The sequence below is a fragment of the Chaetodon auriga genome, chromosome 8 (assembly GCF_051107435.1).
Source record: "Chaetodon auriga isolate fChaAug3 chromosome 8, fChaAug3.hap1, whole genome shotgun sequence".
Taxonomy (NCBI): domain Eukaryota; kingdom Metazoa; phylum Chordata; class Actinopteri; order Chaetodontiformes; family Chaetodontidae; genus Chaetodon; species Chaetodon auriga.
Window position 1 is genome coordinate 26377180 of NC_135081.1, and position 70375 is coordinate 26447554.

The following is a 70375-nucleotide window of genomic DNA, read 5'->3' on the forward strand; positions in this document are numbered from 1 at the left end:
ACACAGAGCTGTAGCAGCTGTTAGCAGCCTCGAGTGACTCCAGTAATAAACACATTTAACTAATGCCCTTACTGGAAAGAAAACGCTTCCTTGGCAACTTTTGTTTTGTTGATTCAGTGCCTGAAAACACTCTTCATCAGGTAGCCATCAATGCATTGTTCCAAAAAATCCAGTGAAATCCAGCTGAAGGCAGAATCTGTCAGTGTTTCACCGTGTAAATGCCACGTATATGTACCATTTTCCCCAAACTCAATGATAAAACACTGCTCGTTATTGCCTTTCAAAATGTATAACCCTGATAAAATGTCAATAAAAAGAGAATCAATCATTCACAAACGAATGATGATAAAGTACTCCTGACCCCATGTACTAATACCCTTCATACAATCATGTGTTCACAAAGTGGTGAATCAAGGTATAACACAAGTCATTATATGACCATTGGAGTACTTTCTGATCTGCCACTGTGATGGTTAGGGTTAAGGTTTGATTACTTTCAGGCACAGAAGCTTCAGACTTGGTTATTAAAGGCTGGAGAAGATTACATTGTGGGTCTGTGGTGGAATGTTACGAAGCAAATTTACTCAAAAACAGCCCTAAAAGTATAAATACTTTTACTTTGATTGGGCATCTCCATTTCATGCATCTTGATATTTCTGCTGAGCTACATCTCAGAGGTAAATCTGAGCCATGTTGAACTGATGTACTGCAAACAACTTGTCATTAAATGTTTCCAAAGCACAGGAAATAGTTGTGGACTTTGACAGGGACCAACTTCTTTTGGTCATCAACAACACTGAGTGGACAGCCACCATTTCCCTGGAGTGACAAATCCCCTCCACCCGGGGGATAACACCACCTTTGTGAAGGAGGCACACCAGAAGCTTTTCTTTTCAAGACATCTGAAAAACTGTGGTTTATCCAGGGATGATGCGGTGCAGCCTTATGGAGAGCATCCTAACCTACACAGTAACTGTGGTTTGGCATCATGTCAGCTGAGGACAGGACTCAGCTGGACCAAGTGGTGCGTACTGCATCCAGAATTTATACTATTATTATTGCGATCTCCCGCTCTGCACATACAGGGAAACAAGCAGTACAAAAGATAGGACCCAACACAGACACTAGAGGCTGAGAAGAGGCAGTTCAATAAATTAATTAACAGAAAAATCAAAAGTAGAAAATGCTTATGGGCTGTGAGGCGGGCAAAGGTCAAATCCAAAGTAGGCAAACAAACCCAAGAGGGAGCAGGAACGAATCACGATCCAATAGCAGGCAAGGTTCAGGTAAACGAAGCAAAAATCCACAATCACTGGAAATACACTTCGACGGCGGCTGACACACAACGATGAACTAGCAAGGAGTGAGAAGAAAACACAGACTTAAATACGCCGGGGAGGGAAGGCTAACGAGGGACAGGTGAAACCAATCAACAATCACAACGGCAGGAAAACACACAGAGATGAGGGAAAACAAAACGTGACACCGAGCAGGAGCCTCCAGGGTTGAAAGATGAAGCCAATGCAGAAGGGCCGAAAACTGCAGCTCCTCCAAAGGCCCCTTGGTCCTGGTTCCAAAACAAGTCAAGCCCATAGACCCCCACATTAAACTTTACAGCACAAGTAAGCATGCTTACAAAAACAGCTTTGGTCTCTGAAGCTAATTTCCTGGTTCATGACAACTGTACAGATGTGAATTCATATGTAACTCCCTCATTTGAATTAAGGCTTAAAGTTATGCAAAATGAAGGGTGTGGCTGCTTTGAGTGACAGCTTCCAGGCTTCATTCGGCTCGCCTCAGCTCCACCCATGCTCCACCTCTTTGTCCATTTTTGGATTGGATTTGGCGGAGTCAAGTGCAGGGTGACGCCACAGGGACAGCAGCCATGTTTAATGCAGTTTGTGCATGTCACACAAGGAGGGTAACTTTCAAAATAAAACAGGAAACAGATAAAGCAAAGCCTAAAAACCACAACAGGAAGTTTATTAGGATGGATTACAAAAGAAGGGTCTCAAAGTTCTAAAAGATCATTCTCTTTAAATTTCCTTCCTTCTCACAAAAGGCCGAGGCATGAAGAGCAGAGCATCCCGGCTCCAGAATAGCACACAACCTGAAGCAGTCCGCCTCCTTAACATTTCAAACATAGCACTGCAGGCCGCTCGGCAGGTTAAATAAATTGTGCAACAGGGCAGATGTTTTTAAGCACTTCAGTGAGTCTTTTGATGTTGCGGCTAAATTCCCTGCAGGAGCTGTTTTAACTTTGGTGTTTCTGTGTGTTGGATTTCATTTCACCCATTTATTTTTTGCTTTTATGATCATTGTATGGCTTATCTGTTTCAGACTTTGTTTCGTGTATATGTGCTTTATGGATGACTGGTTTCACTGCCTCTGTCTTTCTTTTTGTTTATGAGCCCATTAAGACTAACACAATGAGTCACACTGATAAGGCCATGAAGTAAAACCTGTCCTTCTTTACTGCACTACACCTTCATCTGACAGCTTTAGTTACTTTTAAGATTACATTTTTTCATACCCTTCCTGTGTAGTGAAAATCACGTATCTACAAATTTTGGTAAATTTTCCTACTTCTTAAGCTACTGCAAATATATAATGATCTTACAGAATAGTAAAATGTAAGATACTCAAGAATGCAGTACAAATATCAATCCAAAAAATATCATAATAGTGAAATGCTGACAGAACATTTCTCTGCAGAATGAGTACTTTTACTTCTGATACTTATCAAATGTAGTAAATGTAAGTAAATGTTGCTGATAATATCATACTTTTACTCAGGTTTTGAATGGAATGGAGTATTTTTACATCTTTGAGGATTTAAATAAAACGATGACTGTTGGTGGGAAACAGGAAATGAATACAAGTCTTCCAAGTCAGAAGCTTCGCTGACTAATCCATCCACTCTGAGCGCCTCCTGACAGAGCTGAGAGGCTCCATAACGACGTCACGCCACTTACGCCTTTGATCATGTGGCCGGTTTACATTTGCGTTGCACCTTTAAATGACTACCTTTGGTTATACCTTCCATTTCTGGCAAGTTTTGATGTTTGGTTTCTCATTTCCAGCAGCTACAATAGAATTTCTAAAAACGTCAATGCAAACGTCAGGCTTCGGTGTGAGTCACTCAGAATCAAAGAGCCAAGGGTTTATTTCTAATCTCACAATCCTGCACCAGCGTTCAATAATCAAACAGAGAGAAATCCATCACAGAAGGCGCAGAGACTAATTTTTCCAACAACAGTCGCCCCAAGAGACTGAACGCAGTGCGGCCATGTTGGGAGAAGGACCGAAACATACGGCCAAAAGTAAAAATATCTGAGTTTGAGGTATTTCACTTCATACATTCTTGGTAATGAGGCAAGTTGTCAGAAACTTGGTGCACAAGAACATTCATAATGGGAAACCTTAGCTGGTATCGTTTCATACTATAATACAATAGTACAATAACGTGAGTGTGGAGCTTCATTGTTCACCTTCAGATAAATGTTTCACTCATTAAACTACTTCCAAAGCTTTTAGCTGTAAGTGAACCTTGAGTTTGGAATGATCGCAGCTCAATGATGGCGTTTAAAGGGTGACTTCATGCACAAGCTAACATATTTACTGATTTACTCTGAGCAGGACTTCTCCATTTGAGCCTGATCTCATTTCCATGGCATCAATACTGATGCTTTGTCATGGTCTTCGGCGTCTTATAGACGCACAAGATACCTTTTAGCGTCTGTATGGGAGGCACCGGGCTTTCAGCTAACTCTGCTGTAATGGATGTCTTTACAATGAGAACAGGGTGGCCAATTAAATGCTTCCAGTTCTATTTACTGATGTTATGAAACTGAAAGTTTCAGCACTGATAAACAGCACAAATGCATGAGGTTTACAGCGAGACTCTCTGAAAAGATTCATTGCCGCAGAGTTTTTACAATCTCCATCGTACCGGAGTGGCGGCTGAAGTTTGAGTGGTGAAAACACTGAAAATCATCGGAGAAAACCCCAAAGTATCTTCATGGCTGCACACAGGGAGGAGTAGTTTGGCTGATTTGACCTTTCAGGCTCTGTTCTTAGCAGATCTATCTTTCAGGTTCGATGGTAAACTCACAGATCACAGGACAAATGTATTCTTTGTCAGCCGGTGTTGGGGAATGACAGGCAGCCACTCTGTGAACTGTGCGGTCATGGACGCATTCCGTTTCGTTTGCAGATTGTATGTACTGCACCGTGCACGTCTGGACAAACGGCCATAGGAGCGAACATCCTGTACACGTCCGGATACTGTACGTGACCTTTTGGAGTATGTGTGCATCACTTGTGTGTGAGTGCACAAGGGGGGGTGGAATCAGTACACAAAACCACGTTAGAGCTGTCACAAGCAGAGCTGAAATTGGATTAGTGTCACCCGTGATAAGGCGAAGGGGCGAAAGAGGGAAGAGGAGAAAATTGGAAGAAAGGAAACGGCTATTTCACCACCACCACCACCACCTCCCTCTCCACCTCCACTATAATTTCATTTCAAATTCCAGGCACTGAATGCATAACCGCACTGCCATACCGTTATGGAGCCGGCTGAAGTTAATGGAATATTTATATGCAGACTGTGAAACCCTGAATTTCCTTTCTTTTCCGAACAGCGTGCAACCCTCCTCCTCCTCCCCCCTTTCTCCTATCTCCCGTTCTAGAATTGCCTTTGTTAGGATTTGACACTATTTTTACACCTCCAAGAGCACTGTATTTCCATAGGCTGCAGCTGAGAGCGCATGAAGAGAGGCAGAGTGAATGCGAGCAGCTTTCGGTCAGGTGCTATTAGCCTCACTGCACTAAGCCACATAGAAATCAATGCAAAGGGAGGAACAACGGACAACCCCACATCATGCACCTTTTAAACAGCAGCGGAAGATCAAATTAATGCTAATGCAGAAAGGGACAAGGAGGGATGACACAGCTGCATGGGCATGTGACAAGCCATAACAATAATCTGGACTGATATCACCAAAATGGTGCATTAAAAAACTCTACAGGGCTGGAGATTGAGAGCAGGTCTGCATTGAGAGAGTGAAAAGAGAAAAGTAGAATGCTGGAGGAAAGATGGATGCTGACAGGTGAGACTGAAAGGAAACAGAGGGGGAGGAAGCAGGGAGGCAGGGGATGGGGAAGAACTCACAGAGGAGCTATAAATACAGTGAGAGAGAGGCCCTCGGTTGCTGCATAAACCCACAATAAGATGCCCCAACATCGTTAGCATTCAGCGAGGGTAGCATTATAGCCAAGCTCCTGCTGTGTCTATAGTAAAACCAATAAGAGTGAGGTATCATGGGATTGTGCAGGAGAAATATGGCACATTCTTTTGCAGAAGGGGGGCTGGGCGCTGACAGCGGGGACTGTGAGATAGGATGGCTAAGATACAGATAGACTTCCATTAAGTATTCAACCACGGGGTCACAACAGTTACAGCTCCTCCACAGAGGCAGAGATTTCCATTTTGCTACATCCCACGATTCATCCCTGTAGCTTTTGTGCAGTCACAGTCCTGCTACACCGAGGGATTTACAATTTTATCTGGAGGGGCCGCCGGTTGTAAACAATAAGAGGCAGTTTATGGTGTGAGTTTGTCACCCAATAACTTCGCAGTGCGACTCAGTCGAAATGCTCCAGTAAACCGTTTGTGCTTGGTGCTGATGCAGTAATCAGCATCCCGCGTTTGAATGGCGAGCTCTTCCTGCTTTGACAATATAAACATGATATCAACCCCTCACTTTCTGCTGGAGCTGAATGCATGGCTTCCTCCAGTGACCCCGATACTCTCCAGAGATTGGATCATCCCTGGCTGAGGCTGATAACTCCTTTAACAGATAACAAGCAGGGACAGACGGAAACATATATGAGCGAGAGTGAAAACGACACCACCCGTGCGCGTGGTGGAGGAAAACAGGGCTGTGTCTGTTTGTTCAAGTGTGCATCTGTGTGTGTTTGTGCTCTTCACATCAAACAATGGGAGGTAGGTGTTCCTTGGCTCCCTGTTAGTGTTTGAAAAATGACATGAATGGACACCTTCTGAAACAGCGGCACCTCTCTCTTTGTGGGAAGGAAGGAAAGCAGGGTGTAATATTGGCGGAGCGAAAGAAGATGAGTCATGCCGTCTTTAATGAAAGCACCCGCGGCATCTGTGTGGAGTTGTGGTTGGCACCATCAGCACATTGTTATCTCCCTCTGTTCCCTGGCTAAGAGGCAGCGGCGGACCTCCCAGGCCGACGTGTGGCACACTCACCCTGGAGGCCATTAAAGACAGGCAGCAGCACCTGGCAAATAGGGGAGCGCTGGCGAGGCAGAGGAAACGAAGGAGAAAGGAAGCCAAAAGCCACACAAGAAATGGAAAAGAGAGCGGCTCATTATCGCTCAGAGCGGGTATTACAAGCTAGCTGTCAGCACACCTTTGGTTCCCCAGTGGAGAGTAGGTGTGAGGAGGGAAGTGGTGGCTGGAAAAATCATTCTGGCTGAAAGTGTTTTCTTAATTAGACCTCTACATGATAGGTGTGGGACTCCTAACCTTCCAGGGCAGAATTTGAATATGAAAAAAAAAAAAAACAAAAACCAAAGCTGAGTCATTTTTCATTGTTCGTGACCAAATCCGGTCCTTTATCGAGGAAAATTATGTTTGGAATCAGGTCTGTATATTTTGCAATAGGATAGATATAAAAGGCCACAAATGTCATAAAATAACAGAAAACCTGATCTTCTTTGTCTGAAAGGCTAGAGTCACATATTTCTTCTAATTCTCAGGATCATTTCCTGCAGCAGGAGCCTTGGATAAACCCTTAATAAATCAAGGGTGTTGTAACAGTGCCCCCTAGTGGACGCTGTGAGAAAGGTGGTGAGCATTGAGTTTGCAGATGCTCTGTATGTATGTCACCTCACTTGGACACCGTGAGGCAGCCACACTGATTGGCGGCTTTTTATTTATCACATATGCCTCATTTTATGATGATAAAAAAATATTTTCCGATGTAAAAGGAGTTTCTGCAGGTCAAAACAGACGTCACGGTGCGAGTCAAAACACGAATGTTTGTCACATTTCAACCTTCACTGATCAGCTTCAGATAATGGCAGCCTTAACAGGAGGCCTGAATGTTTTGAAAGGATTATTCAACTTCACTTCACTGAGCAACAAACAATACAAAACCTTTCAAACGCCAATCTTAACACAATGCCCGTCAGTTTAATGTGCACCTGACCGTAATTATGCAGATTTGAAGTAATTAGCCAAGAAACCTGGTAGCCCTAATGAGTTGATGCAAAAGAGTACAGGCTAATTTCGGATAATGAGTCTCACATTGTGCGCTCCGGTTTACATAACACAGGAACTAAACGTCTGCTTTTTAAGAGACTCCCATATACAGCAACAGCCACCCACAGGCTTAATCTCCATACAAATACCTTACAAATTAGAGCCAGTGTGTTTGCCAGTCCATGCAGCTGGGAGCCTGAAAAACTGTGAATTTTGCCTTTTCTTTGCCACCTGCCACAAACATGCCTTGGTGCTGCTATTTTGGCGCAGGTCACCTATTGACCTGACAGGCAAGTGTCGGGGGAGAGCCTCATGTCAGCTGCAGGTGGAACCTCTCAGCAGGGAGCGATGCTGTGGCGCCGGCTGCCTCAGTTGGAGCCCAGGATAACACAGTACTGAGGGACTGCAGGTAAGGGGGCTTCTCTTTTCACCTTTTGTTCAACCTTTTTCTGGTTTTTATCTGTATTACTGCAGTTAACTGGTGGGATGGCGCATTACGCACTGCATGATCTCCCTCTGATGTCTTTTTCAGTAGATTGTATTTGCCACAGTGGTGAAATTTTACAGTAAATGTAAAACAAAGCAGCAGCAGACTCAGCCAGAAAAAAAAACTTCCCTTATTGAGAATATTTTCTCTTTACTTAGATGTAGCTGGTGTCTGAGGAGGTTACCTGAGGTATGAGCTTATTTCTGTATTTCCTTCCATGCTTTCAGGTGGGTAGAGGAGTATGGCTTTAAATTATCTTTGAGCTCTGCAATGAAGTTTCACACACAAGCGAAATATCTTATTTGAGTCTCATTAAAGACGGCGCCAAAGGTCCGTCCTCTCAAGGAAGAAAGGATTTTAAGAGATTTTCCTCATCAGTGATACTTTAACTGCTGACCGGAACAAAGACGACTCCCACCTGAATGTCAGGGTGTCGTTTCTTCCTCTTGTCTCTCCTCAGCTCAGCAGTTAACTTCGGCATCATTCTGGAGGTTTCCAACCCTCTGAAGATGTACGGCCTGTATTTGGAAGCAGTGAACGATTACATTAATGAATCCTACGGAGAGGACGTGTGGAGGCTGATCGAGAACCGAGCAGAGATCCCCCACCTCAAGTTCGTCAGGCATCAGATGTACAAGTAGGTGGCTGTTTTCGTAAATCATGTTTTCCCATTATACTGTGGTGAGTTCAAGTGCAGCACTTTAAAACCCGAAGAATTCAATTTCCATTCAGGAAATATTTCTTCTTTGGTGGGACAAACTATTTAGGAGCCTCAGCCTTTTAGTCTGCAGCTGACCTGCTGACCAGTGAGTGTTGACGTGGTTAACTATGACGATGCAGAATGTCACGAACAGCTGAACGGCGAAGGCCAGTTTAGCACAGCGGCGTTATATTCATCCATCGTAAAGCTCGCATGGCTCAATTTCTGTTTTGGCTGTTCAGAGACTGTAGAGATTCTATGATGTGCTCATCCCCGATCATAAAATGTCACTGGGACAAATAGCAGCTAAGCAAGAATAACTCAAAACAAACGTGAAGGAATAACCTTCCTCCTTCTTCACAGCGACAACCTGATCCTGCGGCTGGCAAAGGCAGCAGGCGAGGTTCTGGGAAAGACCCACGATGAGCTGATGTACGCCTTCGGGGTCTATATGGTCAAGAGGATTGGAAACTACGGATATGAGCGGATCCTAAAGGTGATGCCTTTTAGCCAACAGCAGCACTAAATACATGTCTTTCTGCCTGTTTCTACACTCCATCACTGACAAAAAGCACTCTGCTCACCCGATCTGTAGGTGAGCATTTGGCAGGTGATACTGTATGTGTCACATTTCAGAATAAATGGAAAAAGAACTGGGTAGACAGCATGACTGGTTATATCTAAATATAGATGAGCAGAGAAATGACATCACCTCCAAAATATTTATCTAATATTCCTTAATGGGCAATAAAGATCCAATTTCTTCATTCAAACTACAAACAGCACAGTATCTGAGTCTATAGTGGGCTTGAAAGTGACATTAAAACAGATTAGAACTCCCACATATTCTGACAACTTGAAAAATAACTTTCATTTACTAGAGACTACACTAGAGCTGCAACAATTGGTCAATTAATCAATTAGTCAATGAAAAGAAAATTAATCACCATCTACTTTGCTCATCTTTTAATGGTTTCAGTCATTTTTCAAGCAAAAAGGTCAAACATGTGCTGGTTCCAGCTTCTTAAATGTCAAGATTTGCTGCTTTTCTTTGTCATTTATGATAATAAATGAAGAGTTTTGGGGTTTTGGACAAAAGAAGCCATTTAAAGATGTCATTTTGGGAAATTGTGAAGAGAATTTATCACAATTTTCTGACGTAATCTGCAGTTGAATTAAGATTGAAAATAATTGCTAAATGCAGCCTCTGTAATGACATATTATCCACAACATGTAAACCACAGCGCTCGTGCATAATTTAAACATAAACTTTTTTAGGTGTTGGGGCGAAATGTGCGCGACTTCATCAACGAGCTGGACAACCTGCACGAGTACTTCCGCTTCTCCTTCCCCAAAGTGCAGCCGCCCAGCTTCTGCGTGGAGGAGGAGTGCGAGACGAGCCTCACGCTGCACTATCGCAGCACCCGCAAAGGCTTCACTCAGTTTGTCAAAGGTAACGAGCCGCACAGCGGGGGAAGCACTGGGTGTCACACCTTACCGCACTGACAGGAAACTGGGTTTGATCCCCGACCCCAGACCTCCCTGCGGTGCAGAGGTTGCACCTTCACACCGTGTCTCTGTGGGTGTCTGCCTAATGCATGCTGGGATTGGCTCTAGCCTCATGAAGCTGAATGTAAAAAAACACATGACTGAACAATGAGATCAGGGAACTGATATCAGTACAGACCATTAACCTCAGAGCACACAGAATAAACACACAGAACAGAAGTTGTTCTGACTGAATTGTGTTGTTTTTCAACACAGGACACGACACTACACTCAGTATTACAGGGACAGATTGGTATTTTTGTATGTTTGACCTCATTTACTACAAATTACACATGTTGTACGTTACTGCAGACCACTTCTCGAAACAGCTGTAGTGTTTTTGATGTTTTAATACATTTTCCTGCCTTCCAGGGAGCCACAGCTCTGCATTTATTTCAGTACAAAGGTCAAAATATGCAGAGAAAATTGCTTGAGGTAGACAATGAATAGTGAACATTCGTTTTTTCAAATTAAAATAATCGGCGCACTCAGATGCATTAGCAGAAAAAGATAATTCAACTTTGATGACATGAAAGCAAAATTGTGCTCAATGTGATGGACAACATGCTCATTTCCAGTCTCGGCACATTAATTTTCATTCTGTACTGAACTGAACTGAAACCAGGTGGAAGGCTGGAAAGGTCTTTCCAAAACAGTCTGCAGTAATGCAAATTCAGTGTTAACTGAAGTCAACAGGCTCAGATAAACAAAAAATTAGCGAATTGTAGGTTTAGAACAACTGATCATTTTCAGATTCTACTGTTTTAATTCAGAACTTTAAATGGAAGTAATTTTGGATCAGGAAAATAAATAATACAACAGTTAATAGTTTAATATTATTGATAGTTTGACCTTCTCTTTTTGTCTTTGGACTGCGATAGTGCCCATTTTTCTCTTTAGTTTCTTCTCTTTTAGTGAAGTGTTGAAGAGAGATGACCTTTATGTACAGGGTGCTGTGTTAAAGTAAAATAAATGACTCGGTTCACAGGGACAAGGCAGCCGTCACGCCATCAGGCAAGGTCCATCTATCCAGGCAAAGTCATTGACTCAGAATAAACCGGTGACTCTCGTTAACTCTTCAGTTCGTTCTGAAATTAAGCTTTAACAAACCCACTGTGATTGAATCCCTTCTAAGCGTAAGCCGACCTCTAGGTGTCCATGACCACTGTGTGTAATTGACTCCTGCAGGGCAGCTCTCTCAAGTGGGACGCCAGTTCTACAGCACAGATATCGAAGTGGAAATCCTGTCTAAAGAAGAAACCGAGAAGATGACGTATGTGGTATGTTTTCAGGCTCAGGTCAAGTATCAATCGAGCTGTCGAGCGTGTGACCTTGACCCTGTGTCAGTTCTATCAGCATGGAAATGATTCCATCACCTTCAATGAGACACCAGGCGGTGTTCTTGTTTACACTCAGACTGCAAGTGTTTATTGGATGGAGATAAGTGTTTATTGGGATGGGACTCTGGGCAAATTCATAATTTACAGCAGAACATAGCATCTGAAGTGTGCTATTTCCTGTACCTGTTGTCATACTGTCTAGCCTCAGGTCACATCAGTGTCACCCCCTGTTGTTCTACAGTTTGTCCCATAAGCAGAAAGTCAATGTTTCGATTCCTGGAACAGCCAGCGAGTTAACATGCACTTGTTATCATACAGTAACCAATGGCGTCCAGTCCATTTATCCATTTATTTCTTATTTTTTAAATGAGGCATAGTTTATCAGATCAACTAATCACTTAATTGATCTTAGAAATGCTTCATAGATCAGAAATAAGCTATTCATAGCAACAACATTTGGGGTGAGGGCCAGATTCCTCATGACGTGGAAGGCATAACATTATATTTGATGGCCTATTAGAAGGTGAGAAAAATCATCAATTAAAGGCTCTTCCATTTTAATCAATCAATTCTGGAAATCTAAATATTAACAAGTTGTAATTAGAAATATTTTGGTTCGGATGCTGTGGAGCTCCTCTCCAGAGACACCCGACAGACCCAACAGCTGTCTTCACCAATCGATCCATAAAGCATTAGTAAACGAAGCTTTATAACCATTAAAACACAATATTCACAACTTAAAAACCTTTTAGAAAGTATGTCTTATTAGACAATGGCACCTTTTATTTGCCTTCTGTATACAGCTCCCAGTTTATTAGGTCCACCAAGCTAAAACAAATGCAGGCTAATGCAATACTAATTTATTCTGATTAACCAAAATTAGCAGCATTTTTCATTTGACATTACCTTACAGCTAGCACTACATGTAACAAGCCATTAGTTTAACTGGTATTCACACTAATTGACTTGTATTTCAAGGGTCTAATTAACGTCTCTCTGCTCCTCCAGGTTTATAAGATGAACTTCGACAACGCCGCCTTCAAACACCGCATGCCCCAGCAGAAGACAGCGCCGAGCTATGAGAAGCTGCCAATGAAGCGAGGTATCTTTTTCGACATGTTCCCCTTCAGCGTCATCTTCCGCAGGGACATGACCATGTACCGCATCGGTGACGGGCTCAAGGAGGTCTTCTCAGACCTCCAGGGCAAGAAGGTCAACGAGGAGTTCACTCTGGTCAGACCCATGCTGGAGTTCAGCTGGGATAATGTGAGTTCAGAAGGAGTCCAATTTTTCCTGTCAAATATAAAACTGCTCACGTTGCACTGCTGACATACTGAGACACAAAACTCCTTCTGCTGACTCTCATCAGATCTACACTCATTTGAACAATGTGTTTGAGCTGTTGTCTAAAGCGGTGGTGGAGAGCAAGCAGAAGGTCAACATCCCCAAACTGAGCAAGGAGGAGCCAGAGGAGAAGGAAGAGAGTGAGAAAGCAAAGAGGGAAGAAGAAAGAGGTGCCGGTCCCTCCATTTCAATCATTTACTTCATTTCAAATGCATAATGTATAAAAAAGAGGTTCATTTCAAATGGATGGGTTCACAAAATGTCCATCCCTTCATTTCACTCCCTCTTTTTCTGCCAAGGTTATTGTGTCCAGCCAGAACAAAGTAAAACATTTATAATATATCCAGGCCTAAGTGAATATCAAACCACTGCTCTTCATTTAACAGCAAAGTTAAACGCACCGCATCCTCAAAGCACGTACAAAAATATTTAAATATCATAAAGAGAAATGCATTTTGCACGTTAATGCAACAAAAAGTCTGATAAGGAACAAACAAGAAGCCGACAGCCTGAGGGAACTTCTCAAACATACGTTGGAAGAATAAAAGCTGATTGGTATGTGAAAGAATGAAACATAATGTACATAACCCAGAACATAACCCTCAGCAGCCCACGAGAACAGACCTTATAACAAGGTGATGGATTTGTAGTGCAGCCTCTCGTTGAACGTTGCCTGACTGTGATTAGAATTCACCACAACATCTTCGCTGCCCTCGTTAACTCGCTTGCTTAACTCACACCCTCGCTCCTTCTATCATCCGTCCTCTCACTGTTTCTGCTACTCATCCCTCCGTCAGAGCCAAAGGCAGTGGAGGAGATGAAGGGCACAGACCAAGAGTACAGCAGCGCTCTCACCCAATACAACAGCTCTGCGAACTCTGGAGGGGAAGATATTGAACTGCTGGCATTCCAGACTGTCACCGGTCAGAACAATCTACACTTCAATGCTTGTGAACAGTATTTGTTAGTTTGGTCCTTTGAAAACTTGAGAATATACATTTTATGTTTTCAAAGGTCAACTGTTTTAACAAACCTTACCCACTAACAGCATTTCACATCTTGATTCTACCAATCCATTTTCACTTCTTGCTAGCAGGTCTCTTATTGCCACAATCCTGTTGATCTCATTGTTCTTTTCAGGAAAGTGTAGTGAGACCATCTTTGAGGACATGCGGGAGCCTCCAAAGAAACCGCTCCATCTGAAGGGCCAGATGAAATACGTCCCCCAGTGGGACTCCCTCATCTTCCTGGGGACACCCATGTAAGATCAGAGCCTACAGACTGACTATAATTTAATGGTGTTTACTTAGAGATCTTCATGTGTCCACTTGGTTCCAAGCAACTGGAACTTGACCCCAGGCCAGGTCCAAATTATAAGGTGTCAACGGCAGCTTTATCCTGTGGTGTGTGTAGTCAGCCATTTTCTCTGAGTATGGTTAGTTTGGATCAACTGCATTCTGGATCTGGTCTAATTATCCTGAGGTCTATTTCAGAAAGGGTCTTTGTGTGCCTTATGGATTAGGTGCCCTTTTTTAGAAAATGAATTTATGCCTGCTGGGTTTGGAAAGCTTTCTACAGGTCACTTTGAGATCGGGTTCAAAGCAAACTTTCATGCACACAATGGGAAATCCAATTTGGGAAAAAAAATATATTGAGAGTAACCTTCAGTGTTGTTTTATAGGAGAGAAAACCGGGCCTTCATTTGAGACATGGTATTTCTAATTTCTGCTTTGATAAGTTTGCTAAGTGTATTTGTTATTTTTCTGAGAAGCCTTTCTGTTTTCTGATCTGGTCCTTTTGCCTTGCCTTATTTTGCTGTTACTGTTGTTTGCTATTAACACTTTAACACTTCATCCATCTGTTTCGTACGCAAACATGTTCAGCTATTCCATTCTTCGCCGGCTTTTGTTGTGAAATACAGCACGTGTTAAGTTTAAAATCAGCTAAATTGAGAACCCACAGTGATGTTTAATAATCAGAGATAAACAAAACATTACTGCTGGAAAGAGAGACTCCGGGGTTACAGAGTGGTGAGTATGCCATGACTCCTGTATATCATCATACTGATGAGATTAATGCTGTGGAAATGGATTGGTGGATTATGCTAAATTTACTATGTGAGACATTTTCTTTTTTCTCCAGCTTATATTTAGAGGAAATCTTCAGTTGTTTTGTACAGAGAACAACCCACGTTATTTGAGATTTCTGAATACTGGCAGCAGATAATTTAAAGTAAATTGGATCAGTGCTCAGGTTGATCAATGTGTCCCATGCAATCCTCTATCATTGCTTTCATATGTGTATCTTGACACCATATTTATTCAATAACAAATTGTTCCACAGAAAATGTGGTTGCCCCCCCAATCACATCTAATTTTGGAAATTGGATTATGTTCAGTATGCTAATTTGGTGAATTAATTTACATTCTCCTGCTTTTCTTTCCTTGTACAGTTTATGTATCTCCATTTTGTCTCCTTTTCCTTGCAGTATAGAGACAGTGGAGGACATGATAAAAATGGGTGTGTATGTGAATGATCTGAACCTGCATGACTCCAGCAGAGAGTTGATTTTGGCTGGGACTCAACAATCGGCTGAGCTGCAGCTGGCCCTCGATCAGGTGAAGACTGAATCCTCTGTCTCCAGATAAAGAGCATCATGCTAACAAAGCTGACTTGTATTCAACTGGGGAACTCAGTTGTACAAAATCACAGACCGGGGGGCAGGTTGAGGGGGTTTATGTCACCTTAGAAAATGTTCTGTAATAAAACTTGTATGACTCGAAGTAGAAGTCACATAATATGATATGCTGAGTGCACAAAATGTAAGAGCTGCCAGTTCTCTCCCTGAGACAGCCTGACCAGGTGAGCCCAGGTGAAAGCTCTGCTCCCCTATTGATTTCACCCATTAAATCCACTTTAGTCATGCAGGAGAGATGTGGATTAAGAGGATTAGAGAAGCCAAAGAGGGATTTTTAAGCTTTAACAGAGGTGAGACTGTAACTGTAGACTCCTGTGTCCCATTTCTGATCCCCTAGGAGCAACAAAAATATGCTCAACTGCAAGAAATCATCAAGAAGCTGGATGAAGAGAAGAAGAGAGGAGATTCTTTGCTGTATGCTATGATCCCTAAAGCAGTGGCCGACCGCCTCAGGAAGGGGATCACTGCACTGGAGACGTGCCAGGTACAAGACAGCACTGTTAACAGGGATAGCGGTTCTCGAAAACCCCAAAATATCAGAGCGCCAGGTTCTGACAAATTCTACATTGAGGCCACACTTTTTGTTCTGCTGACCCACTCCACATGAAGGTCAAGAGTCAGCCATGCAGCAGCGCCCTCAGCTTGGCAGTGTTTTAAGTTCTAAAAGGGCATTTCAATATGGAAGTCTATGGGGATTCACTCACTTTTGGAGCCAGCCTCAAGTGGCCATTCAAGGAAGTGCACTTCTGCGTTTGCTTGATTTTTCAGCTGTGGAGGTTGCGGCTCCGTTGTAGTGCAGGCAGTTTTTCAAAACATCCAACATATGAAGTTACAAAATAAAAATCTTAATAAACAGGTTATGACAAACTAACCAAGAATGACTATCTAAAATACAACAATAACAATCAGTGACCCTGAGCTACTCACATCTCCTTCTATGGGCACCTGGTGAGCATACAGGCGTTCGCTCACAGGAGCAATTCATCATAACTTTATACTTGTTTGTATCTCAGGTCTTCCCAGATGTGACCATCCTGTTCAGCGATGTGGTCAAGTTCAACGAGATCTGCATCCACATAACACCCATGCAGGTGGTGGACATGCTCAATGAGATCTACATCGTGTTCGACACACTCAGCGAGAAGCACAACGTCTACAAGGTCAGACCCTGAAAGCAGCGCAGCCTCGTGTATCTGCGTTACTTTCAACAGTCTTTTGTTATTTTAAGTGTTTAGGGTCAGTTTTTGTTCCCTGCTAATATGCTTTTAATGATAGCTGATGATTTTCTTTAACATTTTCTTTACATTTAACTGTTTTCTACTGAGCATTAAGTTCCACCAGAATTTTCTTGTGACAACCTAGAAATCGTCACTGTCCTTTCTGTCTAGGTGGAAACGATTCGTGATGCCTACATGGTGGTGGCGGGCGTGCCTAACAAAACCACCTTTCATGCGCACCATATCTGCGACATGGCCCTGGACATGCTGAGCTCCATTGACCACCTTAAAGACCCCTCCACCGGAGATAACATCCAGATCAGAGTCGGTGAGCAGGACAACTGTCAGCCATGATAGAGACCTCAGATTACTTTGCCATTTTGGGTGTTGCCTGTTGATGGCCATCAGGAGGTCATGGCTCAGGGTCAGCCAAGTATCACTGCCTTTGAACTGGCAGAGATTCAGTGACTTGATCCTTATCCTTCAGACATTTCCAAGTTGGGCTTTTTATCCACTCAAACTCAAAAATATAATCTCAGGAGCTCGGGGTATAACAGAGATTTTTCCTCAACCAGAGGATCCAGGTAAAGTCCACAGATCAAGACACTGATTCCTTATTGTCACAAGGGGTCACTGTTCTGGCTTCATCTCAAACCACTGAGATCTTTGGAGAGTGTTTTTATCATTTGTATGTCCCTAACCATGGTGAAGATTTAGAAAAATTATTTTAGCTGAGACTTGAGCTGGAACTGAGGTGACAAAATATTCTGAATTTAAAAAAAAACATGAAATATTCTTTGATTTTTCATTCACTACTGGAAATTATTATTATCTGTGGTAAACACAATGGTGTTACCGTCTGTAACTCACAGAAATAAATCACAACGCTGCATTAGAGCTGAGGCAGTTCGGCTACTAAGAGCATGGATCTGATGGACACCAAGTGAGGTGGTAAATACTGCACTTGACATCCATTCATCCATCTATTCTGCATACAGCTCCCTCTGTCAGGGTCATGCAATGGGCTAAAAGGTGACAGGTCACCAATCTCGATGCCAAACACCTGAAGAAAATCTTGCTTTTTCTCAGTATTGTTTCTCCAATTGCAGAACTGTTCCACATTTGAGGTAAAATATCAACCCATATTAACAACTGTTCAACAACAGTCTCTGGTGTCACTACTGGTTGCTTATAAAGACAGCCTCTGAATTAAGGGGCCTGGATAAATGCTGGTTAAGTAATGTTCATTAGAAACATTTAGCCTCTTTTTACGCAGTGCACATAAACAGTTTTTCCTCTTTTAGGTATTCACTCTGGTATGGTGGTGGCTGGTGTGGTGGGTCTGAAGATGCCTCGCTACTGTCTTTTTGGTGACACTGTGAACACAGCCTCAAGGATGGAGAGCAATGGAGTGGTGACTACAATAACATATTTAACAACCCATCGCCCAGCAAAATGTGCTAAATAACCCATGGCAAAAGTATAAATAACTGAAGTGACGTTCATGAGTTCCCTCAAATTCCCGTAGATTAGTATAGAAACCACTTTCTGTCTAATGACGGCATTGTGCGTGCTGCTTTTTAGTTAATGGAACAGGCTAATCACTTCATTTGCTTTCCATTGCGTACAGTAATATAAGCTAATGTCATGTTTTTTTTGGGAAATCTACTCTATGATGAAAAGAAAATTAAAAAGGAGGGAGTTTGCAGGCTTAATTTCCTCCTTACGCACTCCCACAAAGGAAGAAAACTCTGACTGAACTCTAACTTTGGAGTCCAGAAAGCCAAATGTTTTCACTTCCCCTTGATGGCTTTCAGTGCAGATGGAGCTGGTAGCTTAATACTCAGCTTTAGCAGTAATTTTTTGTATGTACGTCTGTCTGAGCAGGGCATGCAGATACACATCAGTCAGACCACCAAAGACCACCTGGAACACGAGCCCTATATCATCGAAGAGAGGGGTAAAATCTTTGTAAAGGTGAGTGGTTCATATCAACTGTGGACATAATCTAATCTATGTCATCTTTTTTTCTGCAAATTATGATGTTCTTATCCACCATCCACTGACTGAGATGGACATTATGATTAATGCTTTACATGGCAGGTCTTGACAGTCTTATAGCTGTAATGCTAGAATCACTTAATTCCAATATGAGGTTTGTAATTTGAAAAATGGGACCCACCTCTGCTGGGACACTATTGACTGAAATATTCACTGTCTTCAGTCAGTTTGGAGATATTTTGGACATGAGGTCAAAATGTTTTAATACTGATTCATTCATTTGAAATGAAATGTTCTTCCAACATGTATATAAAGCATTTGCGATCAGAAACTTTATTTTCCTAACATCTTCCAGGGTAAAGGCTACATGAAGACCTACTGGCTGAAAGGAAAGAAAGATCTATCGTTCAAGACCCCGGCAGAGCTGCGCTACAGCAGCGAACAGAAAGACTCTGAGGACAAGAGCTCTAATGGGTGAGTAGACAAAAGGCGAGCAGTCCGCACCAAAGAATCACTTTTCTTCTGTAGTGGACTCAGGATGCCCCCTGTTGATTCAGTCAGAGCTGAGCTCATTGCCCCCTGTAGCACTAGACAGCAAGCATGCTGAAAGGCTGGTTTAGGTGCTTTTGTCTGTTGGAAGAAGTCACGCTGTCCAGCAAAAACAAAATTTTCACTCAGATGGGGCAGTGCAACCCTTGGGTTATTGAAGCACAACAAAAAACGAAACGGTGAAACAAAACAGGCAACACAGCACTACAAAAAACAGCCCTTTTAACGGTTGCTTGTTCAGTGCAGTTTCCTTTGTTTGAAGAATTCTTTGGAAAAGATGTGTCAGTATCTTGAAACAAAGCAGAAAAGGGCAAATAAGTGCACTGGCATACCTGTAAACATTGGGGTTTGGAAATGAGGGAAATTTTCCGGCGCTGATTTGACGGAAAACAGCTGAAATAACATCATTCCACGGACAGATCTATTTGCTCGTTTAAAGGAAATATGATTGTAGGACCAAATACTAGGCCAAATGATTTGTTCAGGATATTTTTGCAGTGTGAGAGAAGCTTCTGGCAGGAATAGCATCTCGGATCAGAGAAACTAGTGTTTTTACAACTATCATCCCTGAAGCCAAATGTAAAAATGATGGATTTCTGACAGCATGATTACAGATAGACTTAAGACAATGTTTTTCACATCTTCTCTGAATCAAACTCTAATAATGTGTAACTGCTTTAGTTCCACGAGCACCAACGCCAAACGCATGGCCTCCAACCTCCACATCCCGAGCAGTGAGGAGCAAGCCGAAGGTAAGCCGAGCCCCAGCGATCTCCCCCTGGACACCCTGCCCCCACCAGAGGCCGCTAACGATCCCCGCGCCATTTCAACCGAGCCACAGGAGAAGGACAAAGCCAAAAAGACTAAGAACAACAAGGGGGCCAAGCTGGAGGTGCCCCAGGTAATGCTTGAGTCTTTGCCGGTCGCTGACGGGCTGGAGAACCCGGGTCCTTTACTCAACAGCAAGAGGAACAGCTTCAGGCAGCAGTACGCCAAGCTGCCCACCAACCTGCCCATGCGCAGCGCCGCCTGCTCCATCCTGTGAGCAGATGGTCGGAGAGTGAGATTACAAGACAACTCCAACCTGCAACAAGGGTGTGATGCCAAAAACATCATTGAGGCAAGACAACGCAGGCATTTCATCGTTTTCAGCATGTATGGTTACTGACGATCTGAACACATTGTAAATGTCATCCCACATGGTTTTAGGCTTTTGCAACATTTTGAGTAATATGGCAACTTAAACTGAAGACCAACACTTTTCCCACTAAAGTACACTTGCATTGTATTCATTGTATTCATGCACCAAAAGCATGTGCCTTGCCATTTTTTTTGAGTTCAGTTAGACCCTGAACACCCTGAATAGAATTTACAGGTTTCACAACACGCCTTCCTTATGTTGCATGTTAAAAAAGAAGGAAGTGCAATGTCCTCAACACACAAACAGCTCACGCAAAGAGAACCAGACAACTTCAAAATCGTACCATGGCTAACGGCAGCCGTGACAATACGTTTGTTTCTGATTTCCTTTATGCTATTTGCTGTATGATTTTACAGCTACAAGCCATTCATGAAGTCAGTGCGAGTACTGCTACAGAAATTATCTTCAAACATATGCCGACAACAAATTACGGGATGTTTTGGGGAAATTAAAGTGAGCCTGACTGAGGCGGGAGCTTCCACAGAAAAACTAACTGTATGGATGCCTCATTTAATTCACTGAGCGTAGAAATCATCAGAGGTTGTATGGTATTTTGTTTAAATTAGGCGCATGGTAATTCAGTAGGCACTTCGCTAGTCTTTCACAGCATTGTCTTAAAGAGTTCTGGCTCTTCTTTCTGTATGTAACTAACTGCATTTGTTTCACTGTATGATAGTGTTTATTTATATAAAACTGTATGTACAGCCACCAAAACTGTCATGTTTTCATTTTTTTGTAATTAGGTCATGACACTCATACCCATCTGCTGGTTGAAGCGGATGGCGGCTTCAAAAAAGGTCGATAACATTTAGTTGCACCTGCCAGTCGCAGGTGTGTGAAGCGACCGATCCTCATTCTGTAGACGCTGTTAGGTCTCTGAACAGGCACTGCGAGGTGATATGGTATCCACATGTTCATGAATAATCAAGAATAATAATAATAAATCAGGGGACTGGGAATAATGAGGGATTTTCTTCTGCTTCCCTCCGGGGAAGTGAATCCCTGTTAGCTGCAAACTGATCAAATCTGTTCATCTCGATCTGTACTCACCGTCTATGTTATAACGCTGTAAGTGGAAATACAGCACGAGTGCAGAACGCGCCTAAGCTCACTAAATCCTCCCTCCAATTCAGCCTCCAAATCTTCAGGCGCAATTCCCTGACCTCAGTGGTTATGAGGTCAGTTATTCCTGTCTTAGTCATCTGGTGATAACACACTGCCATTATGTGAGCGACTGTGTGTGTGTGTGTGTGCACAGTTGGAAGCTGAAGGTCCATGTGAGCTTTTAATGAAAGATAAGTGACATAATTGAAGTTCCTCTTATTATCTCATAACCAAAAGAGGCAAGTGTGTAAGCTGTGTACAGTATGAGGGTGAACAGGTAAGAGCCCATTCCTTCACACACACCAGTACACACAAACACATGCAAGCGTGCACACTCACACACACAGATATTCAGCTGAGTGCTCCCTGCTGATGTTTCCTTGTGAGATGTCATTACACGATAAAGAGGAAGCCATCAGGAAACCGCTTAAGCACTACTTCCTGTCTGTTGCCATGGAGACAGACCTCATTCTGCAGTTGCAAAGTTTACCGCGACTTTACTCGAGTTAATTTCTTGCAGAAGGACCGAGTGGGAGGCAAAACAAAGAGGCAGGTGTGTTTGGCCCTTCGCCGCACGCTGGTGGGCTGCTATCCTGTCCAGGCACTCCCCTTAGTCCAGCTGGGTCTCAGCGTCACCTTTAACCCCGACATCTGACAACAATTAGCATTTGCGAGGGCTCATTGGACGATTCTTTTTAAACGGCCCGAGCTTCAACCAACAGCCCTTCAGCACAGCTGGTTGCCATTCAGATAAACCTACAGATACACAAACAGTTTGAGGATCAGGGGACACTTCCTGATTCTAAATGAATCGCTGAATTCATGTCGGACATGTTTGCGGACACTGATTGCTCTGTTGTGAACAGTAACAGCCTCAATATTGGTTTATTCTGGATTATATCCGTCAGTAGCCTCAACCGTATTTACATTTCACTCATTAAAATCAGACTTCAGAAGGTCAACAAGTTTTATGACGGCCAGCTCAAACAAAGCTTCATTCATAAGACACTGGCCTTCAGTTTTTATCAGCCAGAGCTTGTGGTCACAGTGAAACTCACCGCTCTCAAGGGGAATTACTTTATGAAGGGTATTTTTCAACAGGACTAATTATCAGGGACAAAGTGCACTCACATTATCATGATGTCAATAGGTCAGATGATTTTATCTGGAGGAAGTTCAAGTTGAAATCACTTCAGGACCGAGCTGAGCAGCATCAACACACATGCAGTGTAGTAATCTAAAGTAGATGACACTCAACCGAACAGCCTGAGCGGCACTGATGCACAAAGCAGGATGAGAGCATTTTGTATCATGCTGGAACTGCACCGTGTTCATATACTTTATATCAAAAGAGCCACAGGTTGGTAAAAGTGTTTCGCTTCAGCACATTCAGTAAGGTGTGACTGTGTGCACGTGTGTGTTCAGACACGCTCCCGGCTACTCATTGTTTTGATTGTACCTTGAACAAGAGACACAAGGGGAGGGACATGGCGCTCAGCGGCACTGACAGGAGCCGCATTCCAGCCAAGGTGAACACAAAAAGGGGGGTTAAGCCACTCCCTTTTCAACTGGCTGCATCACTGGATTATTGCTAAATTCTTTCTGGGGTTTTCACTTGTCAGTACAAGCAGAGGCACAACATCAGCAATACAGAGACGAGCAGAGAGAGACGCATTCAGAGAGAGTGCCAAGGTGTGATGAGCGAGGGCAAGAGAGGAATACAGTGGTTTTGAAGAGTCTGACTTTGAATTTCAGAGGGAAACAAGCTGGAGAGCAGCGAGAGCGAGAGAGAGAGAGAGAGAGAGAGAGAGACACTCACGCTGAGGGGTGTGTCATAGCAATTTAGTTCCTCAAGGAAGTGCAGCTCAACATTATCTTAAGATAGGGTGGCAGCACTGACAGAGGTGCTGCAGGAGGGCTGTTTTTGGGGGGTTTTGGCTCTGCTCGCAGTGAAAATGAAAGGATCTCATTAAATCAACTGGCCTGTGCTGTCAGCCTGAGACACAGAGCAGAGGGAGAGGTATCTGACACAGACCAGGAGGGAGGGGGACTCAGAAAACACACAGGTAAGACACTTCTGCCTTGTTCATGTAGCAGCAACACAAAAAAATCCTCTGGGCCAAGATTAGTGTCTCTGCTGTTTGTTCTTGGAAAAATTAAGCGCATTCATCGCCGGCACCCAGGAGAGACGGGCCGAGTCGAGGGATGACTGGAACAAATTGTGTGACTTCTCTGCACTTCCCCATCTTGAGCGCGGGTTGGGAGATATGCGCATACGCTCGCAGTCATGCTGGAACAAGTACAGCGACATGCACAAATGTAGAGCTCACACTTTTGTTTGCGCATGCTGGGAGTTGCTCAACTCAGATCTCGAGGCAGTGGACTTTCCCTCCGTCACTGGCCTACTTTGATTTGAAGCACGTTAGGTTAGAAGCACATGCAGGGAAAGATGTCACTCATGTTGCGGCGCAGATGCCAGCTGCACACACGACCCGCGGGCCTCTGCTGATGACGCTGTGCCTTTTCACCAACTGCTGTCTGTTTCGCTTCCCTTTTGAGGCATTGTATATGGGTGGTGGGGTTGAGCAACGATGATTCAGAAGCGTTGTGCAATGTTGACAGAGAAACTGCAATATGTGCTTTTTGAGGATTTCAAAATGCTTCCTTTTCTTCTACTGAAAGAAAAAGTTTAACAGGAATTTTTGCAAAAGATTTGTCAAATGAAGGCAAGAAGCAAACGAAAGAAAGAAATACGAAAGAAAATCAACCCTTATAATCTTGCATAAAGAATTCAATGTGCCACTGAAGTAAGAAAACATCAAGAGTTACAAGCTACTCAAGAAGCTAAAAACAAGACGCGCATCTCAACCTTCAGCCCTGTTTCAAAACGGAAGTGACGCTTCATCCTGGCACAAAACTCCTCTTGCACAGAAAGCTGCTGTAGAAGGACAGACAGATCCTGTAGTTCTGTAGTTGTTATCTTTTAATCCTCTCCGGGTTCATCACCAGGGGAAAATAAAGGTTTTGACCAGTTCAATCAAACCACCTTTGTAGCTCAGCGATGGCCTTTCAGTAATAGCCTCCTTGTTTTCATCTGATTGAGTGATATGGCTTTTCTATGCTTTACTTTTTCTGGAACATTCTCATTGTTCAACCTGATCAAAGGCTGCGGGCGGCTGAGAGAGACCTCACCCCCTCCTCTTGGTCTCATCAGCTACAACTCAGTCCACCCGGCCCCAAGCCTGGTGCTGAAAGCCAATGAGAGTGTCAATCTGCGGAGCTCATCGTAACGACGCCCTGCTGCACTCCAATAACACAACAAGGCACATTGTGATCAGCTGAGTCAAAAGGGGCTTCATGAATCCCCCTCTGAGCCCTCCGAGAGGATTTATCTTCATACTTCCACACAGAGGGAAACAAACACGCAAATACACGCAAAAATTCTTTTATTCTCAAAAACACCTCAAAGCAAAAACAACCTGAAAGCACTTTTATTCAAAAATGCACATCCACGTGCGCACAAACTCATACATGAACACAAACACTGAGGCTGCAGTCATCTGAGGAATGCTAAATATTTACCTCTCCTGCCTGCCTGGATGGCTCCACCAATCAGCGCTCTCTCTTTGACTGTCCATTAACCGAACGCTTGAAGATTCCTCACCGCCTGGCGGTTACAGTTGCTCTAACAACAAGTGCAACCATCTCTGCAGCAGTTCAACAGTTCCACCTCTGCTCTGTTCCTTTTCATTCTGTACCTCTGACAGCTTCAGGTCTCACTCAGTGTACAGGTGCTTGTCGATCCAGGCAGGCATTTGCGATGGAAACAAACACTTGAACATGTAATGCAGTCACTCTCTGGTGGATGTCAACACCAGACCAGTGCTTAAAAGCCCTCTTCAGTCCATCCACACCAGAAAATTGATGCTCAACATTCGAAGCGTCCTCGAGGTGACGGACTGAACGACGTCCATTACAGAAATGCGGTTTCATGGCAATGTTTCAACACTCTCCAAACGGCTACAACTTCCTGATAGATCTGCATAAAATAAACAATGCAGATGCACAGAAAGTCAAGCAGCCAGCAGTCTCCAGCTGTGGACTCACATCCACTATGTGCAATACTGGCTGATGACTATGCACTGTGCACGTCCCTCAAATCCCTGTAGTCTTTTTAGCAAATAAATGAGATTGAAGCATGAATCTGAAATAGCTATCACGCTGCTCCACTTCCATTATCACCGTTCAGGGAAATTAATCTAATGAATGTTCTTTAATTCCCCACAGGGAACCCAAAGCTTTTGTAACAAAGCGAGCTATTAGAAATGTGACACTTGTTCAAAATGAATGGCTGTGCATGTAAAATGGAACCCAGTCAAATATCCTATAAAAGTGACTGTTTGCTTATTATGGATGATGCAGCTCGGATTGGATGCACACCAGGGACAGAGAGTCAGCGCTGCCTATTTGCATGATATGATCGTTAATGTGACTGGATCACTCTTTCGTTCATTAGCGAGATGTGGAGTTGTTTGCTGACTGTGCATCACTGGAGTCGGACAATGTCATCATTTGAATAAAGTGGCCTACTATGCACAAACATGAAACATGAAAGCAGCCATTGGGAAGTCAATTAACTGACAGCTTTCAGGCAACATGTTGCACATGTTTCAGTGACACATCAGCTGTTGTTGTTTTACCCAAAGGCAGACCTCAGGCCAGTAATTAAGGTCACCATTGCATTCAGGGAGCTCACTTTCTGGTCTTGCTCCATCATTGATGCAATCTGGAAACAGCAGGCATGGACCTGCCTCAGCTATGCAGCCTACCTGTTCCTCTCAAATACTTGTCCACACAGGCCAGAAGTCGGATTTACTGTGGAAATTTACACTCAAAGAGGCTCAGTAACTCTTGCAGGCCTGTTCACACCTCTCTGGGTGTATAAATGTGTAAATATAAGGCCGAACGGAGCACAGGAAGTAGGCGAGGATATGCGGCAGTCTCAGAGGCACTGATGCATGCAGCAGATACTGTATGTCTTTGCTGGCTCTGTCTTACTAATCGCAAACACTTTGGATTAAGGTGAAGTGGGTGTTAAGCATTTAAATAAAACTTAAGTTGTTCTTTATGTGTGTGTTTGGGGATGTGGGATTGGCGATACAACTTGGATTTAGCCATCAAGCATCAGGATCAAGTATTCTACAAGGACACATATTTGTTTCATCTCTTGTGTCATGTTGCTCTGATCCTTTCAGCCTTTGTTTTATTGCTGTGGGAATTTGACCTTATTTTGCTTGCCCAATCTTTGTACGCTTCTCTAATAAGAATCTCAAATAAAATGGAGTTTTCCTCTGTGAGTGATTCACTCCAAATCTACCTGTTTTCATGTTAGAGATTACGGGAAAATTAAATGTAATTAAAAAGGAATTAATTCAAACTGTGTTGACAAATCAAAGATAAACAGTGGATTTTGTAGTTGTGCCATAGCATGCTGCATGCATGCTGATGACATCCCCGGGGGGGTTCTCTGTGATGGATGCTAGGTGTGGTTAAACTCTCAGTGGGGAAATTAAAAGCCACAGTGGAGTCTCTTCCATGGTACTTTTCCCTTTTGGCATAATTTGTGTGTTAGATACAAAAACAAACACTGAAACTAACAGCAGAGCTTCAAACGTGACACTGCATTTTCAGTGTCTGTTAATTTAGCACTGTCGGGATATCAATTAACTTTTTATCCACAAATATTTGAGTTTGAATTGCTAAAAACTGTGGCATTGAAATGTAGTTCAGTGATGTGTGCGAAGGAGTGTGTGCCTAGGTGGCAATCTCAAGTTTAAAGAGTCAAAGTAATGACTGGAGGGTCGCCAGTTTAAATCCCCAGATCATCTGGGAAATTTGGATAAGAGAAGCGAACATGTGTTGGCCTCCCCAGCCTCCATAACAACAAACAGTTGGCCCTTAAACATGGCACTTAACCTCCAACGACTCCACTGAAGCTGCTCATTGTCTGGCAGTAAAAGACTGAAGTTGTGCCGAGCAGCAACCAGGTGTGAAAATGCTGTTCTATAAATACCTTCATTATTTTGGGTAGAGTAGTCTCTTCTCGTACATTTTGCACTTATATTTTTACCTCCACTGAGGAGGTTCTGTTTGTTTGTTTGTCTGTTTGTCAGCAGGATTACAGAAAAAGCTACTAGTTTCTTGAAACTTGGTGGAGGGGTGTAGCATGAGCCAAGGAAGAACCCATTAAATTCTGGAGCAGATCCGAATCACAGGGTGGATACACAAATTAGTTTTCACTTTGCAAGACAGGGCTCTTGGCCATGGCAGAATAAATGCCACATATCTTAAAATCTAATAGATGGTAGTAAAGTTCAATAGTGATAAAACACAGCCAAATGTAGAGATATTATGACTCCATAGTCCACAGTCACAGATATTAGTTATTTCCTGGGGTGTCTACACATGTAGCTGCTCAAACTTCACACAGGAAGCACTCGTAATGGAGGACTTGAGGACGGCAGTTTCATGAGAAAACTGGTACAACTGTAACATCGCCATAACTGTAACCACAGTTTTCTCAAACTAAGGTGTGGCTACAGAAACACACATTTGCATATTGTAGAAGGGCTGACTATGGGCCTTGGTGGAGGCTTCCATTATCCTATATTAGTTATTCAAGCAATGTGAAAGCATAAAAACAGTCATAATTAGTCTTAATCTGGTGTCAGGTATCGACATAGACATGGACTTTTGTATGTAACATAACTGTCTCGTGCACACGCAAATGAGCAATCAATCCACTCAGAGAAAGTTGGACATGCAAATGTTCAATATTTTCGCCTCTGTAACTGGTATACTACATGCAGTTTATTGATTTTGGATGAAGTCCTATTGTACAACTGTCTCAGCAATGTTGGAAACTACTAATTTGCAACATTTACAGCTGCAGTTTTAATCACTAAAGTAACCCTGAACCCTTACATTGTCATTAAAATGTAAAATACATCTTCCTTCTCCTTGACAACTCAGGCAACCATGGATGCCTTCAGCTCAAAGGACATGGCCTTGAGGGCGCAGAAGAAGATCCTCAGTAGCATGGCCTCCAAAAGCTCTGTCCAAATGTTCATCGATGACACCACCAGCGAGATCCTGGATGAACTGTACCGCATCTCCAAAGAATACACGGGCAACAAAACAGAGGCCCAGAAGGTGATCAAAAACCTGATCAAGATTGCCGTGAAGATTGGCGTGCTGTTCAGGAACAACCGTTTTAGCACGGAAGAGCTTGGAGTGGCCCAAGATTTTAAGAAGAAGCTGCACCAGGGGGCCATGACAGCTATCAGCTTCTATGAGGTACATTTCCATACATTATCCTTTTAACATAATAAAAAACTGTATGTACTAGCATTTAGGTACCTCTTTAGATGTTGTTTTTCATCTTAAGGTCGAGAAGATATCGTGATAAAGGACTGGATTCAATCGTAATATTTGAGTTTGGTACTATATATAAAGCTCATGCTCTGCTCAAAGTCACAAATCCCCTATGAGCTGATGTCTTCTGTTGATTGTGGATAATAGAGATGAACCGTCACAGTAATAACATTCTGTATTTCCCCACGCTGGGGCAGGTGGACTTCACCTTTGACAAGGCAGTAATGGAGGAGCTCCTGACCAGCTGCAGGGATCTGTTGCTGAAGCTGGTCAACAACCACCTAACCACTAAATCCCACGGTCGCATCAACCACGTCTTCAACCATTACTCCGACCCAGAGCTCCTGACCAAACTGTACGACCCCAGCGGCCCCTTCCGACCCAACCTCACCAAGGTCTGCAAAGGACTCAATAAACTGGTGGAGGATGGGACAATATGACACGGAACCAATGAAATGTCAGTCAGACACTGGGAGATCTACAGGAAGACTCACTTGAGACTCAGAACTGTTGGACAAAATTGGTCTTACTGCTGCTGAGGACCGGCAACGTATGACAAGCGATTTGAGAACAAAACTGCTGCCCCATTGTTCTCAAAGAATATGTGGGATAAAAATAAAGTTGGCTGAGTCATTCCTCAAGTCTTTGATGTTGAGAGGTAATACATACCATATAATTGTGATAAATACTTGTCTATTCAGACAAAGTTCTCAGAAACCAAACTTGAATACAAACTTTTTTATATTATATCAGCTGTTTTACTAGACTATGAAATTTATCCAATGTTTAATAATTAAGACCTTTAAATGCTGGACTACTGATGTTATGTATTCTGGAGAGGAAGAGTTAGAACAGCTGGACAGGTTGCATAAACAGGCAGGGAATGATGCCACTGTAATATAACACTGCCATCTGGTGGTCAACATGATGCTTCAGCAGCTCAATGTGCTGTATTTCCTGAGGCGTCTGAAGACAATGCAGCCAGTAATAAAGCAAACAACCCCACAGTGGACAGTTACACCAACACTTTGTAGTCTCAGCTTCAAAACATGTTTAGGAGCATCAACAAAAAGACTAACTCTTAAATGGTGTTGACTACACAAGCTTGAACGTTAATCCTGTAATTCATGTTTTTCTGAAGATTGGATCACAGGTGTTATCCTTCGGTTTTACATTACAGAGACATCGAATATTAACAGACAAGGGAAAAAAAATCAAGCCAAGAGTGGACAAACCACCATATGTAATAGCCAAATATTGTAATTTAGCATTTAACTGCTAATATATTTTGTTCTTTGTGGAAACAATAATGTGGAGAAAAAATATTAAATAACAGAATGCTGTGGATAAAGACTGAGTGCTAATGAGAGTCAGCAGTTTGTGGAGGTGGTGCTTTTTTTAAGGTCAAGAGGACTCAACCTTGTAAAACAAGTGTGGATAAACATCATGTCTACATCTGTGTACACACACACACGCACACACACGCATTCATTTAAACATACAGATCAGAATCTCATGAATTTAAACATTTTTTATTCTAATACAATACAACGAACAATACAAAACTTCTGAATTAAAAACAATGAACAAATAATAAAAAGATTGCTGTCAAAATATATTCTAAGACATGTCTCTCTTTTTAAACTTTGGCTAATTTACAGTTTAAATGCTTCAGCAGGGACAGACAGAACAATATATGAGCAACATAATTCTCTCAATATTACAGTGAACATGATCTATATACTTTATAAACTATGGCTGAAGCACTGAGTCACAAGACTTGGCTAACTTTATATTAGCATGATGTGAGGTAGCATTACAAACAAACCACTTGTTGAGTTCACCATACGAGGAGTCACATGACTGACCCAACATGTGACTGCGAAATTCTCATTCTTAACATTTCACGCTCATATGTCCTGCATGTGGAAACAAGACACACACAGCTATGGGACAATATTGAGCTTTTCATCATCTACAGTGTACAGAGTACAATAACCTGTTAAAAAATAGTGCTGCTTCCCATGTATCTCAAAAGGAGTTTTGACAAGACCTTTGAGCAGCTGGAGAAACCAGACCACTGAACTTGAATAAAAATATAAATGACTGTCAAAGGGAACATGAATAATACAGTCCAGTGCAGCAATATTCCATTGCAGCGTCCACTTTGGCAAATCCAATGTGACCTTTGTGGTATTGGGAACTAGTGAGAGTGAGACCTCTTACTTTTTGTCTGTGCTAAAGAGCAGCCAGCCTGTGACTGACAATCATCCACTGTGTCAACATGATTATTTGTCTTCTGTTACCTGCCGGTATGTAAGCAACACTACGTTCAAGAGGTGAGCAGCACTAGCTAGCTAACAAGAAGTACAAAGTTTACTTAGTCACCAGTGCAGGTAAGCAAGTAGTGGTTAAAAAGGAAAAAATTGAGCCCGGTCTCTGGTCTAACTTTGTGTTTTCCTGCATCTCTAACAGCAAACAGTGGATCACTCGCATTATTAGATCCTGGTACGAGCATCCTGCATGTTTACTGGCTCAATGACGCTGACAAACTTTACCCAAGGCACTGACTGACAACACATTTATGATACCTGATAGGGCTAGTTAGGGTAATACTGAAGCAGTCAGTGCCATAAAAGCATCAAAGTTTGGTACCCAGGCCTAGATCTATTCCTTTATCTTTCATTATTATCCAGGAGGCCAAACCCTGTGACAGGGCTCTCTGGGAGACTTCCTTTAATGATCACAGTGAAACAGCAGAAACACGTCACAGCTGAAAGATCTCATCTTCCCTGTCTCTCAGTTTCTTGGTGAGTTTGGTGATAGTTAGGGGCACTGCTCCATGTGCTCCCTGCTGCTGCATTCTGGAAGATGCAATGACACTCTGTGATCTTGTGAGGGGCCGCCACTCTGAAGTCCTGCTGGTGCAAGCTGCTTCTAGGGCAGCAACCCTGTGAAGAACAAACACAAGAAAAGATGCAGAGTCTGGCGACTGATAAGATTCCCACAAACAGCCTGCATTCATGTTTGGATGCTGTCAGTGATATAATCCCAATTCCAAGGAGTTGGGACATAAATAAAAACAGAATGAAAGTACAAACAAACTATGTTTACTTACAACAGTTTTATGAAATGTTCCTGAGCCCATGTAGTAATATCCTTCATGTAATCATGTGTTTCACAAAGTGCTTGTGAATGACTGAGCCTTTTGAGGATGCCCCCCAAAGCAGGAAGTGGCTCATAAGACTGAGGTCAGGGAGATGGATGGATGTACAAAGTGTTGGACTTGTGGACCAAGGTTCATGTGGTGTGTCATACCAGAAGTCAGCATCAGAACTAACATAAAATAATCCTGTATTGATATTTATATGCTTGGCCATGCCGTAAGATAAGAAAGAAAACAGAAAAGCTAAAGGGGTTGATGCGCGTAGGAAACTGCACACTGACAAAGGTTTACACAGTATACTTTCAGTGTATTAATACCGACACAAAGAATCACTTGAATGACAACACTCGAAGTCTCAGTCTCTCTGTCTGAACAGTACAAACAAGCAAGCAGTGAGAGCCATGTGGACATACCTCTCCTCTGACTCCTGGTATCCTCTGACAGCAGCCTGCTTGGACAAACTTATCAAACCATCCAACCTTTTCAGAAAATCCACTGGGGTAAGGTCTGACGCGCTTTCTCTGCCACCATCTTGCTTCTCCTCAGAGGAGCTTCCCGTGGGCCCATTCTGAGCCAAAACACAGCCAGCATTGTCTTCTTCACTGTCCTCTAAAACCAAGTCCACTCCATTACTACTGTGGTCCAAGTCTGACAGCACAGGGATTGACAAGGACTTCTTCAGGAATATCGAGTCATTGGTGTACATCCTGTTTGCTCTTTTGATTTGCTCCATCTGCAAGAGAAGATTAATTCGTCAGCCTTTTGCAAATTTAAAATCCAAAAAAAGTTGATTGACACTTTTAGCTTTATTTTCTAACATCATGAACAGGACAGATGCAAGTTCATATGGGCCATTAGGGTTAATAGTTCAAAATTGTATTGAAAAAATGTAATAGCCAAGATAAAAATAATGAGAAAAATGTATGTACATACAGAATTTATATGAAATAACCTTACACAAGTTCAGATATCCAAATATTTCAAACAGTTACATTACATTGGGAAGTATGACATCACGATATTATGTATTTCTATTATCGTGTTCAAATGAATGGCTGAGGGAATAATGCAGGAATAAAATTAGAATTAAAGCAGTTTCAGGAGTAAGTTATACTTACAGACACTCCATATTTCAGGGCCAGGCCTTGTAGTGTTTCTCCTGGTTGAATTTTGTGCTCAATGCGTCTCTGGCGGACCGGAGAGAGCGGAGACCGGACCAAACTGCCGTAAGACCTCGTACGGCTCCCGCGGAGGAGGCCGTTGCCCCCGGTTGGTAAAGACGCCCGCTCCCCGGACATGGTCGTGAACCACTTAGCTAACGTTAAGTTGGCAACCGAGCTAACGGTATACGGTTTCCGGCAAACGTTAATGTTGTTCACATCATGAAAATACAGCTTACTCCGAGTAGCAGCTTATTTAGCCTCCTAGCATCACTTTAGCTAACGTTAGCTAATTAACGTTGACACTTGACTCACGCCTTTTTTTCGTGTCAAACTGTGACTGTATGTTGCTAAGGTCCCCCGTCGAACTTCTGCCACAGCTAATGACAGTGACTTAACATACCTGACTACGAGTTTAACCTACCTTGTATCGCAAACAAATTCTTGAAAAGTTGCTGAGAAAGTTGTGAATGTTGTCATGTTTCCGGGAGTCATCTGTCCGCTGCCATGTTGCCATGACTGCCGTGTTGCGTGACTAGTCCCATGATTCGTCACAAGCGCTGCATTCATGACAATTAGAGAAAACGACAATTAGAGGAAACGATACAAAATGAGACTGCATACAGCCTATGGTTTGAAACAGAATTAATCACTTGAATATGATGACTTATGGCGTTTCATTGGTGTATGAACTCTCAAATTGAAGATAAATGAGTGAAAAATCACTTTGAGCGCAACATAACTTACCGCGTAAAAACTGAGCGGAACGTTATTCTATTCGAAGTTCGTATTTCCCATTCCACCCGTTGACAGGGAATGCCTCATTGCTATCATGGTTTAGCTTGTCGTAAAGTAGCTAGTTAGCTAACCGGTTTCTGACATCTGGTTTCAGATTAACAACCGTAATAATTATGTCATTTAAAAGGGAAGGTAATGACAAGAGTCAGTTGAACATCCTGAAGGTGAGAGTGTATCTATTCATATATATTTTTTTCTTTTCTAGAAGAGACTTCAGCTGAGATGCTAGGTTGTTATGGTTAGCATCCCGTTAGCTACCTGTAGCCATCTGTAGTGTAAAACGAAGCTTCTTTACAACTGAAAAACGATGAATTAACCACCCTACTCTTGCTGGTTTCAGAAACGGCGTGTGGCAGATCTTTTGTCTAATTTTATTCCAGAGGATGAAGCGGCTCTTCTGAAAAATGGAAGGTGAAGTTAACTTGTAACTTGGTGTTGTTAAAGGCTGTCCATGCATAGCTTGCAGCAGTTGACATGAATCTGAAATTCAACCTGTTCACTCGGTTTCTAGATACACCTGCCTTATGTGCTCCTACCGGCCTGTGTTCGATACAGTTGAAATGCTGACAGTCCACAGAAAGGGAAAAAGGCATCTCGAAGGTGAGACAGTCTAATTTATGATGTGTAGTTCATTATATGAGTTATGATATGGTTAAGTGTTTAAGTAATGATTATCTGTCCCACCTTTCTCTAAAGACAGCCTGTTTTGTATTTGGAGCTTCTTAAATGTCTGCTCCAAAAATAAAAGCAGTCCATTTTGCACTGTCAGACACCACAATATGATTTTTGTTTGGTGACTTAGTTCACTGATTTTGCTGTTGTTAATTAAGTCTGTTGATGCAATGTTGCATAAATAATGTAAGAATCCAATATTGTAATAAAACTGTGCAGCTCATAATACAACAAGAGATATTGAAGGGAGAGCTACAGGACAGTGGTAAAAATTAAATTCATGTTCATCTCCCCCAACCCTCAATATCCACACCTTAAATTGATTACAAATGGCTTTATGTTGTATTTCAACAGGATTAAAAGCATTCTATGGCAAGAAAGCACAGTTAAAGAACGAAATAACTAAAAGACAACATGAAAACTACGTCCAGACTGAAGATAAGAGACAGGTTGGTAACTTCATCTTATACAGGTATGAAGATAAGCTGTGTTTGCTAAAGTAAACCTTCCATAATCTCTTGTAGTTGTGGAGGAAAGTTGTTTTTGGAGAGAGGAGTCAGTCTGATTATTGGACAAGCAGAAGGTCAATGAATCATCGCTGGAGAATAAAGACATGAGCTGAACAGTCTTTGGTTAACTGGCACAGACTGTTGATCCATGTTGTTGTCTTGTGTCAGAGCCGTTGTGAGACCCTGTGACGACCACATGTCCCTGACAAATGACATTCTGCCTACCAGTTTAAAGTTGGTGCCTGCTGTGGAAAAGATAAACAACACCTGACTTCATGGCTGTGTTTTGTTGTGTTTTAAGGAACCCTCCTGTTCAGCGCCTTTACTCACACAAACACGGAAGCTTACGCATCACGCTTTATTGAAGACTGTACCGTACAACAGCTGCCATAGAAAAACCAGGTGAGTGAGATGTTTTTTTTATATTCCCACAAATATTTTAAAGTGTAATGGAAGAACACAGTTTTAAACATAAATCTGTCATATTTTAGTACGAAATCTGAAAAGGCACCACTGTCCATCGGGCCTGATCACGAACAAGCACGTCCAAAAACTGAAGCTTCAAACAGTTTATCACAAAGCAGCTCTGGCAGCTGCACAGCAGGTAAAGTCTATCAAAGAAAATCTCAGAAATCAAATAAAATGCAGCCATGATTGTCCTTTAACTGTGGACATGTTTTGTCCACATAATAAAGGGTCACATCCATCAGAAGACAGAAAAGGGTCTCAGGCTGCAGTGACACAGGAAGCAGAGCCAATAACAGCCCAGAGGAGGAGCGAGCTGGAGCACTACCTCCAACTGAAAAGGTACAAACTGTGGTGGAGTGCAGGGCATACATAGGATGGCAAAGGCATGACCCGCCCTACTCTGCCTCTGATTGGCTAGTACTCATTACCTTGGTTGGTTGGTTGGTTGGTTGGTTGGTTAGGTTTAGGCATGAGGACTGATGATTGGTTGGAGTAAGAATGTCATTCAGCCTGGGTGCTGCCTTCACCATCCTAGGAATAAAACAGATCTGCAGGCTTCCTGCACTTTTGTTTTACCTCAATTAATAATGCACCAAGATATGGCTTTTCGAGTACTGAATTCATGAAATTAATATTAAAGATGAAGCAAACTGCTGAAATAAAAATTTGTTTTCAGAATCACAAATGATCTCATGAGGCCACACTGGTGCTTTTAGGGTGAGGGGCATACAGGGGGCATGTATTAAGAGTACATCCACATCATCACTGATCACAGAGCTGTTTTTTGTTTTGTTTTGGCTTTTAAACTGAAGACACACATTTAAACTACTAGATGTCAGTTCAGTATATTTGTGTCAGCCTCATGATTTTCAGTGCGTTTCATCTTTCTTTCTTTGTCATTGTCTCAGTCAGGGGTGGCTGCAAGACCGGAGCGGCCAGTGGGTGAAGGACGAGAATGTGGAGTTTGATTCCGATGAGGAGGAGCCTCCTTCACTGCCCACGAGTCACTGACAGGACAAAGAACTGTGGGAAAGCACAGATTAGTTTGTACCACAGTGGTACGTTCAGGAGCCATGGTGCTGTTTGAAACAGCCGGAGCTTCACGTGCAGCGACTCTTTTAAACAGATTTGTACCATCCATAGACCTTCCATTGGATTCCATGGTTTTCCTAAGCTGATTCTACAGCAACAGCGTAATCTTGGAGCTCATGTCTTAGTTGTAAAAGGAGATTTGTACTCACTGATGATCGTCAGCTGCAGCTGTTTATACCTGGAAAAGCTAAATGAAAAATGTAATTTCACCCAGTCAGCTGATTCTGTAAAACATGTGCTTGTATTTTTATATCAAATTCTTGTAATTTTAATTTTCTGAAATGTTTTGGCTGTGCTTTTAAACATAAAGATTTCTAGAGAGAATAGCATTTTTGAACAAGTGACTTTAAACAGCATCACAAACTGAGTGGACCACGTTATTCCCGACATCATCAGCCTTACGTCTTGTTCATGGAGCCTTCAGGATCAGACTGCAGCACCAAAAGCTGAACAAACACTTGTAACCTACAGAATGCGTGAGACTATTTTCCATCACGCTTTGTTGTCTATTTTGCTCCTTTCAATTGAGCTCCGTCTCCGCTCTGGTTGGACTAATCCTTAGTCAGCTTTACTACAAATCAGCAGCAGATAGCCTGTATTGGTGCTAATCTGGGTAGTGAAGCCACCGGTTAGCGTTCTTCACAAAGTGTTCGTTCAGCACTGTTGGTATAAATTGGATAACACCATCAGGGTCAGTGGGAGGGGGCGGAGGGTCTTAGCGTGGGTTAGTTTCTGATGACACCGCTAATATGTGTCGAAAGCATGCTCACTTCATTATTTCGGAGCTCAGCGTCACCGCCACATGAGGAGGCATTTAACATGTTGACGATAGCTCTCAGTTGTTGTGGAGACTTGGCTGTGTGACGTGTAAACACTTGGAAATCGCTTCTGCAAACAAATGTTTGGATATTTAAATTCTGATTACCTTTGAAATTGTGCCTCTCTTTTCAGCATTAAAACTTGTCGCCCTCTGACGCAAAAAAAATAAAAACAAAAACAAACGAAACACAATATGGTAAACACGTCTGTCACGGCATTCGTGGCACCCAGCATGACAATCCAAAAATACACCTGTTTTACTGTGAAACGGCGATCAAAGGGAGGACGAACCCTCGGAATAGACTGTGTCAAGGCAACGTTGACTTTAAATCATTTTAAGATGCCAAACGTTAGTGAAGCCTGTGTGGCTGTAAAAATGTGACCTTTGAGAAAACTAAACATTGGTTGTCTTCTTCTTCTTGCTTTGTGGTCTTGTCCAACTTGACATTAAGTCAGAGCCCTTTAAAGGAATGAGGAAATGGGTTAAAGGAACGAGGGGAGGTCGTGTAGGAACCCCAGCAATGCTGTCACACTCCTCAGAGGTTAGCAGCTGTTTCTGTTCATAAATCTCTGGGTGCTCACGGGTGCAACCCTCTTAAAGTTGCTTCTTATATTTGGAACAAGGTAACTCAAGCCCAGTGGACCAGGTTATGTTTCCCATCAGGGTTTGGGGGGGTTAAAAATAGCACAGGTGCTTGAGGGAAGTCAGAGGATCAGGAGAGACTTTGAGGGATTAAAGTGCTGTGATTCTTTACATGAAGGATTCATCCTTAAATGCTGCCGTGTATGTCAGCCTTGGGGTCATATTATCACTTGACAGTCAGTAAAACAACTCATTTTGGGTTGAAATCCTGCATATCCAGTGTCACTGGATCAAATATAGATTCATATGACCCAATTAAATGTTCATTTGAGCTTCTGGAAAATAATTCTGTCCAGTTTCAGCTGTAGATACTTAAATTCACCAAAATATGTGCTGATTTGGTGCATTTAAACCCAGATTTGTTGAGAATAATCATATCCAATGTGAAATACTGACATCCAGATAAAGTGTAGAAACAATAGAATTAAACTTGCCAAAAATTTCCAAAAAAATACTTGAATAGATATGTTTATTTAAAGTATTTACAGTTTGTTGTCTTCCCACAGATAGCACCACATTGTAAAAGTTTTCATGAATGAAAGGAGTTAATCTTTTGTGTGGGATGATGTCGGCGATGCACTAAACTAAAAGCACAAAAAAAAAAGACACTTCACATTTTGCTTGTGACCTATACATGCCTTTATGATGAATTCAGCAGTCTACAAAAAGCTGGCCGCAGGAAATGAAATGAAATGATTGGATGTTAGGTGGGTTGCACCATGCACGACGACCCGGCTTGATTTGGGAGGATTCAGCTCTGGCACGAGGCTGTTGGTGGCAGTCTGTCTGCAGGCTCCGGGGGGCTGAAGGGGTTGTTCTTCTGTTTGCTCCTTGTTGCTTTCATCTTAATCTCTGCTGGCGAACTGCAGCGAGAAAAAAGATAAGGGATGAAAGAGAAATACGACACAGAATAACTAATTAGTAAAAAAGATGGTGGCTCAAGATACATTTATTTCCCTTAAAATTAAACCCCAAAATTTGACTCTACATTTAAATCTTCTCACATCAGTGGATCTTTACACACTAATCCTGCCCAGTGCATCTTAAATATTCACTCCAGTCTTTCCAGAATTCTACATTTTAAGATTTTGTGAGTGTGCAGTCAGAGCGGCTCTCACTCATGTCGTTGTTTCGTGTGATGGCCATGGCGGCTCTGGCGCGGGGACCCTGCTGGCTGAAGTGGTAGCCGAATCTGAGGATGCTGGAGTTGTTCTCCAACATGGAGGCGATCTCCATCTCAACTGAGTCTCCCAACTTCTGCCTCTGTGCCAGAGAGAAGAGGAACAGCTCGTTAAAAAAGAGATCTGAACCGTTTCTGGAACGTGACACTGAGTCTGATGAGTCTAACACATTAAATCTGACGGTTTATTACTGATGTGCCTCCTGTCAGTCACTGCAGTGAGATGCACTGCACATCTATAGTCTTAGTTCTGTGTTTCAGACCTGGTTGTCAATCTTGAGCTCCACCAGTGTGGCATTGTTGGCCATCGCTTTAATGATCGCCATCATGCCGTCTGCGGTGATGAAGTTTGACTCGATATTAAGACTCTGCAAGCTGGTGTTCTCCTGCAGCATCTCAGCACATGCCTGGTACAACACAAACACACAAATTGGGATTGTTTACTGCTTAACATCTGGAGGACATTTTCATTTCTCAGTGAAGCTTGAGCAGCTGGATTTGGCTGCTTCTCTGTGCAGGTTCAAAAACTTCTAAGGGAATGACAGGTATAAATGACAGAGATGCAGAAAAGTATCTGTCTGCAAGGTTTAAATATCTATGTGTGACATCAGTGGCATTTCATATTGTACTCACGTAGGCCACAGGGTCGTTGCTTCGGGTCGCAGCTATGCTCAGAAACTCCACGTGAGAGTTTCCCTTCATCGCCTCAAAGATCTCTTTCAGTGTTGGGATGGGAATGTCCTGCAGCACAGACACAGACGTCACCTTTACGAGCTGTGGTTCTTACTTCGGAAGAGTTATACTCCAACTGATGAATACAGCAACACCGTAGCTGGTGTCTTGATGCAGACACTGATATTTGAATCTGTGCTGCTGCTTCTGCTTGAAGTTACGGTCGCTTGTTTTTCGCGCTCACTGACCTTGATGTTGTTGAGGTTGACTTCAGTCAGGCTGCTGTCGTTGTTGTGGATTCTCTCCAGGGTTTCCTCCACGTTGGTGGGGTTGGGCAGCTCATCGGGGAAGATCTTGAATGGATCTGGTTTCACTACACCTGCAGGAGACACAACATTGCAGCTTAGGCGACAAAGTGCCTGCAGTAACACAGACTATGTTCAGACTGTAAGAAGAAAATATTCTCTTTGAAACTTCCTGCATTAAATGCCACACACACAGTGCCAGAAATAAGAAAACCTCAACATCTCCTCAGGCTGCAAAAAGAGCTCTTTGGGTTTTTGTGTTTTCCCTTCATGCAGTTAATACTCAGCAGCTTCCCCTCAGTTCCTGTTCAGCACACACACTTGAAATGTTTTACATTGGTGACAATATGATGCAAATCCTGTACTAATGATTCCTTACTTGAGGAATATGAAGATAATGTTCAACGTGCATCAGTGTTTGTGCAGCTTAATGTAGCTTAAATAAAACACAGTCTAAAATATGATGAATGCAGTACAAAATTCTGAAGTCAAGAATCTGTCCTTTTCAACTTATCTTCTTATGACTCTCAAGATTAGTTTTAAAAACATATTTCTCAATAAAAAAAAAAGAGATAAAAATGTGTATGAAGTGATGTCGTACGTACTGTTGATGCCCTCTGTGTTGGCGATCGTGCCTGTGGTGCCCAGAGCATCATAGTACTGCTTGTTGCTCATCAGCGTGTACATTCCCAGGATTGCTGCAAGTACAAGAAAACAGTCACTCTGAACAGAAGATAAAGACGTCTGTGATATGTGAAAAAGATCATATCATATGTCCTGGACTGTGCTTTTGTCACGGTTGTACACTGACGTCCCCCACGATGACTCCATGTGTATTGCTGCACATAAAGATAAAAGATTTCTGATTTGGACCCGTTTCTGAGACCCGGGTAGGTGTTCCCTCGTCTCTCGTGCGTCTGTTTGAGGAGATAAAGATATTGTTGTCTCAGCTCAGCAGAAAACTCCGTCACTGGTTGTAATCTCACACTTTCCAGGGATGCCGAGGAAAGTTTCAGGGTGAGCGGGTGGGCCCTTAACTTTCTGACACAAACTGACAATACTCAAGTACAGTGCAAGCACATCAGAATTGTACAAAAGTACAGTACTTGGATAAATGTACTTTGTTACTTTCCAAACAAATTATCTGCAGTGAATCATGCAGACTTGTATCCACTGTAGTTTCTGCAGCAGGCTGTATAGAACACACAGTATCTACACATGTAAAACATCATTTTCATTCTTCGCCTCCACCCAGCAGATAACTGATGGCCTGTTGTTGCTTCTTCTGACCAGGAGAGGGCAGACCTGCTGCTGCTTCTCTTGCTCTAGTTGTAACCAAACTGTGTCACACACCAACTGCTGTGACAGCAACCCCCGCCTCACCCCTCCTTTCCACCCTCACTCCACCTTCCCACCCACCAGCCTCCTGACCCGGTGTGGGGAACCATGGGAAGGGCCTTGTGAGGAGAGGGAGGCCAGGGAGACAGCTGCCTGCTCGGGCAGGGGGCGTCACCGACCATAAACACCCCCTCATCATCCGGTTTGGCCCTGAGAATAACCCACGGTAGCTTTGCAACACAAACTAGACTGCGGATAACTAAAAAGCTCAATATAGCAGAGTGTTAATATAAATAAAACGTGAAAATTAAGTCACCAGGGTGACTTGTTGGACCGTTCTCCCTCTGAGCTCACGAAGCGGGTCGGCCAAGCTATTCATCCCCTTTTAGTGTGTTTGCCAAAAAGCCCACACAATAGACTGACAGAGGCTAACTGAGGTTTAATCCTCATCTGGACTCCATCCAGGGTTAAAACCACGGTCTCTCTGGACAAACAGGCTCCCCTGCTCTGTCTTTCCGGATGCCTGCCCGCCTGTTTGGCCTGTCAGAGGAGTGTGGCGGGGTTTTCTGAGCGTTCGAATCATCAAACTCAACAAAGAAAACACGTTTAGTGATTTCATTTAACCTAATTTCTAAAATCATCTCACATTTATTCAGCAGGCCTGTCGGAAACAGACAGTTGTTAGCATGTCTAAAGCAGCGCCTACAGTAGTAAACGAGGGTGACTTCCAAGAACCAGAAGCATATTATTAACTAACAAGGTTACATAGTTTGTGGGGTTACAAGTTCTATATAAAACAAAGCTCAGTTTACGATGAGCTGCCGTGACCAGACGCCACAGTTTGTTCGGGATTGTCCTGGTTTCCACCACTATTAAAATAATAATTAGCATGTTGACCTCCTCATTATTCCTTTACCCGTTATGAAACACACCACACATCTGAATTCAACACTGATTTTTCTGTGTATATCAATCAATCAATGTGCATTGTCAAAGACTGGTGCTAGCTTAAGAGTCAAAGGCTAGCAGGGTGTTTTTGAAAGCTGCCCTCAGTAGGTGTGCTAAAGGCTGAAATAACTATCCTCCATCCACAAAACGCCCGTGCTGTGTGCATGAATGTGCGGTACTCTGACTGGTGCTGGTTTGTGGGTTTGAAGACATGGTCACAACTGGCACATCCATTGAGTACTATTTTGTCACAGTGTGAAAGCTGGTTCTCAGTGCTAACAGAGTTAAGCTAATGTTAGCAGTTGTACTGCTCTTAGGTGGAAAGTTTACACCCCAGCAACCTTAATGAATGTTAGCTGAGATTAGCATTTGGCAAACACATTAGTCCTTTCTCCTCTAATGTTCAAAATAAAAACAGAACAATGAATGGAGCAATCATTAGGCTAACACAAGCTTAATTAGCTTGCTATCTGCTATCTACAACAGCTAAAATTTGCCAGCAGCAGTTAACAATTCAGATGGCAAAATCTTGAGTCTACAATTGTCTGAAAGCACCACTGTTTTAACGAAGAACTTTGAGTAAATGCCACTTAGACACAGCAACGGCAGCTGGTAGGGACAGACCTCAGTGACACTCAAATATGGTCTTCACGGTAATCTTCGGTCGTCCGTTAGAAAATGGCTAGTTATCCATCTGCAGTCCAATCAGCACGGTTACCCTTTCTATTGTTCGCTAACACGTAATGTTGGTGATCAAAGAATAATACTTTAGCCAGTATTAAGTTACTTTAAGACCATCACCTGCAGTATATTAATAATATCCAGTGTACAAATCTTAAAGTAAGTCATATTTTAATGAGGACTCCCAAAATACTTCCCTCACCACACTGTTGATTCTAAGCTTTAGTTAAATGATTTTGAGCTTCAGGAAACGGAAAAACTGGCTTTTCTATCTGTGAACACAGTAGCTTCCCACTGGCCTGGTTTAGCAAGATACAGTATCTTTGCCCCTACCATCCCCATGTCTACTCCACCCTTCCTTTGGTGGCCCGGGGCCAGGCTTATTTATTTCTGTGTTGCTGAGCATGGTGAATTGGACCCCATCGCATGTCTGGCCTCGTCTGTTGACCTGGGACTACTGAGCTGTCTCAGTGTTGAGGCAAACAATATGAAACCTGCTGTTAGTTTCATATTGTTTCCCATTTCTGGGTCTGTCTAACAGAACTATGTGGGTCAGAGGCACCGTGATGAAACACTGAGGTCACACTGTGCTGTGTATGTCAGGACCTGCTGCTGGGAAACAGCATGAGGACAAACAGATGACATCATAGGAGGAATAGACCTTTTTCACAGCAGGCGTGTTTGCATGTCATGACAGGAAACCCGCAGGTGTAACTGATAACATTAAGAGCAGCTGCATTCCACTTAGATGAGCTCTCAGTTTCAGGGTTTTGGGCATGCTGGCTCGCTGGCATGAGAACGAGAACTAGTTCCAAATGTGTGTTTCCTACACGGATAAGTCAAAATGTCTACCATGAAAAGGTCATAGTTGATCAAATCAAAGTGTCACAGTGAAGCTGTGACAATTTCGACGATTTCAGTTTTATCACCGTGTAACAGGACCAAACAAAAGGAGCCTTCATAATAACATTATAAAGTAAAGATTTCCGTTGTGCAAATGAAAAAGGCTGTTAAACTTTGCTCAAACTGTGTATGTTACACCTGTGTTGTCTGCTGTGGAAAAAGGCCTATGTTGAAACACAGTGCTGCTGTTAATCAATCGTGATAAAGTTTGGCCAACCTGCAATATCGCACATCTCTGCGTCCGTGGCGTTTTTCAGAGCCTCCTCCAGCTCGGGCTCCAGAGTCACCTGCTCGTGCAGCGGGAGCTCTGCTGCTTTCTTGGCCACAAAGACCTTTCCTGGAGATAAAAGAAAGAAAAAACAAGAAATGAAAGCAGAGAAAAAGGCAGAGGGACAGTTAGAGATGAGAAAGAGGAAAATGGAAGTGCAGAGTGAAGTTGGAGAAGACAAAAATGGAAGATGGAAAGATGTGAATATGAGAAGGAGTCCATTTGAGGTCCTATCTGATGATTTGTGTGTATTTTTTCATCAGTCTGCAAACCAAATTTCTCAAAGTTTTTACTTAAAAAAATAAAATCTTCATGAGTTTTCTTCAGTCTGAAAGCTTTAAACTGTAAGTTTGTCTCTGTTTTGGTAAAAGCTTGTTGGGATCATGTTTCCCAAAACACGAGTAAGCCAGGGCTTATCACGGATTTGTAGACCGGCTCTAATAAACTCAATTTTCCACTGGAGCCTAGTTTGTGCCTTCTTATCTTATTTCTTTGAGCTGTTCTCGTTGATCTTAACAGTTTCAGCCGCGAATCACAAAAAAAGAAAAAAAACGTTCGATAGAGCAGAGATATTCCTGGTGCATCGCAGGTTTTATTAGATGAGGTGCACAGGAACAAATGTTCTGAACCGGATCATTTCATGCTGTAGGTCTGGACATGTCAGCCCGTGGGACGATGATGGAAATGGCCCCAAAACTCAGTGAGCTGCAACAACCCAACACAGACCTGAAACTAAGAGCCTGGGCTGCTGTGCAGTGGTGCATCACACAGTACAATACTGTACAGCTGTCTGAGGGACAAGGAAAAAAGTCTATGGAGATTTAAGTCTTTGCATAAAGAGCTATTTATATCCAGAATCTACTGTAATTCATGTAACCTCTGCTGAAGGTTTCCACAGAGTGCAAAAAACAGTTGAGCGATCATGTGATGGAGACACATACAGCAGCTTTTACTGTGTTTCACATGTGTAACTGTGCAATCAAAAACTTTATTGTACAGCCCTGCGTACAGGTTTACAGTATAAGAATTACTCTGAAAAAAAGGTTGATTTCATCTTTAATTTCTAATGTCCCAATTTGTGCTTTATAATTATGAGATATTTCTATTTTTTCTGTCTTGCATGAAAATTAGACATCTTAAATTGAATATTTTGTGGGCTGTGGATCCATCAGAATTGCTCACAAAGGACGCCTGCCCCCCCACCTTTCTTCTCCCCAGTGAAGGGCACCAGGTCCTCCTTGTCCTGGTGCTCCAGGGCCAGCTTCTCCAAGTGCTGCTGCAGGGCTTCGCGGTCAAATGGACCTGTTGGACTCTTCTTTGTCTGGTCACGCTGCCGTAAGCCAGCAGGCAGCATGGCATTCTGGGAGAACAAGAGGTCAGATGTTATGTTGATGTGACATCAAAACCAGAGAACATGAGAGAATGGAGTTACTGTTGTTTCAGTGCCTGGATGGACTGAGTAAGTGGAGGAATCCTCAAAGTCTCAGACAAATGATCTGCTGGTGAGGTCAAAGTGCATGTGCAACATTTTCAGTCTTTGATTACTGTAGCTTTAATTTGCTTGATGCACCATTTCCCACAATGCACGAATGAAGATCTTCCCTGATTTTCCTTCCTTCCAGCTTTCATAAGTCAGCTACACTGTGCATTAACCTTGGCTGCAAATTCTTCATCTAATCTTCATTTAGATATATTTCAATTGATTCGTCAATTGATCGTTTGGCCTCATTCTCATGCTGCTCTCTTGTATATAACAAACCTAATCACTGGTGGGAGGAAGGAAAGGAAGGAAAAACATTGCAGTGAAGTGGAAAGGATTGCACCTCTCGTCTTTAATGTTTTGTACCCTGCAGGTTTTTGTCTGTCTCACAGTTATGAAGCTACCTCTGGTGTCGGTTAGACCACCTGGGGTAGAAAAACCTGCAGGACTTGTGAACCTCAGGCACCAGAACTGACCACCGAGGCCTCGTTGTTTTGGAGAAAGTGATCAGAAGCCGACCACTTGGTGGGTTACAACAAATCCGGCTTCCAAGTACCTCGGGGTCCATCTCCTGCAGCTCATACTCGAGCTGATCCAGCTCCTCGGCACTGAGGCCCTTGAGGATGGCATCCTCGTCGATGTCCCTGGGGTCCGACATGGCTCCTGAGGCTCCGGCTCACGCACACACACACTCACTCATGCACACCGCTGCACACCCCTGGGCGAGAGGGCACTCTGAGAGGAGGAAAGAGAGAGGAGAGACATGAGGGGGAATCCTTGGTGTGATGTGGAAACCTTCTGCGCTGGAGGACTGAACTGAATCTGCACCCACCCCCTCATCCATGCAAAGCACTCTTCATGATCACACAGCTCATATTTATTGCAGTATAGTAGATGTTTCACAAAGTGGTGAACCTCGCTCCATCCTCGCTCGTGAACGACTGAGTCTTTCCAGGATGCCCCTTTCATACCCAATCATGATTCTCTCACCTGTTACTGATGAGCCTGTTCACCTGTGGAATGTTCCAAACAGGTGTTTTTGGAGCGTTCCAACAGCTCCTGTCCCAACTTGTTTGAAACGTGTTGTTGCACCAAATTCAGAATAATCTTATTTTGGGCATTTTACTCCTTTATTGGACAGGCAGCATGAGAGAGAAACAACAAAAAAGGGAACATTTCAGCTCGTTATCCTGTAGGACACCAGGGCGCCCAAAGGTGTTTGAACTATTTGTTGAAAATCTAAATCACTTTGTCCCTCTTTTACCTGGGGACCCCCTGGGGCCCTGTCAAGGACCACAGGGGGTCTCCTGCTCTGCATTTTGGGAACCACTGTCCTTGCCAAACATGATGTTTCATGATCTTCATTGAGCTTATCAGCTGCCCCATCCAGAGCGCTTCAATAACGCGATGATGATAATAATAGATGCATTTCCAATAATACATCTGCAATACTCAGGACAGCAGAGTCTGTATAAATATGCTGCAGGGGCCTCCAGGTCACATGCTTACATAAGCTTCCTTTTCACCTTAAAACACACAAGAGGTGGATAACCACCCACTGAAGCGGTGGAGCGAGGTAGAGAAGTGAAGAAAGAGAGCGAGCGAAGTCTTTGTAACTCTAAACCCTTAGCTCACCACACGGCAACTAAGAATAGCAGAATGCAGAGAGGAGAGGGCGGAAAGTGCAATCCCTTATTTATCAGTGACGGACACTCGTTCATACAGTGGAGAACACACCCGCAACATATCTGCACCCACTGATGGATAAACACACACATAAGGACGGACAGTCTGTGACACATCGACGAGCCGCAACTTCAAACCACACAGCAGAGCCCTCAAACGAGGAAATACCACAGCTGGGTCAAAGTATGAGTAATGCAGCTATCAGGTTCATGAGGTCAGATGTTTTCATTTTCAGTCCAAATTTCATCCCAACTTGGCCAGAGCAGAAAACCAATCAGGTCGCAGAGTGTGGTTTCATGCAGTCTGCCTGTATGTCGGGAAGCATTAACGTCTGAGCCGGCAGGAGGTACAGCGTACGGTCACATTTAGGCTCAGGGGTTCGTTAAATTAAGTGTATCATTATTTTTTTCAGTAGGATTTACATCAGCACAGCCTCTCCAGCTACATAAAAGTGTTTCACCCCCACCAGCAGACAAAAAGCCCTGCGGTGTCTCATGAAATGTTGTGACACAGACGTCCTGAAGTCCAGCTCAAATCACAGTCGTCATTAGTTTTGCAGTCGAAATTAAGTCAGTGATTTTAAATTATCTCTTATCTTGTCTTTATTATTGAAAGGAGGGGGAAAAAAAGGTCATTGGAATCATGCATGTCAGGAATTCTCCTTCAAGCCTCTGAATAGATGAGACCGTGCACGTGTTTGATTGACAGGTTAGCTGGCACAATGCAAACAAACCCGGCCTGGTGGCTGCAGCCTGTAAGCGCAGGACAGCCTGTGTTTTATTAGCAGTGACGGTAAAAGAAACAGGACCACCACTTCAGCATTTAAACTAAGCCGTGCTGACATTTGCAGGTATGTTTTTAAGATGAGTGCTGCAGCTCTTTAGCTAACAAGCTGATCAGCCTGCAAACTGATGCTAACAGTGAATATTTCTAGTGTGTTATCTTCATTCTGTTCTCAGGTGGAAGCTGCTGCTTTATTGTTTTTATTGTTTTCTCCATTGCTTTTTCTTCAGTTTACCGCCGTTTGTTTGTGTGACTTTGTGTGTTGTGGTGAATGATCCATTCACCTGTTTCTGTAACAGAGTCCAGGACTCACACAGTGGAGCACGAAGTCCAGGATGAGTAACGACCAGCGTGACTTTGCTTCAGTGACACACAAACTACCGTAACCTTGATCGTCTCAAGGTAACGGCTGCTTGCAGTCACTGATCAGATTACACTTCATTAGAGAGGACACACACACACACACACACACACACACACACACACACACACACACACACACACACACACACACACACACACACACACGCAGTCGTGTTTCCATCACTTTTGGAGACATTACATTGACTTACATTCATTTCCTGGAGACTTGCCCTAACCTTAAACCAAGTCTTTACCCTAAAATTGAATGATTTACATTATGGGCACCTGCATTTTGTCCCCATAAAGAAGGCGAAAACAGCAATTTAGATTAGAATATTGACTGAAAACACTCAGGTAGACCACCTTATATACTGTAAACCATGACCAGTGCAAAGTTTGGTACAGATATGACAAGAGCATGTGAGCTCTGCAAACTCTCCTTTTGATGAGTAAAACTATGGAAGCACCTGTTGAAACGAGCTCCTGCACGGCTGGCAGCTCCTCGGTGACGCCGTGCAGCTCTAATGCGTAAAGCCAATGACACAAACACTGGATCACACAGCCGAGTGCTGCGGAAGATGGAGGAGATTTAGAGGATGACAGGAAGGAGGCTGCAGCTCAAAGGACCAGGTGGAGGATAAATCTATCCAGAATGACTTTTTATCTGGGATAACAGGTTTTACTACAGAAGCCTTCACGCCTTCAACACTCTAAGTCTCTTTATTTAGCCTTCATCATTAGAAAAATACCTCTGATGGTGTACTAGCAGTATAATATATGTATTTTTATCAGCCATCAGGTTGCTTTTCTATGTTTGACTTCTGACCTTCCCATGATGGAAGGCTGCAAAAAAGGATTTTACTCTTTATTTTATTGATTGTTCGTTGATGTCTGTTCTGTGTTATAATAAAGCATCAAATGACTTAATTTATATGAAAATACTGTGTTTTTATGGTTGTTTGCCGTGCTATAATTTCTAAATTGGGTTCATTCGTGGACCTTTCTTGGGCCTCGTGGCCAGACATTTTGTGCGTTTTGTTTGCTTCTCACTGTATTTAACGCAGACGTGCAGCAGCGTGTGACTTAAGAAGCGAATGCGGCGCAGGGCTCCATCCAAACGAGGCTCATGTGATTTGCCTGCAGTCAAGCCTTTGAGCCTCGCTTATTGTTGAGCTAAATACACGGCTGTTTTCTGACACTTGAGCTAAGAGTGAGGGCTCAGCTGCGTACTAGCAGCCTGTCAGTTAAGGAAGTGAAGAACATTTTACTTTACACAGAAACACATCTGACCGACCCTGGTTTGGGGGTCTGAGATCAATGTTTCATGATGCTGAGGGAATATTTGTCATCAGCAGTGAAATATAAAGTAGTGAAGTTATTCAAACAATGAGGACAGAAAATGTCTCTCAGTTCAGTGGACGGACAGCCGGGCCCCACATCTTGTTTTCATTTGTTTTGACATTTAATTTGGCACGTTCCACATGCCAGGAAGCCTCACTGCGAACGGGCTGGACGTTTGTGAATGTGCATCTGTCCCCGGCGGTCCCAGCAGGATTTCTATATGCACCAAAACAAATTGGGAGTGGTGGCTGTCACCTGCTGCTGCCAGCTGGCTCCGGACGTTTCTTTTTCCAGTTTAGATCTCGACCATCTCCTGACCTGCACCTGCAGTTGCCGCCTTCATGAGAGCGGTGACATGAGCTGAGCCTGGTTGTAAACGTATGTCTCTGTTTTATTGGGTTTGATTAAAGACGGCTTCTGTTCATTATCTTTAAATACTCAGACGTCATCTGAAAGTGTGCCAGGTCTGAATTTTCCCTCCTACGTGACACAGCTCTGACAGCGTCAACACCAGAAAAAGCTCATGGAGTCACCGTTCTTCAGCCCTGACCTGGAACAAGCTGCTCACGTTAAGATCCAGAGACGCGTTGCCTACATGTGAGTCTAATTAACAACTCTGAGCAGAATTTGTCGTCATTAGCGCAACAGTAAGTAAATCATTTTAGCGTTCTCCTGAGACAAACGCCTTGATTGAAGACACACATTCAGATTTAATGAGGAGCCTCACTTCATGGGAAGCCTTAGGGCTCAATCTGCGACTAAAATGTGTTTAAAACATCGAGTTGGGTGAAATTAACGCTGAAGTCAGACTGAGAGGCTCGTATTTCATCCAGTGGTGAGAGGGAGGTTTGCATGTACAGAAATAGAGACGATGTGAATCTCCGTGTGAACGCTGTCGGTCATGCTGGGACAGTTTGGTGAAATGAGGAAAACGAAGGCCTCCAGTCTCACTCTGACCTTTAGAAATGTTGTTCTGCTAAAAGTCACTTGATGGTTATCTTTGGGTGCTTTGGCAGTTTGGCAGCATGTCACCAAATTTGTATCAAATCCACCTGATGCAGATCAATCGAATCCGATCCTGTTAAAAATAAAGTTAGAGCTGGAATTAATGCTAAATATATTCACATAATATAGATAAAAAATCAGGTATTTGAGTCACTTCATTCACTCATTTTACCAACTTGGAACTGGATCGAAAACTGAGATGAATGAACCAAACTGACTTCTTAAATGTGAGTTAAAGGCTCTGGTACACACTCCCATGGTGTAAACCCTTACAGGTGTGCCCGCTGATGAATAATTAGCTCTCAGGTATTTGCAGATTATCTTTGAGTGTCTATGAGGCAACTTAAACTCGTGCTGTGTCCAAAATTACTGTGTATCACTCTGTTTTGCATTTTACAGCTTCACTCTCTGCCATTTTATTCATAAAATCAGTGTAAAATGTATACGCTCTGTACAAAAGTGCCCTCAAAAACTCCTACAACAGAGTAAAGAGAAGCTGTACAGTACTTCCTGCTAACAATCCCACAGTGCTTTGTCTGTTATAGACAGCCACACCTGTGCAGGTTAGGTTTGCAGGGCCTTTAAAGGTCACATTAAAGGTCACATTAGTCTTCAAAAGTTGGCTCGGAAACAGGTGGGAACGGTTCTCATGTGGGTCATAAAAACATAGTGATGCCTGACTGTAAACTTCCTGTGAGAGTGAGAGCAGTTTGTGGAGATCAAACAGGAAACACATGCTTCAATTTGTCCATCGTAGCATCGAGTGTGATTATACCTTCAACTGTCTGAGCTCCATCACCAAACATACAGCTCACGTGTCAGAAATCTTTGGTTTGTCCTTCCATTTCCAACCGTCTGTTATGTTTCTACAGTTAAAGCATTGAGAGATTTCACAGCCTGCACTTTGCTGTGACTCCATAAACGTTCCCTGAAGAGCACACTGACTGTAGCGTCTTCATTTCGTGGCACAGATGAGATGAACTCCGGGAAAAACGGCACTTACTTTGAAGACACATGCAGTAAAACCATGATTCACGGCGTGTGAGCTCCTACAGTTTCTTATTGTCCTCATCCATTATGGAGCTCCATGTCTGAAGTTGTGCATTGAGACAAGCAGCAGTGAGGAGTTACTGTGTGTTTTATAAGTCAAAGACCATTACAGGGGTTTATATTTCACAGTGACAAAGGTTACACACTCATAAATGCTGCAAAATGATTTACACTCCGCTTCTGTGCCAGAACAGAAAATAAACTTTGCAGTCATTGCTCTCTGCTTTATCGCTGGTGGATCTATTTTTCGCGTGTTGGTAGCAGAAGTGGAAAGGTTTTTCTTTTTTAGACGACTCGACTGCAAGTCGCCGTTCTGCCACCGGCGGCTCAGAAGATTTGTCACCATCCGCAGGTCGACTCCTCCACGTCTTACCGCCCAAGTGTAACATTCCAAATCTGCCCTCAGCTTAATTTTAGCTTCACAAGTCAGCTACTTCCAGCTGTGTGAATCCTCCCCGGCTTGGGTTGCTCCTTCAGACTGTATCAGAGCACCATTTTGAGGCCTGGAGAACAGCTTGGCTCCAATGCAAAGTTTGGGTTTTCTGCACAGCGCTGGTGCAGATGCTTGTGAAGCAGCGACAAGTGGAACTGCTTTTCATGACCGACTGTTCGCAGGTGTGTGTCTCCAAAGGTGAATCTGCAGTCAGGTTTACCACTAATGAGGCTTCTGTCCCCAAAAGACAATTCAATCCAGTAACAGACACGCAAATGTCAGACACTAATGGATCTAAGTGGAGGGGAAATGCAGATGGAGGGCAAACTTAACCCCCCCGAGACAACATCTCCAAATCCCCTGTGACGAATTAACTGCAGAGCGATGGACAGCTATTGGACGGCTTAACCCCTCCACATACCGCACTGATAGCTTCATTTGAGCGGCAGTGCTTCAGCCGACCGTCTGCACAAACTTCCCACAAAGTGACACAAAGTGGAGAAAACCCAGCTGAGCATTAAGTCACCAAACTTCTGCACAGAAACATCTGATCCATTCATCCTGCAGCTTTTCCCACTCCAGACACAATCCGCAGCCTCGCACATGAAGCTCTGGGCAAAGGAAGTGGAGACCTCCCAGACAGGCAACCCAGAGAGACAGATTAAAGTGTGGATCACCCCAACATGCCTGCAGGACCCCCCCAGAAAACACACACAGACGAAGCAGCAGAGACAGAAGGAAGCAGCCTCACACCTACCTTCACAGAAGCTCAATGCTGAAGCCCCTCGGCAAGGCAGAGCCTGCAGTTAGAAACCAGAGAGGGTACTTTCTCTTTTTTCTCCCCCCCTCCTCTCTCTCTCTCTCTCTCTCTCTCTCTCTCTCTCTCTCTCTCTCTCTCTCTCTCTCAACCCCCCCCACCCCCCCCACCCCAATGTGTCGGGGCTGCTATGCTGAGACAGGCATACTGATGGATGGCACTTTGAGAAGTCAGCATTTTATTATTTTGGCTGTGAGAGAGGAGGGGGTGACAGAGAGTCATAGAGAGAGAGAGGGGAGAGAGAGAGAGAGAGAAGTGGGCCATGAACTCATGCTCGTTAGTCATTCAATTAAAACTGTAGCGCAGGCAGACAGAAGGACGAAGGCTGACATCTGGTGGTTGAACCTTTGAAATGCGACGCCTCTTTTTCAAACTGCACATCTGCTGTTTTCCCCTAAAGTGGTTTTACTTTAATTGTTATTGGTTTTTCTATTTAGCAGATTTTATCATTGCGATATTGTTTTTTGTTCTTTTATGTTAAAGCATTTTATACATGAATTGTGCAGCAGAAACCAAGTTTAAGAGTATCATTATTTTTACAGTATTATTATCGTGCATTATACATTATTACAAGTTTCAGCTGCTTTTATTCAAGGCTTACTTACTTTCTTTAGCATCTTCTAGCTTTTAGTTTTAGTTTTACAGCACATTTACAGCATTGTTAATTCTCAGTGTTTCCAGCAGCTGTTTTCTGTAAACAAGTTAGCAGCTTGCTGGTTAACTGAGTCGGGCCATTTAACAGATAAAGAGTCCTCAGAAGTGGAGACCAAAGCAGAGCGACTCAGAGGCTGAACACTGGATGCACATTCATCAGGCCAACACAAACATGACTGCAGATGAATGCTAAAGCTGCTCTGTGTCTGCTGGATGTGTGAATTAGCAGCTGCTTGCTAACGCATTAGCCACGTGTCAGGGACGTGTGTTGGTCAGCTTGTTGTGGAGTTCAGTTTTTCGTGTTGGAGGGGAGACACAATGATCCTGTTCAAAACCACAACATGTCCCAGCCTCCGAGTGAAGGTGGAAGTTTTTGTCTAACTGTGAGGTTGTTTTCTAAAGACAGTGAGCAAACAGCCTGCAGGATGTTTTACTAAGAACTGGCTGCTCTCGTTGATGAAGAATTCAGTCGTGTTTTGTTGAACAGTAGATTTGTGGGAAGCAGACTTGCATTAAAATCCCGTTGATGAATAACAAACTGGCTGCAGCAGCTTCAAGCCTGTCGTGTTGGTGCACGTGGAGATTTGCATTCACACTTGATTAAAACACTATAAATAACTAGCTGGAGAGATCAGTTTTTGCTAAATATTTACACCCAGCACCTGCCTGGTGTGACTTAGCTGAGCTCACAGAATCACTAAAACTAATGTTTGCTTAGACTGAAGATTAAAACAATGATGGCCGACGTGTCTGATCTGATGCTTCCGTGAAATTCTGCTTATTATGTGTATAAAGTGGAAACTGGAACATTTTAAATGGCTCTGGATGAACATAGCTGTACAAATGCTAATAACTTAAGACCAAATGACAAAAGATGCTTGTCTGGTTTGCATAATGGTATATTTTCCACCCATCGTGAAGGATTAATGTTTGGCACTGATCACTTGTTTGAAACATGAACTGCTCCAGTCCCACACTCACTGATGGATTCATGGACAGCTGGTCATCTGAGAGGGCTGCTGCGCTCCTCTTTCTTTATTCTCTTACACCTGTTCTTGCTCTTTTTCGCCTCCTCCGTCCCTCTCTGAGGTTTCATCTCTCTTTTTGTTTTCATTGCTCTCTTCGTCGTTCTTGGAAACGTCCTCTCATTTAACATTTCAGCAGTCTTGCTGAAACATTAAACGCAACAACCTGCTTTCAAAAGTTCTCTTATTTCTCTTCTCATAGTTTCAGTTTTGAATCGAAGCCTCTGCTTCAGTTATCATTGGTACATGTGTGTCTGCTTTCCTCTTGTAACATCTTCAAGTTCAAGCCTTTTATTCTTCACTTCACATTGTTTTGAAGTTATTTTCAGACCAGCACTTACAGTAATTCCCAGGTTTGTCATTTCAGAAGAAGCACAGCATTCTAAATTCCCCATGAAGGGAAAATGATTGATTACTTCAGTAAAACCTCCTCTGTAATTCCCCTGTAATGCCTGAATAAACTGTCCCTGAGTAACTGCAGGCACAGAGAAACTTTTTCAGCAGTTTGTTTTGGATATTATTCCACAAAGTTTCAATAAATTCTTCCTAATAAGCGATTTTATGTTTCCAAACCACGTATGTTTGAATCATTTTCTGCCCTTTATAAACGCTTTTTGCGCCACACTGTTTACACCACCCACTCCTCCTCCTCCACCACCACTAGATGGCGGCAGATGGACACTGACAGTGTAAACACAGCTGCTCCGGAGTTCTTATGAAATCATAGCCCTGAAACAGGCAACCCTGTGTTTTCACTGTACAATGCCCTCCAGTGTTTGGCACTTGGGCCGTGAAGGAGCCAAAGGGCTGCATGAGGAAAAACAAGACGTGCAATGAGCAATAGTGAGCTCATTATTGAGGGAACAAATCCTTTTATTAATATTGTTATTGTATTGGTGATTTCCAAAGTGGCACAAATCAGCAAATCAATTTGAACTTGTTGTAAGTGTGTGAGTGACGGGTGTGTGTTCATGAAGCAAACTGTGCTCTTGGTTGCAGACTGGTTTGTTTACAGCCTGTTCAAACCCCGAGCACTAAATGCCATCCACCTTTTCCTCACGTACATCGTAGCTGCAGCATCACATGAATGCAGCGAGACTGCATTCTGTTCCCTCCATTCACTCTGCAGTGCCATAGAGATAGCACTGATAACAACAAACAAAGGTGTGTTCGGCATTCATCCGTTTTCATCTGGCAGCTCTAAGCCGCACAATCCGATATGAGTGTGAATGGAAAAACACCTGAGTTCTCACACTGCTTGTACCTGCTTTGTGTCATATAAGCACTTACTTCATGTGTTCAGCGTCTCTGTTTTTGCAAGTCTGCACATTCCTTTCCAACATCCTGATGAGATCTATTGCACCTGCAGCCTTTGCATGTGAATGATGGGCGTTTTCTTAAAGGGTCAGTTCGTGAAAAAACCGGGAGGAGAAACAGGACAGATGCAGATGCTTCCTGGTCACAAAGGGTCTAAAAAGGATGTGAATCAGATGCTGTGGCCTCCATCAATATTCGCACTTATCATCTTTGCCTCAACACCAACACAATCGAGGTGAATGGAATCAAGTTTGTGCTGCTCATAAAACTGCAAAATGGAATTTAAGAAAAATACATCAAAAGCAATGTGTCCAAACAAACAATGACCCAGTTACTGTGGTAATTCCCTCACCTCGCGCTGGACATTTTTTGGTGGAACTACTTTCTACCAAAGAAATAGTCCCTATTGAACCTGTTAAGAATGAGGTTTTGGGATAATCTACAGGAAATGTAACTAATTTCTGGAAAGACATATTGAGTTTCTTAAAATTTCCCTCTGAGCCACACAAATTGCCCCCCCTCAGATGTGTCGATCCAGCGGCAGAAAATGTCTCAAAACATGACATCAAGCTGAAATTTCTTGACACCGGTGGGCGTAGGTGGTAAAGTTTCTGAGTGAGTCACACACACGACCTTTTAAACTCTTAATTGCCCCTTAAATTTCCTCCTAACTTTTATGAAACTGTGTAACAACATTATTTCTGCATCGGCTTGACGCAACACCTCATTTGAGCTAAATCATTTTTGTCCTGAGCAAAACATTAAAACCAAAGATGCTACATCGTCATGGCTGCACCGTGACATCAAACGACATCAAGTCATTTTATATTCACTCACCTGTCAATCACGTTTACATGCAAACTGTGGAATCCACAGAAGTCATGTAAGCAATGTGCGGCATTTAAAGATGGATGAAAGCGTCAGTGAGTCACAATGTTTCATAGTCTCATATTTTGTGAGGACAACTACAATAAAAGCTGAAATGTTTTGAACTTTATTGTAAAATCTACATTGTTTTACAGCAGCCATGCAATAAAAGTGATATTGTGATGAAAAATGTGGTTCCCCTTCACAGTCAGCTTCCGCTTCCTCTCATTTTCAGTTTTCAAGTTTTACAAAAATCCTGGATCGAGAATGTTTTCTCACCTCTTCATGGTTCATCCACAAGAAACCGATCAGCTCAACATTTCCTGAAATCACTTTCAGACCACTGGAATGTTTGTACTCTGTGTGTGTGTGTGTGTGTGAGTGTGTGTGTGTGTGTGTGTGTGTGTGTGTGTGTGTGTGGTTTTTGTGCATGCTGTGCGTGGGTGTTTCCAGTTAATGACTCACCATATGGGGAGGGGGAAGCGTGAACAGGCTTTGTGATCTGAGGCAAACGTTGGGTAAGATGGTGGGAGAGCTTTCGATGGACAGATGTGGAGGATCCTGAGGGTCAGCGCAGGCCTGGCGCAGTCTGGACCAACCAGACTGCAGCAAGAGAAAAAAAAAACCATTGTGCATCGATGACTAAAACTCGGAGAAACCTCCGTGTTATTTAGTGCTGCAGATTATCTGAGTGACCTGAACCTGATGAACGCATGAACTGAATACAGTGTGAGGAACCACAATGTGGCCTTTATGACGGCCAAAACAACATGTGGCAGCCCAGAAAACAACCGTTCTGCTGATGTAGAGTGACTTCCTGCTGCGCTGCAGCCCGCCGAGGGAAATATTGACCGAGCTTTTGACAAAAATAAAACTGAAATAGCACGAGTCTGACACGCTCGCAGACCAAAACAAAATACAGTGTTTACTTGGAAAGAAAAAATATGACAGCCTGAGGGAAAACCCTTGGAACAACAGTGAACTGAGGTCTTTCAGCGTCAGACGCTTCTTCTCACTGTTAGATTCAAGGAGCAGCTCGCTCAACATTTTGGAAATACGCTAATTTGCTTTCTTGTCAAGAGTTAAATGGGAGAATTGACACCAGTCTCACATATATACGATAAATATGAGGCTATCAGCAGCTGCCTGTTAGCTTAGCTTTGCACAAAGACTGGAAACAGGGGGAAACAGCTAGCCTGGCTCCACCAGCACCTGTTAACAATGTCACTAATTAACATGTTACAACTTGTTTGTTTAATCTGCACAAAAAACAGAGTAGAAACAACAGCAGAAATGGATATTACATGTGAGCTTTGGAGGCTGGCTTATTTTTTAACATTTGGACGGCGCCAGTATAGCTGTTTCCCCTCTCTGTGGTCTCTATGCTAAGCTATGCTAACAAACTGCTAGCTGTAGCCTTACATTTAACACACAGTAATATTACTCTTCTCATCTGTGTGTAAGAAAGTGAAAAAGTTTGTCTCCCAAAATGTCAAACTCTACCTTTAAACCATCTCGTTTATCATTTATTTTGTTTTCACTGCACTGTGTATGTGGTGTTTTATTGTTTACCGTGTGTACTGCATATTAGTGTAGAGTGCTGACAACTTGTTAAAATAATAAGGAAAACTTATTTACAGCACCTTTGTAGAGCAGACGTCACATTATAAGACCAAAGCAAGACATTTAGCTACACTATTTTAAAAGTCAAAAAGCCACTTTGGAAATACTGTGTTTGTGTTTTTATGGCAACAACAAGCAAGCAAATTGAAATTAGAATGAGGAGGAGGCGGCAAGGTGGGGTTCTCCCAGTTCAGCCGGAAGTCAGCGGGGCTCCCCCTTTGTATTCAAACGCAGGAGTCTCTGGGGACGAAACCAAATCAACAACGAGAACCTTGTTCTCTCTTCTGCCTCTCTGATAAATGACCACAAATGGCTGTTTCTCCTGGTCCTCCTGCTCGCCTCTTTGCTTCCTCTCACAGACACCCACAGACTGGAAACCGGACGTTAAAGTGAGACGTACCTGCTTCCTCATTCGCTGAAATGGGGAAATACATAACTGGAATTCTTCTGAGTTGATTGTTTGGGGGTTTTCCACCACTAGAGGGGGCAAATGAGATGTTTCAAGTGACATTTTCCAGAGAACCAGACAAAAGGCCTTTGTCCCAGAAAGCAGCACATTCTGCTGCTTCTCCTTTGTGTGTGTGTGTGTGTGTGTGTGTGTGTGTGTGTGATACGAGTACAACGTGATCACAGCAGGAGTACATTTTCTTGTGTTGACCGCAAACACGAGCCCTGTCCTTGGCTGACTTGACTTTGTGATGTTCCCAGCGGAGAAGTTTTCATGCCGCTTGGCACCAAACACTGAGCGCATATCAAACAAACCACATGAGAAACATTCCACCGTTTCAGACTGCGCTAAGACTAATTCAACCTCAAAGCTGGCCCAAACCTGCCCGTCGGAGCTGTGCATTCCCTGCGGTGAGTCTCACAAGGTGTTGGCCCTCGTTGTGTCTGGCAGCGAACACAAAACACAAAGTCTGAATGTACAACAGGCTGCACTGCTGCTCTGTCACCTGCATGAGGAAGTGCTCAGCTTACTCACCTGCAATTAGATTCATAAAAATGTGAGGATTTCAAGTGTGAAGGCAGTTTGCATAGAGAGGAATGCTTCTGCTGTGTCACAGGCTTTAGGATAGGCGGCTATAAAAGAATTATGCAGCAAAGGTTAAACTTTAAAGTTAGGTGGTGATAAGATATGAGCATTAGCACATACATCTCATGACAAAGGTCAAAGGTCTTTGTGAGGCAGAATTCGTGCTTATATGATGATTGCAGTGCGAGAGAGCCTCTTACTAACAATGGTTCAAACGGCTATATGTAACCTGAAAGACAGTGTGGATCAACTGGATCAAGCTGCCTCACACTGTCCATCACTGACTAGCTTGTAAATACAGAGGAGCATTTAGCAGCTACAGAGCTAGATGTTACATATGATGGTGGAGAGGAAACTGAGCTAAAAGGAGAGTGAATGTAGCCTCACAGGACATAAAAACCTGCCAACATCTGGCTTTTGTCTTCAGAGGGAAAGAGAGCGCCCCTCCTGATCTGATTGGTTCAGTCAGCATTGAGTTTGAAGGACGGACCTTCCTCCTCCTCCTCCTCCTCCTCCATGCTGCTTTCCACTGCTCCCTGTTTTCCAGAGTGTTCGTGATGTTGAACGTGACACACCAGGAAAAAAACAGGAAGGCAAACTCGTCTGCTGGGATTGTCTTAATTCTTCTTCTGCCGCTTTCCAAATGAATGCTAATGTCTTCGTCTTCACCACTAACACGTTCACCAAATGAGCCTTTTGTTCACGGTGTGTTACACTGCCCCCCACTGGTCAGACAAACCGATGACTGCAGCTTTAAGTGAATGTACGATGCAATTACAAGTAAAAGCACTACATGGAAATTTACACAGAAATAAAGTGTAAAGAAATAAATAAAGTGCACAAGCATCATCAACAACAGCTAAATAACGAATCTGACGTGAAAGCACTCATTATGCAGATTGACCCCTTTTGGAGTATTTTGTCTTTTGACTTTTGATACAAGGGATTATGCAACGTTTGACATGTCAGTTTTTACATTGTAATGGGTCAAGGTAATCTGAGGTTAATTACTCTTCCTCCTCCTCTGATTGTTTGACCTGAACTTTTATTATCCCATATAAGGCCGATAACTCCAGTTTACACCCCCGGAACTTCTATATAAGTCTATACTAAACTATATGGTTAACAGCTGACTAGAAAATGTTTTACTACAAGGACATAAAACTTAATCAACCAAACCTTTCAAACCTCCTTTGGGACGTGGCAGACAGCTGATCTTGCCAGTTCACCAGGATATATTTCAATCGTCAGTGTCTGTACATAGATCCTTTTTATGTGTTTATTCTTTTATCATTTCAATGGTGCAGCAAAGGTACAGCATTTGCCGAGTAGAAATACTCAAATAAAGAGCAAGTATGTCAGAGCTGTGCTGAAGCACGACACCTGACTGGATGTTCTCACTGACCTTTCACCACTGTTGACTTGTTAGAAACACTTCTTGAATGCAAAGCTGATCTACAGCCGTAAATAGAGCCTCAGTGTTGCAGTGACCTGGTTTGGAGTTTAAAGCCTGTGCTGATTACATCCAGTGTCACCATTCGATGTAATCATACGTGTGTTGCACCTGTGATCACACCTAGCAGTGACACCTTTCTGAGGAGTGGCAGCCTTGACCAATATGAGTCAAGATGTTCTGTAAATGTGGGTACCGCTCCTTGCCATTGATTCTGCATGTCTCTGGTTAAGTTATTCCCTCGTTTGGTGTTTTGAAGGTCGTGGTGGTGAGCGATCTCTGACACATCGCTTCAAAGTTGCCCATGTTTGGGTTGAATCTGGAGATTGTTGAAGATACAGGACATGATTCACAACAAGCGGTAACTGTAGAGATCCAAGACACAAAACAAGTTGGGGTCAGTCCTCTTTTTCAGTAAAAAGCTCACAGCTATTGGAAAGCTTTACCACCGGAAATAGATAAGACAGTAAAAAAAAAAAAAAAAAAAAGCAGACACAGCAGCACAGAAGGGTCAAGATAAAAAAAGTATACAGGATATAGAATAGAAAAACAGGTATGTATATGTACATTATGTACAGATAAAAAAAAAAATACTACTGCCCATTATGAGAAAACTACCAAAGTCAGTGTTAATAAAAGCTCAATCAAATTGGGACATTCTGATCATACAGGTGGAGAAGGGAAATTATGCTGCTGGGCTGGTTTGGGAGGTTTGTTTCAGATGCTTTCTTTTTCGACGAGGAACTTACCATCGTTATTGGAATGCCATGAATTCAAGCAGCCGGCGTCCTGTTGAAGGCCGACACTCCTCACTTTGTGCAGCCACCTCTGACGTATTATTGGCGCGTTGAAAAGGTCATTAAACTTACGTTACCTGAAATATTTAAAATCAAGCTTTAGTATTTAAGCGACCCTTTTGTCTTCAGGTTGTTTTGGATGGAAAGTTGAAAACAATGACTGCTAACCCGCAGACGCTTCCAGACATTTGGTGATGGGGAAAAAATTCTTGCATTACTCAAGCACATGTAAACAGTGGACCCTGTGGAGAGGGCGTGGGCCTGATATCGAAAGGTGAGGAGTTTCAAGGAAGAACACACTCAGCTGATGAGAAGGACACCTCAGACATGTTGAGACAAAGAATGTTCTTGATGATGCTTCACTTTGTCACCTTCTCACAACCTGTGTTCTGCAGCATGACTGAGGAGCCTGAGTGATGTGTCAAGGCTCGCTGTGGTGCATGATGTCACATGGTGAAACAATAAGCAACAGACTTTGTACGGTAGAAGAGCTGCAGAGCGCTAACACATTCAGCCATTTTAAGATATTTACAGTAAAGAACGCCATTAAAACAAAGGGTTGCTCAGTTCGCTCCAGTGTCTTCACTTCCATTAAAAAACAGCCATCAAATGGCACCATCTGCACAAATAAACCTCGAAAGGATGCACTGTCATGGAGTTAATGATTAGCACAAATGGGAAAAAGGCAACGCAAAAGGCCTGGTGTCATGTGACCGCTCACAGGGTTAGTTGATGAACTACTGCAGGTAGTGAAGTAACAGCTAACACGTTAACTACCCGGGATATGCTAATGCTTGTGGAACTCTGTCTGTTGTCTCTGCACTCACATCATTTCATTCAGTTAAGAGTTATTAAAGACAGGGAAAGCTGTCAGGCCGAGTTAGCTCAATAATTGTCATTAGCTGCTGTTCTAACGCTGCAATAAATTCATACAGTTTATTCTGAAGACATGTTTGTACCATTAGCTTCTGTGTAACTGTCTGCACTCCATGTCTGTTTGTACTCAGACAGAGAAGGCTTAAATAGAACTGCATGCTGCAGCTACGATGATCGCCTCCTCTATTTTGGACTCTCCGGCTCGCCGTTCCTTCAAAGGTCAGCATTGAAGGTTGTTGGTCAACAGCTCAAATTTGTGTGGCAAAGTTCACCAAAGTTGAACTCAACACTAAAGATTAGCATGGATTGATCCCACCCTGTGAACAAATCCACTGGTCGCAGTGATTCCACTGACATGAACTGATTCCATCACAAAATCTCACTGTTTCAAACGCTTGTGTAACCGGACTTTACAGCTGTCTTGTCAAATTTGCAGATTGGTGGAACCAGCTGGACGCAAGCAGGAAGTGCTTCCAATATAAGAACTCATGTGACGTGGCTTTAACGGCTGACCAGCACAAGCGCAAACATGTTTTATGATGATGTTTTATGCCAAAAAAAAAAAGGTGGAAATCCCTTTTCAGCTTCAGAGAAAACTGCTCATTGCATGCAGCTGCAGACTTCACCAACAACAGCTGCTTCCAGAAAACTAATATTAATAATGACCTTATAGGACAGTTAAAATGCCGCCTTCAGACGAACATGGTTGCAGTGATGAGAAGTAACTAAGTACATTTACTCAAGTACTGTACTGAAGTACATTTTGATGTACTGTGTTATGTACCTGAATATTTCCATTTCCTGCTGCTCCACTATAGTTTAGAGGCACTTTTATTTTTACTCCACTACATTCATTTTAAAGCTTAAGTTAGTAGTTACTTTGCAGATTTGTAGTGTTACTGAAGTAAAAGATCATCTATCACCTGGTTGGACTCTGTGCAGCATCATCAGAGCACTTTAACATTTCAATCTTAAACTTCACTATCACAATGGAAGAAAAAGTACAATGTTCTAAGCCCAGTCTGTACCTGTTCTAATGTCATTAATTATAAATTTTAAAGGGAGCATTCAACAGTGTTGCAGGTTCTTGGGAGGCAGAAATCACCGTCTTTCTAAAAGGAGGCAAATTATGTTCTTTAAACGTCTCTTTCTTAATGACTCTGTGTTATCAGCTGAGCTCTGAGAGCTTTCTGAGCTTTTGCACAGACAATAATTACATAAACTGCTCAGATGGGAACATGAGCTGGATCACATGTTCATCAAAATTATAGAATCAACGTGATGTCTGACTCTGCATTACTGTTTCAGCGTGCATGCTGCCATTTGTCCACAGCACAGAGGCTGCAGATGGGACTTGATGCTGTCTTTTCTCCTCTTTTTCAGGTGACTTCTCTGCTGCATGATCTTTCTCTCTTTCATTGTTTGTTATGATACTATTAAAGGGCTTTTAAAAAGACAGCAAGGTGACAAAGAGAGGGGGGTTTCCACTAAATATCAAAACCACCCACAGCAAACTTAACCACAGAAATTCATCAAAGGTCGAAAAAAAAAAAAAAAACATTGAAAACACTCTTAAGACAAACACTCAAACCGCAACACGTTTCTTTAACCAAAGAGGACAGTTTCAGTGAGGTCCAAGTGCTTTGGTGGCGCTGGGCTTGATAAAGCTGAATGAGTGAAAAGCTGAATGGAGCCAGACAGGGGAGGCATGCGTGGCGTTCACGGTCATGTGGTGGATCGCGTTTCTTTTGTCTCTGAACCCCACGGCCTTCTTTGTCTGCATGAGGGGATCCGATTTCCCCTTGTCTTTGATGTCTCCTCCTCCCACGCTTCCACGCCTCCTCTCTTCAGCCCTTACCCCCCCCGCCGTACCCCACTCGCCCTCCCACACAGCACACACACACTTGTTCTTGGCCTTCTGCTTACGGGAAACCCGACACAAGGCTGCATCTGGAGGTGAATGCATGGCCATGAATACCTCTCTGAATGACTGCATGTGGAAAAAATTCAGGATGGCGCAGGCAGTGAGATAGAAAGTAAAACTGAAGACCTTTCAGCTTCATAACCACACACATTTCTTTAAGAAGCAGAAAAGGAACTGAAAACATTCTGCGCAAGTACTTTAAAATGTCTCTAACTCAAGCAGAAGTGACCTTACTTGTGTTTAAAGGGAAGCAAAAAGTACAACAGAATACGAGTTCTGCAGAATAGCACCACGAAAAGGCCCAGAGTGCATTGCGACCATGGCTTACTGCTGCATTCACTGTGCTGCTGGGGTTAATAACATTTTGTTCTCAGCGTACTGAAGAATGACAATAAACAATCTTGAATCCCCAACCAGTCCTTCTCCAAGTTTGGCAATGCTGAGCTGAAGGTCATTCTTTCTGTGGCTGAAAACCTAAACACAGATTTCCTTAAAAGGGAAAAGAAGTTCAGAGCAAACATCAAACCGGCGGAGCACAAAAGGGGAATCGCTGGTTTCAGAAGGTCAAGGAACATTGAAAGAAACTGTAAAACTGTCTACTTATAATTAGTTGCTAGTTCATTAGTGGTGATGCTCTGGACTGCCTCTGCTAACACACAACCAATGTACACACTCGGCATGATAAGCCATCAGAGAGTCTCATTGTTTATCTTCACTTTTCCCATCCACTGATTAGCCCTTGGGATTCAAGCACAATGTGGTTCTAATACAGTTACTTGACTATGAACATGCAATATACAGTATTACATCAGTAGATTAAACCATTGTCTTGTCGGCCATTGTGGTCATTTTCAAAAAGAACAACCTGCGTAAAAGAAATCCAGATACAACACAAAAATGAAGGATGGAGCACTAAGCATTTAAATAAACTCACCAAAACATAAGAACAGTTCATTTGTCTTCATTTAGATGTTTAAGGGTTAAATACGTGCCCACATTATGGATGAGGTTTCAGGTCAGGGCTCATGTGTGGTAGGTTCCTTCAGTCATCAATATAATGTCTGTTGTTGTTGTATTTAATGTTACATCTCAAACTGATCTCTAAAGCCTAAAGTCTAAAGCTTGGATCTATGGTCCAGACTGAAATATCAACTACGGGATAGATTTTCATTCAGTTTTGGATGAACGTTGGTGGTTCCCAGAGGATGAACCCTGAGACTTTGGTGATCTGACCCATTGCCAGGCCAAAATTTTAATGGTTAAAGACCAAGTTCCTGCAAAACTGTGTCACTGCCATTATGCTAACAGCCTAACTAAGCATGCTAACTGGGATGGAACCTGCTGATCATCAGCATGTGAGCATTGTCATTGTTAGCATTTAGCTCAACGTATTGTGTGACCACAGCTAAGGTAAGGTAAACATTATACTACATGAAGAGTTTTTAATGAAAACTCTTGACAGACTGAATCCTGTGTATTATAGATAACCAGCAGACCAAAGTTAGAAACAGCATCATATAGTATTAATATTCTGCTGAGCCTTCATCATCATATATTAATATGCAACACTGTGACCACAAAGTTTATGCAGGACAACAATGCAACAGGCCTGAAACCAGAACTAAACAAGCCATCAGTCTTCAGTCGCCTTCACGCTGGAATTTTGCAAAGCAAAATATTTACATTCAGCATGTGACCTAAATTTCCATATGGCTCGTCTATGGGGGGATAATCCATCTTAACGATCGCTGGGCATCTCCATCTAATTTATGCCGCAAAACAACATGTGGTATGTAAAGCATCCCTTTGATTGCATTGTTGTGGGGGCTTGCGCTGTCAGAGATGGTGGGGGCCCCCACCCCGCCGGGGTCCGCCAGCCAGACTGCCGGGTCAGGGGGGCCTCTTCCCGCACACAGCCGCTTCGCTATTGAGGCAGCGTCCTTCCTGCAGCCGGGCTGATGTCAGGACTGAGGAATGTGGAAAACAGAGCACACTGGGGGGCCTTGTTCTCCCACAGTGAATAGTCCTTGGGCAGGAATCCAAACCACATGCCACACACAGCCTGAGACGAGCGAGGGGGCAGGGAGGAGGCCATGCCGAGAACACGGACCCTCTATCAACCTGTGGGTGGTTTCAAGTAATACGGACGCAGTTTAACGGATGGGTTGAGGTGATAAGGGCCAAAATATGCAGCAGATTAAATGTAAGGTCAGGACGTTCTGACATGCAGTGGTTCTGGAAAGCGTCAGGTTCAACTGAAACTTGCTTGGATTCATCCTGGAAGAAATAATATTAGTTTTTCAAGTTAAACCTCAGTAAGCAGACTTTGTCTTTTTCTCTTCTCACTCATTCATGTTGATGGAAGCTGGTAAATACAGTGTAAAGGCTCAGGGATTGTCAGAGTTCAAGAAACTTGGAGGAAGGATCAAACAACTCAAACAAATCAAGTAGTGTCGAAGAAATGAGGCACAAAGAGCAAAGACTTAGATCATATTTACTTTTATTTGTCTTTATTTAATTGCCACTAATTGTACATTGTACTTTTTACAGGCTGACCCAACTAATCATGCAAACATCCAATCCTGACCACCTCTCTTCTTGTTCTGTGCTAGTTTTCACTGAGCCTGCTCATCATATGTGCTCTTATCCAGTTGTTAAACACACAACAGTGAGTCTGGTCATACTGCTGTTGCTAGCCTCTGTGCTAGCTGTAGCACTGGGTACTTTAGAAAAATTAAAATTGTTGTTGGTTGGACTATTTCTTAAACTTTAGGCAAAATTGAGCTATGCTAAGCTAGGCTGATCGCAGTGTTGGGTTGTAGCGGAGCTACAAGTACCTGCGTTACAGGTGTAGCTACATTTCTCAAATAGCACGTTAAAATCCGCACAAGCTACATTTACACAAACATTTCTGACACTCAAACGCAGCTGAGCTTTCCGCTGCGGTCTGAAATAAATGTGCTGAGGATCAGTAAGATGCCACAACTGCACACAGACGTGAAGCCAACAGAAGCACCTTCATATGACAGATTTTACTGATGTTTACCGCTGAGAGATGATCGAGGGTGAAGATGAAGAGGAGCTGAAGACGAGGCAGCTGTCACGGCAGTGAAACAGCAAACGAAAACATCTTGTTCAGGTGTTTACTGTGCAGCCCCAAGAAGGAGCTATACACAAACAGTGACTGATGAGCACATTGTCGACACCTGATGGTCTCCAGGTTCAGCTCCATGGTAACAGCTGTTTAACTTAGTATGATGTCGACATGAAGTCCTCCAGGGTGTGTCAGCACGCTGTGACATCACTGTTGGGTGTGACTTCAGACAGTTCAGTCAGTCCATTCACAGCACTTGTTACTCTAAATGTAAAGTTATATGCAAAAAAAAAAAAAGACAGATGTGATTGAAGCATTAAAAGTTTTACTTCATTGTCTCTGTGACTGACTGGTGTTCTGTCCAGGGTCACCCAGTGTCTGCTGGGACTGGCTCCAGTCCCCCATGACCCTCGAGGGTAAGGGTCATGGATAAGAAGAGCTAATGGATGGATGGATGATGACTTTAGCTTTAAAATGCTCTTTGGTGTTACAGTTCTACACAGTATATTAAGTGATTATATTGTAGATTACGTTCTGTGAGCACATAATCTGTGTCTTTTGTGAATTACATGCAAAAATAAACTGAAAATGCCACAAACACACAAGACAAACCGACAGCTTTAAAATTTAAAAGCCTGAAATGATGACGATCACGTCATCTGTCTGCAGTACAAATAGAGGGAAAGGGACTTTTCCCAGTGGATAAAACATGGTACGTTCCAGATCCAATCAGCAGACTGATTCAGAGCGAGAATGGAGAGGGAGGGTGAAAGCGAAAGGACCGAACTGCTCAAAGAACAACAAATCGCAGCTGCTGGCAAACCCAGTGTAACGGGCTCGGAGGGAAAATGGTCTTGATCCAAGTTCAGACCAAAGCCCTGTGGGCTGTACCAAAGCACAAGCCAAACACGTCCTGTTATGATTCTTACACACAAAATGAGTTTTCTAGAGAAACGAAGAAAGATTGAAGTAAGAAAGGATGAAGAAAATATGAAGATAAGGCACGCAGATAGATGAAGGTCATCAAAACAGACTTTACAGAACGACATCAAAGAACCTGAGAGGAACACGATGATATCACATCATGAAAAAGGAGTCAACCAAAAAAAAAAAGAACAGCGCACAGATAAGTGGGAGTAAAGCAAAGGGAGAGTCTCCTGTAGCGACACCAGACGACCAGAATGAGTCATCGAAAGACGAAGGGTGATGTCTTTGTCTTCAAATAGAAACCTAATGTCTTCAGGGTGTTATCTTTTCATTATCTAATCGGACTCCGATACACATCGTCCTGTTCGAGACACAACATTCCCATGAATTACACAGTGATGAGACACAGCGTCCTCACCCAGTCCTGACGTGCTCCACGGATGACCACGGCATTCCTCAAGTGCCTCTGTGGAGCCTCCACCTCGCGTCTGGTAGACGGGCAGGGACCTCAGAGGAACTGGGAACGCTGGTTTAAAACAAGGATTTTGAAATGGGTCTAAAATACATCAGACTGAACATCCAGTGTTAGCGCTCTTTAAAACACAGATCGTATTCTGTAGTTCTTTAAAGTCAGTTTGTCAACAGATAGAAAACTGATTGACAATTTGGAATTCAAATTGTTGGAGGCAGTAAAAACACCAAACCTTGGCTCACTGCAGATTTTCAGTGTGGAAATAAGATGCTTTTATCAGCTGTTTAAGACTGTTAGACAGAATAAGTTCTGCAGATTTAGGAATAAATATTAGTAATAAATTTGTCATCTTTTCCCCTCCTTACACAAAGAACCTCCAGCAAGGCGTTGGCACACCTGTCCATTGCATAATCTCTTGGATGAAGTCATTCATTTTCCTTCTCCTGCCACACCGTTGTAATGATGTTTCCCACGTGAGATTACATGACACAACGTACACCAAATACCACAAAGAAGGACTTCCAGCATTTCACGTTCATTTTCCAAACAGAAACAAGTCATTGCTGCAACACTGTTCCTCAAAGACGTCTGTTTCATTTAACTCACAAGGTTCACCAGCGTCACACTTCCACATGCAGCAGATATCACTGGACACAAAGAGCAGATTCAGTTTCACAGAAATGTCAGTATGGATCTCAGCTTTGACAAAATTTATTCCAGATCCATTCAGTGTTTTCACAGTGACACTGAATCGAATGATGTGAAAACGTCGTAGTGATGAACTTCAGCTGAACCTGGAACTTTATAGTCAGTTTC

At 43.0% G+C, this 70375-nt stretch overlaps 5 protein-coding genes across 7 annotated transcripts; 3 read left to right on the forward strand and 2 right to left on the reverse strand.

Moving 5' to 3' along the window:
- Positions 1 to 7471: 7471 nt before the first annotated feature.
- Positions 7472 to 20582, forward strand: LOC143324707 (soluble guanylate cyclase 88E-like). Of its 2 annotated transcripts, none has more exons than XM_076737413.1 (17): positions 7472 to 7703; positions 8242 to 8418; positions 8845 to 8977; positions 9760 to 9934; positions 11218 to 11309; positions 12378 to 12635; positions 12739 to 12883; positions 13511 to 13636; positions 13854 to 13974; positions 15202 to 15331; positions 15749 to 15895; positions 16425 to 16571; positions 16800 to 16956; positions 17933 to 18042; positions 18516 to 18605; positions 18985 to 19103; positions 19860 to 20582. In XM_076737413.1, the coding sequence occupies exons 2-17, from the start codon at positions 8291 to 8293 to the stop codon at positions 20221 to 20223; spliced, it is 2442 nt and encodes an 813-aa protein (XP_076593528.1). In that variant the 5' UTR covers positions 7472 to 7703; positions 8242 to 8290; the 3' UTR covers positions 20224 to 20582. The 2 variants fall into 2 exon arrangements, with proteins under 2 accessions (XP_076593528.1, XP_076593529.1); XM_076737414.1 differs by lacking the exon at positions 7472 to 7703 and adding an exon at positions 7938 to 7970.
- A 2549-nt stretch (positions 20583 to 23131) lies between these two features.
- tnfaip8l2b (tumor necrosis factor, alpha-induced protein 8-like 2b) lies at positions 23132 to 30529 on the forward strand. The gene is made up of 3 exons (XM_076736811.1): positions 23132 to 23549; positions 28516 to 28839; positions 29115 to 30529. Exons 2-3 carry the CDS (start codon positions 28522 to 28524, stop codon positions 29355 to 29357), a joined length of 561 nt encoding a protein of 186 aa, XP_076592926.1. The 5' UTR covers positions 23132 to 23549; positions 28516 to 28521; the 3' UTR covers positions 29358 to 30529.
- Positions 30432 to 34111, reverse strand: lysmd1 (LysM, putative peptidoglycan-binding, domain containing 1). Of its 2 annotated transcripts, XM_076736809.1 has the most exons (4): positions 33991 to 34111; positions 33202 to 33803; positions 32497 to 32816; positions 30432 to 31868 (listed from the first exon to the last, which is right to left on the reverse strand). In XM_076736809.1, the coding sequence occupies exons 2-4, from the start codon at positions 33379 to 33381 to the stop codon at positions 31685 to 31687; spliced, it is 684 nt and encodes a 227-aa protein (XP_076592924.1). In that variant the 5' UTR covers positions 33382 to 33803; positions 33991 to 34111; the 3' UTR covers positions 30432 to 31684. The 2 variants fall into 2 exon arrangements, with proteins under 2 accessions (XP_076592924.1, XP_076592925.1); XM_076736810.1 differs by lacking the exon at positions 33991 to 34111 and having other exon boundaries at positions 33202 to 33831.
- scnm1 (sodium channel modifier 1) lies at positions 34084 to 38724 on the forward strand. The gene is made up of 8 exons (XM_076736808.1): positions 34084 to 34205; positions 34382 to 34452; positions 34553 to 34641; positions 35068 to 35162; positions 35524 to 35624; positions 35714 to 35826; positions 35918 to 36029; positions 36599 to 38724. Exons 1-8 carry the CDS (start codon positions 34155 to 34157, stop codon positions 36699 to 36701), a joined length of 735 nt encoding a protein of 244 aa, XP_076592923.1. The 5' UTR covers positions 34084 to 34154; the 3' UTR covers positions 36702 to 38724.
- tmod4 (tropomodulin 4 (muscle)) lies at positions 38698 to 53669 on the reverse strand. The gene is made up of 10 exons (XM_076736807.1): positions 53438 to 53669; positions 46576 to 46754; positions 45743 to 45899; positions 44489 to 44608; positions 41007 to 41099; positions 40345 to 40475; positions 40058 to 40165; positions 39688 to 39831; positions 39363 to 39507; positions 38698 to 39107 (listed from the first exon to the last, which is right to left on the reverse strand). Exons 2-10 carry the CDS (start codon positions 46675 to 46677, stop codon positions 39085 to 39087), a joined length of 1023 nt encoding a protein of 340 aa, XP_076592922.1. The 5' UTR covers positions 46678 to 46754; positions 53438 to 53669; the 3' UTR covers positions 38698 to 39084.
- Between the last annotated feature and the right edge of the window lie 16706 nt (positions 53670 to 70375).

Excerpts from the sequence above, each read along its gene's own strand:
- LOC143324707 (XM_076737413.1), top strand. The coding sequence starts at position 8,291 with ATGTACGGCCTGTATTTGGAAGCAGTGAACGATTACATTAATGAATCC. Across the intron at positions 12,884-13,510 it reads AAAGAGGGAAGAAGAAAGAG|AGCCAAAGGCAGTGGAGGAG; the intron begins GTGCCGGTCCCT and ends TCCCTCCGTCAG. Across the intron at positions 15,332-15,748 it reads TGCAGCTGGCCCTCGATCAG|GAGCAACAAAAATATGCTCA; the intron begins GTGAAGACTGAA and ends CTGATCCCCTAG.
- tnfaip8l2b (XM_076736811.1), top strand. The coding sequence starts at position 28,522 with ATGGATGCCTTCAGCTCAAAGGACATGGCCTTGAGGGCGCAGAAGAAG. Across the intron at positions 28,840-29,114 it reads CAGCTATCAGCTTCTATGAG|GTGGACTTCACCTTTGACAA; the intron begins GTACATTTCCAT and ends ACGCTGGGGCAG.
- tmod4 (XM_076736807.1), bottom strand. The coding sequence starts at position 46,677 with ATGTCGGACCCCAGGGACATCGACGAGGATGCCATCCTCAAGGGCCTC. Across the intron at positions 44,609-45,742 it reads CTTCACTGGGGAGAAGAAAG|GAAAGGTCTTTGTGGCCAAG; the intron begins GTGGGGGGGCAG and ends TTTTATCTCCAG. Across the intron at positions 41,100-44,488 it reads AGAGATGTGCGATATTGCAG|CAATCCTGGGAATGTACACG; the intron begins GTTGGCCAAACT and ends TTGTACTTGCAG.
- lysmd1 (XM_076736809.1), bottom strand. The coding sequence starts at position 33,381 with ATGTCCGGGGAGCGGGCGTCTTTACCAACCGGGGGCAACGGCCTCCTC. Across the intron at positions 32,817-33,201 it reads CCCTGAAATATGGAGTGTCT|ATGGAGCAAATCAAAAGAGC; the intron begins GTAAGTATAACT and ends CTTCTCTTGCAG. Across the intron at positions 31,869-32,496 it reads TACCAGGAGTCAGAGGAGAG|GGTTGCTGCCCTAGAAGCAG; the intron begins GTATGTCCACAT and ends TGTTCTTCACAG.
- scnm1 (XM_076736808.1), top strand. The coding sequence starts at position 34,155 with ATGTCATTTAAAAGGGAAGGTAATGACAAGAGTCAGTTGAACATCCTG. Across the intron at positions 34,642-35,067 it reads GGGAAAAAGGCATCTCGAAG|GATTAAAAGCATTCTATGGC; the intron begins GTGAGACAGTCT and ends GTATTTCAACAG. Across the intron at positions 35,163-35,523 it reads AGACTGAAGATAAGAGACAG|GAACCCTCCTGTTCAGCGCC; the intron begins GTTGGTAACTTC and ends TTGTGTTTTAAG.